Source organism: Gossypium hirsutum, chromosome A13 (assembly GCF_007990345.1).
Source record: "Gossypium hirsutum isolate 1008001.06 chromosome A13, Gossypium_hirsutum_v2.1, whole genome shotgun sequence".
Classification (NCBI taxonomy): Eukaryota; Viridiplantae; Streptophyta; class Magnoliopsida; order Malvales; family Malvaceae; genus Gossypium; species Gossypium hirsutum.
In genome coordinates, this window is record NC_053436.1 from 69,668,730 (window position 1) to 69,740,818 (window position 72,089).

Below are 72,089 nucleotides of genomic sequence, written 5' to 3' on the forward strand. Positions count from 1 at the left end.
ATGATTCTATTGCATTTTTTTATCTAACTATTAGCTCTTTATAAAAACTCTCTTAATCAATTTATTGTTGGAAACATTGGTTACAAAATATAGTTTTACGCGTCACAAAATTTCAAAAAAATTTCATAAAATCAAACCCTTATGTTATTTATGGTAATTAATTTTATCAAATTTAATACATGTGTTTTAGTTTAGCAGGATTTGTCAATTCCTAATTTTCAACTAAACAATCTTCTCAATGATCCTTCAACCTTTGATTGCTAAGAAAGTGGACTCTAATCTTAAACTGATCACAAAATGAAAACTTTAATTTTCCAGTAGCGAAAATTAATTTTCTTTTACAGGAAAAATTAAAATTAAGATCAAATACTCGAGTTCTCACAAAAATAGAATTTATTTTGAGTAAATAAATCTTACCAAATTTCAATAAGGTAACTATACACAATATGTGTGTCTTTGACTTTACCCAGAGTCCCTATATATAAATATATATATATATATATAAGAAAAACTGCAATAATTCTACTAGAATAAGAAGAGATCAAAATATTTTAACTTAAAGTAAGGACTTTAAGTGCTGGGCAACAAATAGTGCAACTCACCTTTTAAAGGCATGGGCTAATAAGGCGTTTTATGTATTTGGTACAATTATATGTATTGTCTAGTTTTAAATTATTTTAAAGCAAGCTCGTATAATTATTTAACCTAATAATCAATTTTCTATTCCAAAAAGTATTTTAATTTAATTAAAATATAATTAATCCAATTAAATTATTTTTTCAACTCAATTCTAATTCTGTCGAATTCAAAATAATTTCATCATGTTAGAATCTATGAGTAAATATATTTAATCATCTTGCTAAGTAAAATTATGATGACTAATTAATTTAATTTTCATTTCAAACTCAATTATTTAATTATGATCAATTAAATTAACTTCTAAGTCATTTCTTATTCCATTCGAGAAAATGCATTTACTGTGGATGGTAATAAATGCAGTTGGTTTCTTTTTCATTGTTTTCATTCATTTAACATATTAGTTCTAATTGCAATCCATATAGATATAAGGTTGTGTAAAGGGAATAATTAGACATATATAATTAGGCCCTAAATAATTTGTAATTAAATTCTAACTCTTCGTCTATTAATTATAACTTTATTAAGTCATGGAACAAATATACTAAAGTACCAAGATTGAACTCCCCATTATATATCATTTTGAAAGCAACTTAAATTTATGCTTTGTCCAATGTCATTAAGATGTTACCCTCTTAGGTTATCCTTAATCTCTTTGGGTTATATTCGTTCACCCAATATGGTCATACTTTATCTCATGGTTACCATTACATCTTTCACAATGAAAAAAAAATTATTACTAAAAAATAGTAATAACAATCATTCGTCCCTGACAAACAACTCATGACCACATTCCTTTTTCATAATTCAAGCAATGCCAACAAGAGGATATCATTTACTCTTTAATAGATCTATAAATTGCACAATTGTCAGTGAAGTCATGCCATACATGATTCATATGCTCAACATGTGACACCCTACACTTGACCCAATCATCAAATCCAAATGTGTGACGTCACATTACGTTGTTGGAGCAACTCAGACTATTTCATATCATTACATCATACAAACTAACATTCTATCATAATGATTTCCTTACAATCACAATTATATGCATAAACATGAAGAATTAATGTTAAATGATCTCATATAAAATGTTTCAAAGTTAAACGAGGTTGAATACGAAGTTAGGATTCGAATCCAAACTCGATAGGCCAAATTTAAATATGTCTTGAAACATAAAACTTCATATCTTGAGACTCAAGGCATAGTTCCCCTATTTTAGACCCTCAGCTCGATGTTTGGATGCCTTGAGACAAAAGGGTTCTTGTCTTGAGACCTAAAACAGGGTAAAATTATTTTTGGTTTAATGTTTAGAAGTCCTGAGACAAAGTATCTATGATCTTGAGACCATTGCTTAAAAATACTTGGAAAGATCAATTTGATCTTAGTGTCTCAAGACCAAATGGTAAAATACCAAAACTATGCAATATATCAAGCATAGAAATGTTGCCTATAATCCACCTAATTCATACAAATGTAATTCCATACCAATACATACCAATTTGACCTATGAAAACATAATCAAGCATATCAAATTCATACCATTCCATGCATCACATTTTAAAGTAAGCAAATAGATGGTTAAGCAAACTAAATACCTACCTTTAATATAACAACCCATTTTTCAATGAAATCGAAACACTGGTTTCGGTACCACAAATCTGACCCAAAAATAAGGTTTATTTTTATTTCATTATATGGCCCGTAATATAATAGAGATGTCGTGTGAAAATTGTAATATCCCGAATTAGGGCCTAATCGGAATAGTGGTTTCGTGACCATAAATCTGAGATAGAAATAATTATTTTATAATTATTTTTAGGTTTATGATATGATTGCATGATTGTGTGAAAATTTCGTGATGAAATTCTATGCCTAAAGTGCTTAAATTGAAAGTAGGGACTAAATCGAATAAGTTGCAAAACTTGCATTCTAGAAGTTTTTAGTATGAAATTGTTTTGGAATATTAATGAGGAGGTCTTAAATAGCAATTTTACCAATTTTAAGTTCATGGACAAAATTAGGACATGGAAGGAATTTTTGGAAAGTTTAGTAGTAAGGGTATTTTGGTCATTTAGTTATTAAAATGAATTAAAAACAAAATTAAAAGCCAATTTTTGTCCATCTTCTTCATTAGGCCGAAATTTCAAGGGTTCTCCATAGCTAGGGTTTGTTTCAAGCTTCCAAGCTCCATAGTAAGTGATTCCAAGCCCCGTTTTTAATGATTTTTATGATTTTGAGATCCCGGTAACTCGATAAAGCTTATGTTAGCAATAATTTAACCTAGGGTTTATATTTGGAAAAATACCCATAGGTGAAATTTGTGTATTTTGATGTTTTATGATAGAATATGAAGTTTTAAATTATGTTAGACAACTTGCACTACTCGATTTTAAGCAAAAACGAGTAAAAGGGCTTAATCGGTAAAAATACCTAATAGTCACAAGTACATGTTAGAGTGAGAATTTAGTGTTGCCATAGAAGAGAAAAGTGATCAGCATGTTGTAAAACATAAGAATAAGGAATAAATTTTAATCCCGAGCCTAGGGGCAAAAATGTAAATATGCAAAAGTTTAGGGGTAAAATTGTAATTTTGCCAAAATTTGAGTTAAGGATTAATTTGATAATGTGAGTATTAAATAAGCTAAGTGTGTTATTTTAGATCAAGAAAGACGTGGAATCGACCTCAATCGAGGAAAAGAAAAGATTGTGGACTAAATTGCAAAATCTTTGTATTTTGGTACCAAGGTAAGTTCATGTGTAAATAATGTATCATAATGGTTATTTTTAAGTTATTGATGTTAATTATATGTTATGCTGAATTTTATTATGAAATGTATGCTTTGTGGTTAATTTCAAATAATATGTAAATTATGTGAACTACTTGTTAAATATAATTGTTACCGAGTATTGATTTCGGCATTCTACGGAAGACGGCAAGGATAAGTGTTCGAGGAAAAATCCCGTTTGAACCTTAGGAATAGATTAGGATACAAGTGACATGTCACTAGGATGATTGAGCATCCGAACTCGTTGAGTTGAGTCCGAGTTCACTTATGGATGCGAATGTCCGAACTCGTTGAGTTGAGTCCGAGTTCGTGAGATGTAACTAGGCATCCGAACTCGTTGAGTTGAGTCCGAGTTCACTTATGGATGTGAACGCCTGAGCTCGTTGAGTTGAGTCCGAGTTCGCTTATGGGCGGGTTACATGATTGCTTGATTGCATATATGGCACTTATGTGCAAGTTATCCATGTATCCGAATTATATTTCGATGTGTTCAACGGGTAAAGTTCTACCCAATGGAGGAATATTCGAGATGTAAAGAGAAGTATTGGTGAGTGATGTGAAATGGTTATTTTGGACAGGTATGTATTTAACCCTCGGGTTGAGTATTGATACAACCACGATAAGGTAATAAGATGATGAAAAATGATTAAAAATGTGATATGTGTTTTAGTGATACATGCTAATGTTGATTGGTATGACTGTTTGTTATGTTACTTATTATTTGCATATGAACTTACTAAGCATTTATGCTTACTCCCTCCTTCTTACTCATTGTAGTTTTGGACAAGCCAGCTCAAGAGTCGGGATAGGTCGAAGGCTCAGTCACACTATCCGGACGACTTTTGGTAATGGCTTGTAAATTTAAGTATGGCATGTATAGCAATATACTTTTTTTGTGTAAATGATCTTATGGTATGGTGATGGAATGGTTGAGGAAATGCTTGATAATGATAAATTATGAAAATATTTAGTTTAGATTATATTTGATGTTAAGGAAAATTATTAAGATACTTAGTGCATAAAAACTCATAAAAGGGATGAAATTTGCCATAAACAGAATACTGCAGCAACACTGATGCGAGTTTAAAAATTTACTAAAAATCATAGAAATTGAACTTGGTGATGGAATACATATCAAATTGAAGCTTATTATGTCTAGTTTCACATGAAACAAATGAAACAGGTAAAGGAATTATATGTTACAAGATATTTGAATTTTAGTGAAACAGGGTCATAGCAGTTTCTGAATCCCCTGTTCCAACTTTAGAAATTCACCATAAATTGTAAAGATATAATTAGGTAGTTTATTTTATATTCTCAGAATCCTTATTGAGTCTAGTTTAATTAGAAACAAACCTCATAGTCATATGGATTTTTTTACAGAGAGAAATGTGGTTCGTAGTAAACAGAGGTCAGACCAGTCAAGTCCTGAAACAGGGGTAACTTTAACTAATAAATTGTACTAATTGGCCCAACCAAAAATTCTAGAAAAAATTATTAGATAGGTATATGAGTCTAGATTTAGGGAAAATTTACGGATCTTGATTTCGAGTTTCGTAACTTGAGATATGATTTTTCTTGTGACTGTGATGCAAGTAGCTTAAAAGCTGTGAATGTAGAAATAAATAATCCAAAGTTCTAAATATGTTAAATTAAGCTTAGTAACACCTCATACTCGATTCCGGTGACGGTCTCGGGCGTGGGGGCATTACATTTAGTGGTATTAGAGCAGGTTTAGTCGGTTCTCGGACTACGTGTTGTATGTACAGATTTTGCTATACATGCCATATGTATGAATTGTGATAGTGTGACGACTTCTGACCTTTTTAAATGATTTTTATATAGTAAATGGATCCCGATCCAGCTGTGGCAGATGAAGTAGAGAGTAATGCGCCAGCTCCAGCTGAAGGGGCAGCGCCGACTGAAAACCCACCTCCTACTGTTGGTCAGGGAGGAGGAGAAAGGGATCGGGAAGCCTTTCTCCAAATGATGAGTGCATGGTACTCTGAGTTCGTTCGTACGAACCCAAATGTACGACCTCCCCCACCTCCCCCAATTCCTCAACCTGTACCCCCAATGCCTCAAGGTATGGATATGATAAAATTTCACAGAACCCCCGTTGACAGAATTCGTAAAAAAGGGGCTGAAGAATTTAGAGTAAATATTGATGATGATGCAGAGAAAGCAGAGTTCTGGCTTGAAAATTCTATCCGGGTATTTGATGAATTATCTTGTACACCTGAAGAATGTTTGAAATGTGCTACATCTTTGTTGAGAGATTCAGCCTATAATTGGTGGAAGACTTTGATTTCGGTGGTACCGAAAGAGAGGGTAACCTGGGAATTCTTTCAAGAAGAGTTTCGGAAGAAATATATTAGTGAAAGGTTTATTGATCAGAAATGTAAAGAGTTTCTTGAGCTGAAGCAAGGTAATATGACAGTCTCAGAATATGAAAGAGAGTTTGTTCGATTGAGTAAGTATGCCAGGGAATATGTTCCTACAGAAGCCAAGATGTGCCGACGATTTGAAGACGGGCTCAACGAAGACATTAAAGTATTTGTCGGGATCCTTGAACTAAAAGAAATGGTAGTATTGGTTGATCGAGCTTGCAAGGCTGAAGAACTACTTAAAGAAAAGAAAAAGGTAGAGGCTGAGACTAGAAATTGGAAGAAAAGACCGATGAGTAGTTCATTTTCACAGCAACCTAGAAAGTCAAGGAATATGAATCCTCGTTCCCAAGCTTCAGCTGGACAATCATATGGGAATTATAAGAATCAAAATGTGGGTCCTAAATCTCAGAATACTTCTGCAGCCAGTGTAGGGAACTCGAGATTTATTAAACCCGAGTGCCAGCGATGTGGTAGAAATCATTTTGGTCCGTGCAGAGCAAATGAATGTTTTCGATGTGGTTCTCCGGATCATTTTATTAGAGACTGCCCAGAGAGAGCTGAGAAAGAAAAATTTCAGAATGTAAAAGCTAGTGGTGCAGACTCGAGGGAAAGGTATCCGAGAAAAGTTGGAAGTGAAACAAGCAGTAAGAATGTAGCCAGGGATGCACCGGTTAGACCTGAAGGAAGGGCTCCGGCTAGAACTTATGCTATTAAAGCGCGTGAAGATGCTTCCTCACCTGATGTGATTACCGGTACATTTTCTCTCTATAATGTTAATGTTATTGCTTTGATTGATCCCGGTTCTACTCATTCATATGTGTGCATGAAATTGGTGTCTAGTATGAATATACCTGTTGAGAACACAGAATTTATGATTAGAGTGTCGAATCCGTTAGGCAAATGTGTGACTATTGATAAAGTATGTAAGAAATGTCCTTTAATGATTCGGGATCATTACTTTCCGGCTGACTTGATGTTGTTGCCGTTTGATGAGTTTGATGTTATTTTGGGTATGGATTGGTTGACATTGCATGATGCTAAAATAAATTGCAAAGAAAAGGTTATAGAATTAAAGTGTGAAAATGGTGAAACTCTGCGGGTTGAATCAGATAAATCAGAGGCATTGCCTAGTGTGATTTCTTCAATGTCGGCTCAAAGATATCTGAGAAAGGGTTATGAAGCTTATTTGGCGTATGTAATTAATACAAAAGAAGTTGAAAAGAAAGTTGAATCAGTGCCGGTTGTGTGTGAATTTGCGGACGTATTTCCAGAAGAATTGTCGGGTTTGCCTCCAGTCAGGGAAGTAGAATTTGGTATTGATTTGATACCGGGAACAGCTCTGATTTCGATTGCTCCGTATAGAATGGCACCAGTAGAGTTGAAGGAATTAAAGTCGCAGTTGCAAGAGTTGACTGATAAAGGTTTTGTGAGACCGAGTTTTTCACCTTGGGGTGCTCTCGTGTTATTTGTGAAAAAGAAGGATGGTTCTATGAGGTTGTGTGTTGATTATCGGCAGTTAAACAAGGTGACAATCAAAAACAAGTATCCGTTGCCAAGAATTGATGATTTGTTTGATCAGCTAAAAGGAGCGACATGGTTTTCAAAGATTGACTTGAGATCTGGGTATTACCAACTGCGGGTAAAGGAGTCGGATGTGCCTAAAACTGCTTTTAGAACAAGGTACGGTCATTATGAATTTTTAGTTATGCCATTCGGGTTGACAAATGCTCCTGCTGTGTTTATGGATTTAATGAATCGCATATTTCGGCCATACTTGGACAGATTTGTTGTGGTGTTTATAGATGATATTTTAATTTATTCAAAAGATGAGACAGAGCATGCTGAGCATTTGAGGATAGTTTTGCAAACTTTGAGAGATAAGCAGCTGTATGCTAAGTTTAGTAAAAGTGAATTTTGGCTCCGGGAAGTTGGATTTTTGGGTCATATTGTTTCAGGTGATGGTATACGGGTTGATCCTAGTAAAATTTCAGCCATTGTTGATTGGAAACCACCGAAAAACGTAACTGAAGTTAGAAGTTTCTTGGGGCTAGCTGGGTATTATCGGCGGTTTGTAAATGGATTTTCTATAATTGCTGCTCCTATGACTAGACTACTCCGAAAGGTCTTTATATGGTAATTAGACCATTAAAGTGGTGACTCATCCATGGAAAAATTAAAAAAGGTCAAGGACTAAATTGGAATTTGAAATAATTAAATTAATTAAAATATGATAAAAGAAAATATCAACTTATTTACATCATCTTCAACCTAAAAACACATGGAAACCATAGGTTAGATAAAAGAAACTTTCAAGGCCTAATTGGGTAAGTTTTCTTGTCTCGTTTTTAGTATTTTTGGTATTTTTGAAACTAGGATAGCTTAATCTCTCTATTTGAGGGAATTAATTTGAAAAGTTATCAAGGTATGAAAAATGGTTCATGGATGTATATGCTGGAAATTAGAAATTTATGTTAGAAAATGAAAGATTATTGATAGCTAAACAACTTTTACAAAGTGATTTTTGATGAAAACATGATTTATGGACTAAAATGAAAAGTTGAAAATTTTGATGAAAAATTCTGAAATTTTATGAATACATGTGCTGGAAAATTTGTAATAGGGCTTTGGTTAGGCTTGGAATAATGAGTAATTTGCACAAGTTTCATTTTCTGGGCTTAAGGACAAAATCAGAATTTATGGAAAAGTTAGGGACAAAATGGTAATTTTACCTAGGACGTAAATTGAGTCCATTTAAATATGAAATGTGTGAAATTGATGGTTAAATTCATTTATATAGATCTGGACAATACTAATTCGAGGTTAGATTGAAGAAAAGAAAAGGTTTAGTAGACTTTTTTACGCGAACAAGTGTCGAGGTAAGTTCGTGTAACTTAATCGAGGATGTAATTATGTTAATTGAATGTTATGTTTGCATGTAATGTGATTTACATTGATGTGATTTACTTGTGTACTATGATGGAAAATTTGATACATGCTTGAAATAGTGATAAAGGGGTTAAGTCCCGATTGAATGTTTAATTCCGATGATTATATGTGCTTTCCTAAAACTAATAAAGTCTTGCATTTGTTGCGAATGAGATTTAGCTCGAACAAATAATCCCATTGACCTTGATATATAAAGGATTTAGCCTGAACGGGTAATCCCGATATAATACCTCTTGAGCATACGATATGATTAGGGTTTAGTATGGACTGGTTATCCTAATCGAGCTCCTCTAAGCTTACGTTATATAAAGGATTTAGCCTGGATTGGTAATCATATTATACGATATGTGGCTCGAGAGAGTGTTTCTTGGTTAAGTGCCCTAACGGGTACCCTTGAATAAGAAATTGATGGATTATTGAATCGTACACTTCGAGTGTACTACCTAAGCATCCATCGAAATTCAATGATTCAATGGACATATAACTCTTATGGCATGAAAATCTTGAGATGATATGATAATAACTTGAAAGAATATTTCTTGATGAGCTCATCTATATTACTTGATTGATATGAAGATTTTGGTGACTAACATGTTTGATTGAATGTGTGTGATTAGGTAATTTAGCCAAATGGATGGAAACATAACATTGTATGCCTAGATTTAATAAGCAAGATTGGTAAGTTTAGTTTTTGTTATACGAACTTACTAAGCATGAAATGCTTACTCCGTTTTATTTTCCCTTATTTTATAGTGCTCGAAAGCTCGCGAGGTTTGGAGATCACTGGAGCATCGTCACACTATCAACTAGTCATTTTGGGTATAATTAGTAAAAATCATTTTGGTATAATGGCATGTATAGGACAATTTGGCCAATAGTGGCTTGAAATGTTATTTTGTAACCTAGCTATTGGAATGGCTAGTAATGGTTCATTTTGGTATGACTAAGTAGATTATTATGATATAAATATATATACACATGTGTTATGTTAAGAATATGTGATCAATGTTATGAATGCTTAAGTTAAACTAAGGTTAGGTTGTGATCATGTATGCTTGTAGTGATATGCCTTGCGAATGATAGAAATTGCCCAATTTGAATGCTTGAATCGTTTGGTATTGGATGTGTGTTTTAAGTGCAGGTCTTAGGTGAAATTTTGGGTGAGAAATGAAGCTAGAAATGGCTTCATTTTGTCCATACTGGCAAACACACGGGCGTGTGTCTAGACCGTGTGTGACACACGACCTGGTAACATGGGTATGTGGTTAGGCCGTGTGTCCCCTGTGTAACAGCCCGGTTTAGACCTTAGCTGGAATAGTGGTTTTAGGACCATGAATCAGAGGTCAAAAAATCATTTTAATATTATTTTTGGTATCTACAGTATGCGACAATGTATGTGTAAAATTTTCGTGTAATAATTTTATCGTCTAGATGTTTAATTTGAGAAGAGGACTAAATCGCATAAAATGCAAAAGTTGTATTCTATATGTTTAAGGTGTCAAATTGCTTTTCTTTTTTTAATATGGTGGCCTTAAATGGTAAATAAACCATTTTAAATGATAGTGGACATTGTTGGACATCCATTATATGTTGAAAATGTTATTTCATTAAGGGTAAAATAGTCAATGGCTTATTAATGTTAATTAAAGTAAAAAAAAGCATGAAATTAGCCATTTTTTTCATCATATTGCCAAAATTATCAAAGAAAAATAAAGATAAGAGTCCTAGTGTTTCGGCACTGGCAAGCATCAAATAGGTATGTGTTTTTGATCAGTTTTTGATGATCTCTACGTTTTTTTGTGATCGTTGTTAAGTGTTCTAGCAAGCCCATGCCTAAATTCATGAAATTGTTGATAATTCGATGAGATTCCATTGATAAATTCATGAGTTTTGTGATGTTAAATAATGAAATATGAAAGCTTGGTGATAGATAAACATGTTTTGTATTGTGATTTTTGATGAATTTGCTTATTATGAATTTGCTTATTATGGACTAAATTGTGAAAATGGGAAATCGAGGAACTAAAATATGAAATAAATGAAAGTTTTGGGTACTAGGAGTCCCTAAGAAATTTGGATAGGCTTGGGTGTAATTAAATTTTGTGTAAATTGTGTTTTCGCGAAATAGGGACTAAAGTGTTAAAATGTAAAAATGTGAGGGCTAATTTGTAAAATACCCTAAATATGTGTATATGGATTCAATTGAATGATTTGTTGGATAAAAGGGTTAATTTTGAATACTTATCGATCAAGAGAAGAGGAATTCAGATTTAGATCGAGGGAAATCGAAGGTTATCGAGTAAACAATCTGAATTGTCAATTCTGAGCACAAGGTAAGTTCGTACGTGATAAATGGTGTTACAATTATGTTCTAATGCTTTAATAATGCATAAATAGTATATATTTGAATATGGTTTGAGTACGATGATAAATCGACTATGTTTGGCACTAACTGTGCGTTTCAAAATAGCTTCGGTTATAAATAGCACTAAGTGTACGAATTGGAATAGCTTCGGCCATATGAGGCACTAAGTGTGTGATACTGAGATAGCTTCAGTTATTTGAGATGGCACTAAGTTTTTGGGATCGTTACAACTTCAGCTAACCATTAAAGCACTAAGTGTACGAATTCTTAAAGCATGGAAAGACTTCCGAATGAATTAATGTATTTGAACAAGAGGTGAGAATGAAATGAATAAATACAGGAAAGTTCATGTATGTACAATACCTATGTGGTAGATGATACTATGTGTATGAAGCTTGATGAATTTGTAAGAACATATTAAATGTGATGGAATAGAATTGATAGATGATTTGTGAACTACTAAGTGTTTATTATTTGATGTTTCGTATTATACAAACTGTTGATTATATTCGGTGCAAACTTACTAAGATTCGAAGCTTACTGTGTGAAATGTTCTCTTTTTTTATAGTGTAATAAAGCTAGCTCGAACCTAGGGATCGTCAGCGACTCATTCACACTATCGGGCATCTATTTTGGTACCATTTTGAGAGTTGTATATATGGTATATGGCATGTATAAGCTAGAGCAATTTTGGTAGGTTTTTTTATGTAAATATTTAGCCATGTGATATGGCTTGATTATGGTTGAACTTATGGTTTGATTTTGGTATATGATATGTAATGCAATATGGTCAATATGATATGATCATGAATGGCCAAGTGAATTGGTCAATTTGGTAAGTTTTGGTATTGCTTAATTAAGAAATTGGTAAGATTATGAATCATATATTTTGGTATGATTTTGGCATGATTTGGTATGTATTACAAGCATGAAATTTGTTGATAATGATATGTTATGAATTGTAACGCCTCAATTTTCGGGAATTCTGTGGATGTTGGCAAAATTTCATGCTTTAATTTTGTCATTTGTGAGTGAAATTAAGAAATAGGACCTATGTGAAAATGTTTGAAAATGCTATAGGCTAAATTGAAGTGGCCAAATAAATAGGAGTGCAAAATAGGAGGATTTGCATACAAACCTCCCATTTTACATGAAGTGGCCAGCCATCATGTTGTTGTAGACAAAATATGCACTTGATATCCATAATTTATGGTACAAATTGATACAAATTGATAATGGGTTAGGTAAATGTTTCATGATAATGGGTTAGGTAAATGTTTCATGATAATGGATTAGGTAAATGTTCCATGATAATGGGTTAGGTAAATGTTTCATGATTGGAATTTCATGTCTTTTGTATTAAAGAATTAAATGGATGAAATATGAAATTTTATTAAAAGAAAAAGGGGTGAAAAGAACAAAGTTTTGTCCATCTTTGTTCATCATAGCCTAAAGTTAGAGAAGAGAAATGAGAGGAGAAAGCTCTTGAATGTTCGGTCACTTGGGGAAGAAAATTGAAGGTAAGTTCATGGTAGTTTGCTTCTATCTTGATGTTCATGAGTTCTTCTTGATTCTACCTTAACTCTTGAAGCATATTTTGGTTTTTGGTTGTGTTGTGAGCATTTGGTCATGAATTAAAATGAAGGAAATGGTTGTTGTTTCATGTTCTTTTGATGAAAAATGGAAGATATGTGAAGTTGAGCCAAACAAATGAGCATGCATGTGCTTAGATGCTAAGGGGAAAAATCGGCTAATATGTTGTGCTTTAAAATGATGAAATGGAGATTATACTTAAGTAAAATCATAGATATGTGATGATTGATTGGTGATATACATGTTTAAAAAAAAAACATGCATGCAAGTTATGTGTGAAAGAGTGATTTGGTAATAAATCTGCTTGGGACAGCAGCAGTAACGTGACTTTGGAAAATCACCATAAATTGTGGGAGATGAGTTAGAAGCTGTATAAATTATGTAATTAAATCTTAATGAGTCTAGTTTCAAATGGAATAAACGAGAACATATTTTGAATTCTGTACAATGAGAAATTTGATTCGTAATGAAGAGTGGTCAGATTAGTCAAGAAGTGAAACATGATAAACTTTGAGAAAAATCTGGTATTGATTGGCCAAACCAAAAATTATAAAAATTTTATGGATATAATATATATGAGTCTATTTTCAGGGAAAATTAACGGAACTTGATTTGGAGTTTCGTAGCTCCAGTTATAAATGATTAAGTGACTGTTGCTCAGGAAGACAGCTTGCAGTGAAATTATGATTATGTGGTAAACATTGACAAAAATTTGTTAATGAGTTGCTTATTGATTTCTTATAAGCTTACTATGATCTGTAGGTGTGGTTGGCCGAATATTGTAAGGGGTTAATACGTAGTTTGTATTTGAATAGTTAGATTAACGTGTTAGTAATCCAATTGTAGGCGGTTCATGTGTGGATCTCGTCAGCATATCGTCGCAAACAGGTGTGTAACTAACACCCTCTTTCTTAGTCTGGATCGGCAAAAGTCGAAAAGCTGAAATGTCGAAAACCGGTATTTTGTAGATTTGCGAGTGTGCGAATGCTCGTGAGGTAAATCGATTAATGTTTTTGGTAAACTGCAAAATTTGGACTGCAAAGTGCATGATTTCTGTGCCCTCGATATTTTTGGGCTTAATGGGCCAAAATTGGAATGATGGGCCAACGGGCCCAATTCGGTAAGAACACTCGGTACGTGATTCTGTTAATACGTGAAAAGTAGGAATATGCATGAAAAACCCCTAAAATAGATAAATTACTGAAATACCTTTAAAAGTGGAAAATTTATAGTTTTACCCCTAGTAGATAAATTACCGAAATACCCCTAGGGTTAAATTGACCTAAATGCATGTTTGATTGTTGTTATTTACTGCATGCCATGTTGTTATTATCTGATGCATGGGATTGGGATATTGACGGAGGAAGTACTGAAAGTGGCTTGTCCACGTACTGGAGGCTTTGCCTCAATTTACTGTTAACTGAGCAGCAAGGCTGCAACTGTGGAGTGTTGGGCTGGGTGGGTTGAGCTATTCCCCACATGGAGTGTATGGCTGGGACGGGTGGAGTGTAGTGGTTGGTGGGTTGAGTAGTCTCCCCAAATGGGCTTGCATATGTTATTGATGTTGCATGTATTTTGAAATGGGCCTATGGGCCATATTGTTATCTGAATAAGGGGCTAAGGCCCAGTTTATTGTAATCTGAAAAGGGCTCTGGTCCAGTACGACTGTTACCTGAATAGGCTTAGGCCCAATAGGCTTGAGCTGACTTGGGCTTTGAATGGGTTTTCCTTACACACTGAGTTTCCCCAAACTCACCCCTTTTATTTTCATCCACGCAGGAAATCCCCAACCATAGTGGGCTTGGAGCTGTGAGGGAATTCGGAATGGCCACCCATTCTAAAAGTTTGGTTTTCTTCTGGTGAACTGGACATCCTTTTATTTACGTTTGAAGTTTTAGGTTTTTTTAAATGTAATAAGCCGCTTAATTATTTTTGATGGTGTTAATATGTGTTACTAAGATAAGTATTACTTATTTTAACTGTTGAAGTTGGAAAGCTTTAGGGCGCGTTTTCAAAAAACAACAATTGATTTCAAAATACCACGATGACAAGCAAAGCTTCCGCAATGAAAGTATTTTCCAAAATTAATCACTTTTCCTAAAAAAGACTTAATCAAATCGGTTTCCTAGAAATATACATGACGTTAAGGTGTGGCAATGGCGGTGTGCATGTCTAGGATTGGATCTGAAGGGAGCTTGGTACTTAAGCAATCCGATGGACTCACCTCCTCTTTTTCGGTTTCCTACCTAGTGCACAGCTTCCATCCACTTTAACCTATAATCATCTTTTAAAACACTAAGTAAGTTTTTCTGGATCAACAATATAAAATGTTTTGAATGCTTCGATGTGGCATGTCGGATCCGACCATAACGTCTGGGCCGGGTTTGGGGTGCTACATGAATGGTGTATGTTTTGGTTGTGAATTGGTTGAAAATTTGGTACAAAATATTTTGGTTTGATGCTTGTAAGGATGGTTCAAAATGGGTGGCAAATTTGGCTTTGCAAATAGCCTATTTTTGTCCACACGAGCAGAGATACAGGCGTATGTCTCGGCCGTGTGTGACACACGATTATGTTATACGGCCGTGTGTCCCCTAGAGTACCCTACGATTTAAAGTCAGTATACCTTACAGTTTTGACACGGCCTAGACACACGGGCGTGTCTATCAGTCATGTGTAGCACACGGGCTGGCACTTGGGCGTGTAGTCGGCCGTGTGACCCAAGTCAGTAACCTCCTTAATTTTCACACGGTCTGTCACACGGGCGTGTCTTGTGGCCGTGTGGACAAATTTTTACGTACTGTTTTGCCACGGCCAAGACACACGGGCGTGTCTAATGCCGTGTGAGGCACACGGCCTGTTTACACGAGCATGTGACCTTTATAACTTTGAAAAATGTTTAAATTTCGAAAAATTTTGTATGAGCTCGGTTTAGTCCCGACCCATTTCTAAAGCATGTTTAAGGTCTCGTTGACCTACGTAAGGGATTCTATATTGATGAATGACTTTGTTGCTTGGATGATTATGAAATGAATATGAATTGTTCCGACATGTCCGGTAACCCTAGTTCAACGACGGATACGGGTTAGGGGTGTTACACCCTGCACCTTAATTTTGAGAAACAAAATGCTCAGAATTGAGCACAATGGTAGAGACACGGGCGTGTGTCTTGGCCGTGTGAAACCTGCACCCAATTTCGAATTGAATTAATTGACCACACGACCTAGCACACGGGCGTGTGGCATGGTCGTGTGTACAAGTCAGAGAGTTACACAAGGTCGAACATAGCCTCTAGCACGGGCGTTTCTCAGGGTCACACGGGCGTGTGGGCCCTGCACTTTGGAAAATTTTTCAAAAGTCACGAAAAATTCTTAAAGTTCCCGATTAAGTCCCAACTCGATTCTAATGCTCGTATTGGGCCTCAAGGGCTGAATCAAGGATGTTATGAATGATCTCGGTAAATGAATAGTAAATTACATGAATTATTTGTAAATATTTTTGAATGTTCTAGTAATGCTACGAAACCCTGTTCTAGCGACGGATACGGGTTAAGGGTGTTACATTTAACAACTTAAGCCAAGCATCATAACCATCAAACTACTAATGCATGCATCATTATAACATTTACACATCAAAATATCTTGAAGACTTCAAAATACTTCCTATTAACTTAGGTACATGTCATATATAACTTATTAAGATTGTAACAGCTCGATTTAGACCCTAATCGGAACAGTAGTTTCGGGACCACGAATCCGAGTCAGAAAAATATTTAAAAATTATTTTCTGTGTTTATTTTGTGTGAATTTATATCTGTGAAATTTTCGTGATTTAATTTTGTCGTTTAGGTGTCTGATTAAATAAAAGGACTTAATCACGTAAATTGAAATTTTGATAGTTTAAAGTATAAGGGCCAAATAGTTAGTGGCTTTCTAAGTTGGCGCATTTATGTTGTAAATATCGCATAAATATATTAGTGGGACGGTTTAAGACTTATATTATATGGTTTTTATATTAAACCATTAAGGATATATAAGTAATTTAAATATTAAAACATATATATGATATAAGAACATAAAATAAATTATGTTTTTTTAGCATTCTCTCTTGACCGAAACTAGACAAAAGAAACAAAGAAAGAACAAGGGTTAGGTTCAGCCATCTCCTAAGCTAAAATCACGGTTCGTTCTTTGTCGGTTTTTGATCATTTCTACATTTTTGAGATCGTTGCTTCGAGTACTACAAAACCCATGCTTAAATTTTTTATTTTGATGAATATTTTGAGTTATGCCATTGTTGATAGCTTATGATTTTTGTTGTTTGTTGATGAATAATGAAAGATATGTTTTAGATTAACATATTTTGTATTGGAGTTTTTGATGATTTTGAGTAATTAGGACTTAATTGCAAAAATAATAATTTAAGGGAATAAAATGTAAAATTTATGAAAATATGGACTTGTATGGTGATGGGTAAGATTCGGCCAAACATGAGTATTTGAAAATTTTGTGTATTTTGTGTTTTGTGCAATAGGGACTAAATTGTAAAAATTGTAATTGTCAGAGGTAAAATAGTAATTTGCCCATTTATGTGTTTTTGGACTAAATTGAATGAAAATATGTTTGAATGAGCTTAATTTGAATATTTTTAGGTCAAGAACCAAAGAAATCGGATTTGGACCGGGGAAAAACTAAAGTTGTCGACTAGTAGCCCCATCCCGTTTTACGACGTCCGAGGTAAGTTTATAAGAAAATAGACATGTTTAATTGTGGTTAAATGTAAATATTATATGCTGTTATAAAATGTGTATATATATAAGCCTTGGCTGAATATTTTAAGCTTGGCTATCACATCTCCGAATTAGTTTCAACCGAGTTGCGACGTCCGAAAGTCCCGTATCAACCTTAAGATAGTTAGGATATGTATGTCATGACATAGGATTCCGATACGTATGTGCAAGTAAGACCATGGCATCGATATATGATTTCGATATGTCTTTACGAGTAAGACCCTGTTTGGGACAGAGGCATCGATTTATGGCTACATGTAAAACCACGTATGGGACGTTGGCATTGCATGATTTATGTGTTTATCCGAGTGACCTATCCAATTCTGAATGGTTCATTGGGCAAAGGTAAATCGTGATCAGATGTGTTATATGAGCAAAAAGGGACAGGTATGATTTAGTTTGTTAGTTATCGATGATAAGGTAAGTATGTGACTTGTTTGATAATATGTGTTATGTATGATATAAAGAATAAAATTCTATGGTTTAAATATGTGTATTCGGCTTTGAACGAACGGTGTGAATATTATGGAAATGATTCTTGGATTTGCATTTATATGTACCCATGAATATTCGGCCATGAAAGTAGTTTTTGTACATGATGTTATAACTGGATTCTTGAGCTTATATATGTGTGTATTTGTAAATTTTATTACATGATGACAATTTAACTTAGAAAGCCGATTGTTACTTGGTTAATAAGATCATGGGAGCATTCGACTAAGGTAGTATTGTGCATGAGATTGTGGTATTCTATCTCAATTGTAGGTTTAAGGTTATGCATTGATCATGATAAATAATCCGGCAAGTTTAAATCAATTTGAATATGATATTAAGTTGTTTATTTGCTTATGACTTACTAAGCTGTGGTAGCTTACTCTGTGTATTATGCTATTCTATTTTATAGATTTTGAAGTCAAGCTACAAGCCCGGGACTGTCAGCCAAACTCATCACACTATCTACAGCTTCGTTATTTTAAATAGTCGAACTCGAACTATGGCATGTATAGGCTGGATTTCATTTTGAAGTATTAGATTTTTGAGTTGTGTATAATCTAGCCATGTGAAAATGGCTTATGTGTTATGTTTGAGTTTGGTTTAACTAGACTATGGTTTGAGCTCGTTTCAATTATTTTGTTATGTGTCATGGTTTGAAAGTGATTATGATATGCGGTTTGAGTATTGATCTTGTTTATAAATCTTGGATGTGGTATGAATGTGGTAGCTTGAATGTGTATTATATTAAGATAAAATATGCATGTGGATGTTGATTACTATACTTAGTTTTGACCTAATATGTTTTGTTAATAATGATTCATAAGGTTGGTTAGATAATTCGGTAATGGAAACCTTGAGTAGGTGTATGGATTAAATATGCAATTCGGTTTGCATGACATTAAATAAGGTAAAAATTCTGTGATTGTTTTTGTCATTTACTTGGTATGAGTTTAATTAATAACGTGTGACCTTGGAATCTAGGGTAAATGTGCACTAGCACTTAAACCTTAAGGCACATTCGGTTATGTTATATTGAATTAAATTGTATGTGTAGTTGATTGCTAAATTATAAGGTAAGTTCTCAATTAGTTATATCATGAGTTTATACAGAGTTTGTTAATTTTGTCCGAAAGAAGTTCAGTTTTAAAATGTCGTAATGCACTTAACCTTTTTATAACATGTTACATCTCTTATATATTTTAGTTAATTGTATAACCTCAAATATGATTTGCTAATAAGCTCCATTCGAAAATGCTAGGAGTCTTTATTTATGCATGTATATATATATGTTCGAGTGGGTTCATTAAAATTTTATCAATGTACAAAACATGAATACATATAGATTAACAGTATGGTGTTGCATGTAGGAATAAAGAGGTTGGTGATGAAATTTATTTTTCGTTAATGTATAATCTATGCAAGTGCACGACTTATTCAAGAAAAGGTCTGTTATTCAACATTAAAGATATTGTTGAGTTATATGCTTGGTAAACATATAAGTTGTGCTGATGTACTTTGAGATACATTTTATTTATACTATGTGATGAACGATAAATTTTTTAGGTTCTGATATATGAAATGATTTTACCCGTTGATGTGATATTGATGTCGAATTGTATTATATAATGCATAATTGTATGAATTGTAATATAATCGGTAATGCCTCCCGACCCTAATCCGATGATGGATACGGGTTAGGGGTGTTACAAAGATAATCATATTACAAAGATTGTTGAGATGAGAGAGATGACTCCTTATATTCTATTGAACTCACGACCACTTTGAAACCCTAAAGTCAAGCCTGGGCACAAAAACAAATAAATCTGTACACTGAGTATTGTATATTCAGTGGTGCTAATATAATTTGAAAGTAATGCATATATAGGTCAAGTATATAAATTAGCTATACAAAGCATTTATAAACATCCCCATATCATTTTTAATTGTCTTATGGTTTGTTCCATTCAAACTTGACACGATTCATCTTTCAAATTATGCCTTCAAGACTTACAATTTGGTAGTTAGTCTCTATACATGAGATCAGACCGTATTATTAATGCTATCTTAATAAATTTTACGAACATATAGGATTCCCATATCACTATCAATGTCTCAATTTCACAAATCAAATAATTCAATTCATTTTCATATCATCTTTGGCCCCAAGGACTCATATTACAATTTTACATAATTTCTCATTGTTATCATTCAATATCACAATATTTGTATACAATTACCCAATACAACATGAATAACTCAATGTCCAATATCAATTTCATAACCAATCACATATTATACAATTTATAAGCTCTATTAACCGGATGTGGATTCAAGAAGAATACATGGATTTAGACCTCGGATAATCCATGTATAGCACCAAAGTGCTAATCATGCTAATATACACTGATCCCCCTAACATTTCATAATAACAATTGCATTGTATTGCCAGTATCAATCACACCAAAGTGCCAATCACAATCGCACGTAAGTGCTAATAACAACTGCACCAATGTGCCAATAAGCTCCCACAAAAAATGTACACATATCCTATGCTATGTCAATATACTTAACTCTATCTAAGACCATTTAATAGGGCATTTGCCAATTTAAAGTGTACAAGTTACATGTCAACCAGCAATCATATAACAATTTCATAACACTTGCATTACATTATCATGCTTTCAATATCGCACAGCTAGTGTATGACATATCCATATAACATGTTTTCATTTAACTAGCTCTCATATCATTTACATTTAATCACACTTAGCATATAATCACATACAATCCATCACTTTTCAGTAATACAATATAACATAACATCCTTACTATTCATGAGACAAGGTAACTTTTTATTACCTGAATTGAATTAATATTTAATAGGTAATGTATTGAAATCAAGATCATGAAAGGACAAACTAAAATGAGTTACTTGACTATAGCCTTCGCCCTCTTTTTATCCCTCAACGTCCTGACGTCGTCTTTAGCTACATATGATAATTTTGATTATGAAAAACTTATTAGTTTCACACAAAACGCATAGGAGCACATCAATAATTCATTAAATGGAATTTATTCATTTTAGTCCATCTAAGCCCTAATGTCTGAAATAATATCTTTTGATATTCATTATAAAATCAAATTCCAACTTTGAATTCATTCACTAGGGACCTCGTACTTTCAAATCTAGCACAATTTTCCAATAGCTTTTAATTTATTCAATTTGGTCTCTAATGTCATAAAATTAACTATATGACTAAATTCAAATTCTAACTTAATCCAACACTTTCCACTAACATAGTCCTTATATAATCTAAACATTTTATCCATAATCTCATCACTAACAAGCTTTATTCTCAATAAATCACATTAATGGAAACTTGATAATAATAAAAACTCAATAATAAGAAAATCTAATACATGAGATAGCTTAGTCAAACTCAAGTGATCATAACACCCCAAACCCAGCCTGGAAGTTTGGCTCGAATCTGGCATGTCACATTGAAGTGTTTTTCGAAAACCATGTTTCCATTAAAAACCCTTCTTAATAATTAAAAACTTATACCCTTTTTAAACCTTGTTAGAAACCTCAGCTGAATAACATTCTTAACAACTTTGTAAAAATCTTGGCAATTGCGGAGGCTTGATTTAAAAACAATTGCGGATACGTGATGTTTTGAACAATAGTAGTTGCTTTAGAAAACCGTGTTCTAATACTAGCAATTATAAGAACAATAAGTAAAATTTCAAATTTGAAATCCAAAAAATTACAACAGCTTTACTACAACCCACATAAAACATTTAAAAGTAATAATCAAAACTATAAAATAAACAGTGTGTGTGGCTTCCTCCGAGCCCCTCGCAGCTCCGATCCGTCTAAGGCTGGAAATTACCTGAAAGGTTAATAAACGGGGTGAGTTTACAAAAACTCAGTGTGAAATCCCCTACTATAAAAAGGAACAGTCAGTCATATAAAAGAATTAAAAGTCTGGCCCCAGCCTTACTTACAGTTTCAGTATCAATTGGGCCTTAGCCCACTATAACAGATAGTACCAGATGGGCTTTAACCCATTACAGAATAAGAAACATTATCAGAACTAGAATCAGAATCAGAATCAGAATCAAAATCAGGTGACAGAATCAGAATCAGAATCAGTATCAGGTAACAGAATCAAAATCATAATGTGAATGCAATCCCAACCCAATCCAACCGTATACACCCCCGTACCAACCTTACACCATGTGGGGAGACTACTCGACCCACCCAACCGCTACACACCACAGAAATTGCAGCGAGGCTGCCAGATATTGTGACGAAGTCACCAGATACAGATATTGTGACTAGGCCACCAGAACAGATATATGTGGCGAAGCCACCAGATTGCAGCGAGGCTGCCAGAACGCTTCCTCCATCAATATAACCCACATCCCATGCAACAGATATACATGTCATCGCATACAACATACAGAATCAGAATAACATGTCCATATTTGAATCAATCACAGTCAAGTCATTCATATCACCAACATATATTCACAATCAAATTCGTCAACCACACAGTCCAAGTCAGTCACTTGCCCACAAGGGCAAAACAGTCATTTAACACCCTAGGGGTAAAATGGTAATTTTACCCTATAAGGGTATCTCGATAATTCTACCCTACAGGGGTATTTTAGTAATTCTACCCTATAAGGGTATTTCGGTATTTCTACCCTACAGGGGTATTTCGATATTTCTACCCTACAAAGGTATTTCGATATTTCTACCCTACAAAGGTATTTCGGTATTTCTACCCTACAATGGTATTTTGGTAATTTTGTAAATCGAGGGTAAAACGATAATTCTGTAAATCAGGGGTATTTTGGTAATTTTACATGTCGAGGGTATTTCAATAATTTTACAGGTCGAGGGTATTTCAGTAATTTCACAAACCAGGGGTATTTTGGTAATTTTACAAACCAAGGGTATTTTAGTAATTTTACAAATTAGGGGTATTTTGATAATTTTATAAACAAAGGGTGTTTTAGTAATTTTACAAACCAAGGGTATTTTGGTAATTTTGTAAACCAAGGGTATTTTGATAATTTTACAAACTAGGGGTATTTTGGTAATTTGGTAAACTAAAATATTCTATACAGAGATAACAATACGAATGGGCCTAAAGCCCTTTCTCGGCCCAAATGGACCCACACGCTCGTGTGGCCCTTTTAGCCCAAATCCAGCCACAAATATGAGATTCACCTAGCCTAGTCCAATATTTACTACACAATCAAATAACTTATCCAATTGGACCCGTAGGTCCATTGGGCCCACATGGCCCTTTTTGGCCCATCGCGGCCCGAAGTAGCCATCCTACAGCTAGAGTAGTGATAAATACACACCTGATTGGCGACTGGAGTTAATCCATGCTCCGAGCACTCTTAGCCAACGCCCAACCCAAACGAGCACGCCATAAAGCAAAAGGGATCAGCCAAGAAAGGTACCTCTACTCTACTCATAGTTCTCTCTATTTAAAGCCAGCTTCGCATCCCCTCTTATGTTAGCTTCCCAATGTGGAATCCCTCCAACATCAGAGTTTAAATTCAACACCAACTCTTGCCGCCCGCTGTTAGCAAAATAAATGCTCTTTGCTTGCCATGGGATTCGAACCCATGCCTCCCCTTAAATGCTCCGCACGCTACTTGCCACTAAGCCACAAGGCTTTTTGTGTCACAATTTCTCCAGCAATATTTTTAAGGCCTACCTACTACACCCAAGGTTTGATTCACCTTAAACCAAAATTTTTGTTAGAGTCCAGGTTTGAACCCAGGACTTTTCCAACACTTCTCAGCACACTTAACCACTAAAACAAGCCTTCAACTACGAAATTTTCACGCACAACAAAACATTATAAGCTGCCTTCAACCGCTCCCATGCTCAAGGCCCAAAACTTCTAGGCCCAAATTCAAGGTGTTACATATTTCAAGAAAATGTCTTATCTACCTTAAGAATTCAACGTTTGAAAATGAAGAATTTCTTCTTCCTCCTTGTTTAGTTCAACTAAGGAGAAATATGAGAATTTTTTCTTCTTCTCTCTCCAACCAGTTACATACATACGTACGTACTTACGTACGCATGTATATGTGTATTAGTCATTAATAAGCTAATTAACCTTAATTAACTTAAAATGAATTACCATGATTTTATATTTATTACCTAAGTCGCAATGTATGGATAAGATCTTCTCATCCACTAACCAAGTGGTAATAATGGTAAAATAAACCATTAGGTCCTTGGTTTAATTGCTAAGTAATCCCACCTGCATTTTCTAAATTAAAACTCAATAGTAAATACACTTTCATAATTTAGTTCTTGTGCTATAATTAACAATTTTCTCGATTTAATTACTCGATAATCCAATAATATATTCTTGTACCACTACAGCAAAACTGACTTTTAGCGGCGTTTTTTTAGGCCTTTAGCGCTGCAAAAACGCCGTTATAGGAAACGCCGCTAAAGTTTGCGGCGTTTTTTTACATTTATCTAAAAAAACGCCGCTCTCACAAACGCCGCTAAAAGTCATGATCTTTAGCGGCGCTTTTCCCACAAACGTCGCTAAAGGTCATAAAATTTAAAAAAAATAATAAAATATTATAAAAGTCATGAAAAATATAAAAAATTAAAATTCATTATCAAAATATTGAGAAGAAGAATAATATCTATGATATAAATATATATCCCACCAAACAGAAAGTTTATCAATAACAATCAAACAAAATACCGCACTTATCATACTACACCAGAAATCTAACAAAATACAAATAGAACAAAATAATGATAGAATACACACTTTAAGATCAGCAGTTAGCTCAAACAAGTCGTCACTATGCATGAATTCAGCTAATCCTGGACCATGCATCCAACAAAAACTCAAACCTAAGAAAAAAGAAACAAAAGTTAATGAACGACATATGAAGGCAAGAACCAACCAAAATAACAGAATCAGGTCCCAATTATTATGAAAGTAGATAACTTATCTTAAGATAAGGTTCTTCTAAATTCAGAACCCTAAATCAGATAATAAAATATGCAATTAACAAGTCAACATTAACGCCACATACAACATCAAATTGCACAACTTAATATACTCAATACATTAGCATAAATAACATCACATTGAATAATGAATTTAACACATTCGAATAGATCAATTTTAAGCTCACTAATAGTTAATTTAGCATGTGAACAACATATAAATGTTTTTCATTTACAACATGGTTTAATCAACTTCAAGCAGGAAATTAAATGCTGCAAATTTCCAGCATTCAAAATCATATATGGACAACATTAATATGACATTTTCGAGCACCTTAAAGACACATTTGGAGAATTTGAAGAACCATTTGAACAACCACATTCGAAGATCTTAAAGACAACTAAATTTTGTCTTGTTTTGGATAACCTTACAGGTCAGCAAGGCATGTATTAAACCACGCCTAACATGTTTATTTCATCATGCTTTGAACAAAAATAAACAACCATTAAGCATTATAAAACAGAAACATAATATTCCATAGTTAACTCATATCAAGAAAAACTAGAGGTTTCACAATACAATGGAATGCTTCTGTTATTTAACAAGGAACAATAGTATTAATTTGCAAAAAGTATAACAGAAACATGCTGCACTGCTATTGTTTAACGTTATATAAAAATTATTCTTTAGTTCTAATATCTAAAATTACAAGCAGAAAAGGCAATATCAGGGTCTGATGAACAATTAGATTTGACTAAAAATACCAGTAAATCCAATAAGCCCTAATTATAAATCTAAGGAAGAACCAGATTTACATAACTAAGAAAAGCATACAAGCATGGTCTCCTAATGCAAACCAAGAAGAAGAATGGGTAGATTAGCAGTTTTTACCTTCGGATGGTCTCTGGATCTCCATATGTTTCAATGGCAAAAACACAATATAGCACCCCGATATCCACAGAATATGTCACTCCCTAAGCTGCTTTTTCATAGACCTCCACAACTTTGTCCATGGAGCCTATGCGTGCTTCATGATCCGCATACTTTCTCCAACACTGCAGCAAAATTGACTTTTAGCGGCGTTTTTTAAGGTCTTAGCGCCACTAAAACTATTTGCGGCGTTTTTACAAGCTCCGCAAAAAACGCCGCTAAATTTTGTGACGTTTATTTAAAAAAACGCCGCTAAAGGTCATAAAATTTAAAAAATATATATTATAAAGGTCATGAAAAATATAAAAAGTTTAAAAGTCATTATCAAAATATTGAGAAGAATAATATCCATAATATAAATATAAAAATTTCCTATTAAAATTCATTATCAAATTAAATTTTCTATTAAAATTTTAACTTTAAAACTAAATACAAAAATTAATGAATTTAAATTTAAATTTTAAAATAATAAATTAATAACACAATTAAAATCCAAAAGTTAAAACTCAAGTTATAAATATTAAAATAAAAATAAAAATTTAGAATCAAAACTAAAATAAATAATAAAAATTAGATTAAATATAAAGATATCAATAAAATAAGATATTATAATGAAGTTACTTAAATGAAATAAGGACTTAAATCATAACCATGTAAAATATAAGATTTAAATATCCATTCCCATGTGAAATATCAACATTGATTATTTAAATTGATTAAGCTGCTAATGAATATTCTATTTTCTAAGTCAAAATTACAATTCATTTTTTTCTTCTTTCAACTCAAATAAAAATAAAAGGTTGAAAACAAAACAATTAAATAAAAAATAGAATAATTAGTTGACACGAGATTATTATTAAATATATGCAAATATGCAAGTAGACTATTACAAAACTAGGTGTAGTTTTTGATCAACTAATTAGTTGATCCTACTGCAAGTTCTATCTATAATCTGCTTAACTAACATACAAACATAAGGCACTCTAATACTTTTTTGCACATAAAATATCTGAAACTCACACCTGAATTCAGATTCAGAGCACATACGGTGTCAACTGCATGTTGATCAATATCATTCTTATTCGCTGCTGCAATGCCTCCCTCATGCATTTGTAGAGGTAGGAGCCAGCCATTATGTGCCTTCTGCAAACTGTTCTTGGACCGCAATCTAGTGTAGTTGATTTTTCTTGTTCCATTTGCCACCAGTCAAAACATAAAAGAGCTATATTATGGTAACTCCATTAGCTTACACAGTAAATTATAGCTCGCATGTTTCAAAGGTATGATTCAATCAGTGGCAATTCTGGTAAAATAATAGTCGTTGAAAAGGAAAATTGATGATAAATTAGATAGGAGCAGAGAATATATACTATATTTTATCTGAACAAATGTTCCTTTCTTCAAATACATTGGAATGAATAATGATTAATTTGCATCATCAACGCTAGTGAAAATCCATAAAGAAAAAAAATGATAGTTAGAATGTAGCATAAAATTAGCTTAATTCTGCTGGGCAAAATTAAACAACTGCATCCCAAACACCATCACTAGAGATAATCATCCTACCACCAACAGTAGACAACTACAGAAAATAGGCTAGTTGGTAAAAGAAAACAATTAATAACAAAGAAGAAAATGTCTTCTAATTTTAGATAAAACACTAACTCGTTCAAGCAGACCCTTTTAAAGAAAACTGATTAAGAAAGAAAAAAGAAAAAGCTCATACCAAATTCAAAGTAACAAAAATGGAAGAAAATTCATAATTAATCTCTTTCGCAAACAAATATCAGATTGGTTAAATTCCACTATTAGTAATAAGCAAGCGACCAAACGGTGGAACAGTGATCACTGACACGGTATACGGGTCAGATCCGGCAAAAACTAGCAGAGGCGGTGGGCGAGAACTGAGATGAGAAGAGAATGAAGAAACCTGATTTGTAAATACGAGAGAGAGAAGAGGGGATGGTAAGCTTCGTTACCTTGACTCGGCAATTTGGGGTGCAATACCTATGTCAACACGATCCGACACGGAATACAGGTCAGATCCGAAAAAAATCAGCGGAGACGGCGGTGGGCGAGAACTGAGATGAGAAGAAAAAAAATGATTTGCAGAGACGAGGGAGAGAAGAGGGGCGAATTTGGGGGAAAATTTTCGGAGTAAAAGGGAAAAGGGAACTTTTATTTGGGGATTTAGGGCGCAACAGAGATGAGAAGAAGAGGGGGTAATGAGCGAGTAACAAAAAATTATTGGTCTTTTTGCGGCGTTTTCACTAAAAACGCCACTATATCTAAACTTTTTATGTTGTTTTTTGACAAAAACGCCACTATTGTTTAATTTTATTTTTTTTTCATTTCTAACATTTTTTTTTTAGTTTTTTCTTTCAAAATTTTTGTGCTGAGTTTATTATTTTTCAGATTTTTTTTTAAATTTTAAATATTGAACTTTTTAACTGAAATATGAACTAAAATATTAAATATTAAATTTTTAAGTTTTTAATTTTTAAATTTTTAAATTTTTAATTTTTTAATTTTTTTGAAGATTTTTATAATTTTTAAATTAACATATAAAATAAAGTTTAAAAACGGCAACATTTTGCAATCATTTTGCCATTTCACTTTTTTTTCCTTTTTTTGTGTTTTGTTTTTTGCTCTTACATTAAATCATTATATATATACTTAATATCCATATGAAATTTATTTTTATATTTTAGAGTTTATGATTTATGGGTTATAATTTAGGGTTTGTGATTTATGATCTACAGTTTATGGGGTTTAAAAATTAGTTTTAGGGCTTGGGGTTTAAGGATTGGGATTTGGGGTTTAAAGATTAAAGTTTTAAGGGTTTATGATTTGAGATTTAGGGTTTAAGGTGTTGGGATTAAGGTGTTGGGATTAAGGTTTATCGTTTATAGTTTTAAGGGTTTATGATTTGAGATTTAAGGTCTAGTGTTTAAAGAGTTATCAATTAGTGTTTATAGTTTTAAGGGTTTATGATTAGAGATTTAAGGTCTAGGGGTTAAAGGGTTATTGATTTAAGAGGTTAGGGGTTAGTGTTTAAAAAAAGCTATAACACTGATTTTAACAACTTCGTAACTTAATTAAATGAAAACTTCTAATTAAATAGTTTAGTTATTAAAGTGTAACTTTTCATGATTAAGTAACTAAAATGAAATTAACTTTCCCATAGCTAAGTGAATAGTGTAGTTAATTTATATTGTTTATAAAGTCAGTTTTAGATATGATCAAAATAAAATCGAATTCAAAATAAAAATAAGACCTTATTTAATTTGTTATTATTTGGTCCTATCCAAAATAGATAATTACCTATCCATATCAATCTGTTACTTTTTTTATTTATTTTTTAATAAATAATTTGTTATAATTTTAAAATATTAAAATTAATATTATCTCTTTTATAATTATATAAGGGATTATTTAATATATAAATTAAAAAACACTAATTAATCTAAACCCTAAACCCATTAACTATAGTCTCCAAACCTTAAATCATAAAACATAGACCATCAACCTTAAACCCCAACCCTTAAACCCATAATCCATAAACCTTAATCTATAGTGGCATTTTTAAAAAAGCGCCGCTAAAACTCAAGCTATTGTGGCGTTTTCCACAAAGCGCCGCTAATGCCTTTGAAGTAAAAGGTTCTGCTTAATCTTTTAGCGGCGCTTTTTGCTCAATCTTTAGCGGCACTTTCTTAAAGACGTCGCTAATGCTCAGATCTTTAGCGGCGCTTTCTTAAAAACGCCGCTAATACTCAATATATTCAATTTTTAGTGGCGTTTTCTATTCAAACACCGCTAAAAACCTGTTTTGTAGTGCAATAACCATAACACAAAGGAAACTCAGCCAAGAAAGCATCATAAACCTTCCGCATTTTTAGTATATTGTTCTGCATATGGACAGATGAAAACTCAATTGGCAGACAAGAGAGCAAACTTAGATAGAACATTAATGAGGATAAGTTCATAACCTAGGAATTCAAATCAACAAAAAAAAAACCCTAGAAAATACAAAATTAATTGAAAGATGGGTGGTGATCTTGCCTCACCCCACTAAAGAAAAGTTCAACAATATTACATGCGACTTTTGTTAATTTTCACAAAATTATTAAGGTGAACCACTAGTCCCTCCCCAAATTATATTCATTTTAAGCATATGGGCCTCTTTTCAACTACATAGTCTCCACTAAACTATACAAAAATAAAGAAGGGAAAAAAAATTAGATATTAGCTAGGCAACATATCACTGATTTAAACAGCACATGCGATATGGCATCACGGTTGCTATTCTGCAATTTTTGCTCTCTCTGCCACCAATAACATAATTAACCACGATAAGAATCCATTATGTCCGTGGCTTAAAACACATGCATAGATGCAATTTAAACCCATGAAACAGATAACTAGCTCACAAAATTTCCAACATGTAAAAGATAACAAGTCTATGCAATTGTTCCCATGCAATAGATTTTCATGCTCACATACCTCTGCAACCTTCTCTGTTTCCTCTATCAATGCAGTCCAAGCATTAAAATCCAATGAATTGGCTCTCAAAATACTCCATAAACGTTCTTCTTCAGCAGACATGGTTGGTGCTATATGTCAAAAATAAAAATAAAGAAACAATTAAGTTTCAAATTTTCTAAAACTTAAACACTATAATAATAATAAAAGGGGAAGGTAAAATGTTGAATAAGATGCTTTTAATAAAAACTAAGTGTAGACTGCAGATGTCCCCAGAACAATCAATAAGATGCTTTTAATAAAAACTAAGTGTAGACTGCAGATGTCCCCAGAACAATCACCCACATCACGTTGATCAGGAACAAAGCTTAATGGCAGAGTGTCAAGAGAAAAAGGCTGCTTCTGTGCTAACGGAGTTTCAAGTCATTATGGCATACAATAGGCTTGTTAACTTGAGATACAAATAGCAGAAAAATGAATCAAAATATTAAAATCATTACAAAGCCCACTTATTAGTAAATGCCCGAGAAAAACATACCAGAACCATCCACAAACTCTGGTGCAGTAGAATCTCCACCTAAATTATCAAAAGCATTTCCATTCTCAACTGTGGTTGCATTTCCTGCTGCATTAACAACATTTCCATTTAGAGGATAATTACAAGCAGCAGCTTTTGATGCATCTGCTGCAGTATTTCCAACTGCAACAGCAGTCTCATCTGTTGATCCACCAGCTGGCTTACCGTCATACATTGCACTGCTTTGACCTTCTTGACCAGCAGAATTTGGGTGACCACCAGGAGCAGTAGGATATCCAGTAGCCTGGGAGGAGTAAGCGCCAGAACCAGCAGAATTATAAGCTGCTGAAGTATAATCCATCATTGCTGATGAGTCGGCAACTACTGCTTCACTATCTCCCATTCGAGGTCAGGAATTTAAACCTGGAGTATGCACACTCAAACTAACAACCAAGAGAAGTATTTCAAGTCATTGTTTTACAGGGAAACAATACCAACCAAAAATAAACAAAAACTTTTCTCTATAAAAGAATTAACTAAACGCCTGTTTTTCACTTCTAGCTTGCTAAGTTTTTACTTACTCGGACATACAAACAAATATACAGGGAAAAAACGTAATTTTTTTTAAAGAATGGTGGTGAATATCTGAATGGCCAAATTAAATAATTTATAAGTAAAACTAATAAGCAGGAAAAATAAAGTTGTTTATCGCAGAGAAAACTTCAATACAAAGTAAAAGAATGCAATCTAAAAACTGCTAAACAATGGACCTTAGAGTGTTATAATGGGATGTTAAAGTACAAGAAATAGCACAGCATCGCCTGCATCAAGAATAATTTAAAGTACGTAAGCTACCTCTTGTCTTCTGTAGCAATACTTAGCAACTCCTTCATGTTTGTAGAAACTAGCTTTTGTACTCCTTCGGAATGTAAGACATCTTTTTTGAGGAGTTGGATTTTTTTTACAATTTCATGAAATTATTTATTATTAATTATATTAATAATAATTAGAATAATAATAACTCCCTAACAAAAACCTCTCTGCTTTTCTTCCTTGCGGTGCTGCTGTGCCTGTTTCGTCGACCAGAGGGCAATCAAATCAACCTGCTAAACAAACATCAAAAGGCAAAAAAAAAATCTAAAAACCAAAGAAAAAATATGTTACTTTTTGTCTGGCAAGTCTTTGCGAGATGATTTGAATACTTTCTTCACCGTCGAGAACTATCCACTCCCTTTCTTTCCCATCGCCGGTCAAAAAATAAAAGTTTCTAAAACAGATACAAAAAATGGCAGATCGTAAAACACCGGATTTTTTAAACTAATGAAACATATTACACTCGTTAAAATGTTAGAAAGAACGATACATAGAGACAAAGCAACAAACACTTATATGCCATTTTACAAATTCATGTTAAATGAAAACATAGAATTCATGGCAGCTACTCTCAAGGCGCCACTTTGAAGAAGATTCAGCAAGTTCATCAAACAACAAGGCTGTCCTCCATCCCCAACCCTTGGGAGCTTTTGGTAGAAGAGTGCCCTTCTGTTTGAAGCTTCCGAACACCATTACTTCTCGCTTTGATGGACAAATTAGTTGGAAAAATGAAGGTATGAAAACAGAAGGCCATCATAGCCTATGAATAAGGGAACAGATTGCAAATGCTTCGATTTGAACTTAGACTTACTAGATTTTGGCGAAAATCAAAGGGATGGAGATTTAGAGAAGGAGATTTAGAGATGGAGATTTAGAGAAGCAGGAAATGCAGTGAGAGAGATGCTTAGGATTACGGAACAGTATGGCAAATTTGGGGGGAAAATTAGATGTGTTTTGGGGATACTGATTTTAGGGGGAAATTTTAAGGGTTCCAATGGGTAAAATTTGGGGATAAAATTAACAAGGGATTTCGGGGTTATGGTTTAGGAGAAACAAAATAAGTTTTTAGTAGAACAAAACGGCAGAGTTTTGTTTCAAGTAAAATAATTTTTTTGTGGTATTTTTATGAAAAATTATTGCTTATTTTTTGCGCATTTTTTATAAAAAAGCCACAAAAAATTATTTTATTTATTTTGTTTAAAATTCCTTATTTTGTCTAGTGAATGTTATTAGTCAAGTGATTTAATAAAATATTTATTATTACTATTTTTTATAAATTGGATTTTTATAAAAAAAACCAAGTACTCTCAAGAGAAATAAATGATTAAATGGCTGTAATTAATCATTAAGTTAGAATTATCTAATGTAAGCAATCAATCTCTCACATATCAAATTTTTATTAGAGATTGAGATGTTAATCATGATTTTATATTATTCTTTTTCGATCTAATCTCTATCTCATTAGAGATATTTCTTCCTAACTAAAATATAATTAACTATTTTGCCAAATGTTCGACGTGGAACGATTTTAATTTCGGTATTTCATTTTTATTTGTTATAATTTTGTCCTATCCAAAATAGATAGTTACCTATTTATATCAATATGTTACTTTTTTATCAATTTTTTTTAAATCTAATATTTAAATATTTAAATATTTAAATATATCAAATGGTCTAGATTAAATATTTTTAAATATAAAAATATTAATTGACTATATAAAATTTCATCATTTAACAAATCTCAAGTAAACTTTAAACCCTAAACTATATGACATAAATTCCTAAACCTTAAACTTTATCATAACTATAGAAGCTAAGATCGAAACCTTAAAGTTAAACTTACATCGCAATACAGTTTATATTAAAAACTTCAAGATTAATCACTTATATCAGTATAAAATTTATTATTTTTTAATAAATAGAAGATGAATGATTTGGGAGATTTAGGCCTAAACCCCTAACCTTTTGAACCATAAACCCCAACCCTTGAACCATAAACCCCAACCCTTGAACCATAAACCATAATCTATAAACCTTAAAATAGTAACTCCTAAACCTTAAACCTTAAGCCATATACCCTAAATTATAAACCTTAAATTATAATGATAATTAATTCAATATTTTAAAATTAATATTATTTCTTTTACGATTATATAAGAAATTATTTAATATATAAATTAAAAAACAATCAGTCATATACCCAAAAAATAAATATTCAATTAAACATAAATTATATTTTAATTAATATAAATAAAATAGTTAATAAATAGACAGATAAAATATTTTTTGCAGTGTTTTCTAAAAATCGCAGCTAATGCTCGATCTATAGCGGCGTTTTTCAAAAAGCACCGCTAATGGTCGACCCATAGCGATGCTTTTTAAAAAGCGCCGCTAATTCTTTAGCTATAGCAGCGTTTTTTAAAAAGCATCACTAGTGATCGACCTATAGCGGCATTTTTTAAAAAGCGCCGCTAATGCTCGATCTATAGCAACTTTTTTTATCCAAACGCCGCTAAAAGCGCCGCTAAAAACATGTTTTGCTATAGTGTACTAAATATATCAACTCCTTAATTAATAATTTCACTAACTAAATTTATAGAATTTGGTTTCGAAACCGTATTTTTTGACATTGGCTAAAATCAAGTCATTACACAACATACCAACTTTCGGCTCTAACATTGACTAAGCTCAAGCTTTCAATATATCAAAGTATGAGTTACATATACACAATCATTCACTTCTCAGGATTGAGGTAAGCCACACTATGAATGTCAAAAGTAAATTTATCCATAAACGAATTTAAGATTAATTCAACTTGCCTCATGTCCGATGTAGTGTCAATCCGGACAACCATACATATGTCTTTATCTTTCTGAGAGTCATCCACTCCGATACCCAAGACAAGGTATCTCCCAAGCTGGACTAGATAGATAACATAATAGTCCCTTGAACCAATTGTTCAATTTTGATTCTTCATATTACGGACTATTTAGATCACTTACAATTACAAATTGTCTTTCCGCATAATAATCTGACTTTATGATGCAACTTAGTATTAGTTAAATCTTAAGTAATGAATGACTCAATACTTACTATGTTTATCTTACTTTTTGTGCAAAAACCAAAAAGAATCTTAAGTAATGAATGATTCAATATTACTTTGTTCATCTTACTTTTTGTGCAAAAACCAAAAAGAATAATTATACAAAAGATAATAATTGAACTATTGAATTTTATTAATCAAATTGATCGAAAAATTATATTAATTTAATTTTTTTTCTTTATTCTTTTTCCTCCTCTCTCCCTCTCCCCTAACTTTTGCTATACCCAATGAGCAACGATACATCTCAGTGATCCAACCTTTCTTTTGATGATTTTGCTTGTCAATTAAACATTCCTTTCTTTCATTTCTTTTGGGGGTGGGGGGAGGGAAAGTACAATAAAAAAAGGAGCTGATGATCTATGACTTAGTTTACTTATGCAAGGTAAGTTGCAAGGTAACGATGTTGCCTTGATATAAGAAAGGAAAGACCTGGTTAACTATGCATTGATTAATACTATTGCGAATCGAGTTTACAGAAAAAATATGATAAGGTATGTTTATATCTCTAGAACGAATCTCTACATTCATGGTAATTTACTACTGAAAAGACACTGTTTTCGATTTTAGGGTTTGGAAATGGATATACATTTTGGATTTTTGATAGTATAGCCCAACTACCATTCAAGAAACAAAAAGGCTTTAGTCGATTTTTGAAACAAAAATAGAAAGCGTTTCCAATTGGTTTCAAAAAATGATTTTTGATTTTTAAAGATTTTGGTTCAGGGGGATTCAAAAAGACAACTATCGATTTTGGATTCGAAAGGATTTGATTTTCAAATTATAAAAGGGATTCTAATTTTCTAGGGTTTTCACATTTTCGAAAAATATTGAACAGTTTTGGGTTTTTCTTTCTTTCTTTTCAAACTATCGGTTTTGGATTTGTAAGGGTTATTTTTTACTTTATTTTATTTCTGTCAATTTTACAATATTACTTAATTTTATTTTTTCTCATTTGGTGGAATTTTTTTCAAACGGCGTTAGGCATTTGGACTAAAAATTTAAGTACCTATTTGAGACAAAAACAAAGTTTAGGTGCCACTATATGAAAAACGGGTATAACTTGGGAGCTAAAATGTAAATAAAGCCTTAATTATCTAGCTAGAAAAAACGCTGAATGTGAGTATCAATTTAGGGAAGAAAGGGTGAAGAACAGGGAAAACAGTTCAAACTTCAGACTGCAAGAATCAATTGAAAAGGCCAAAAAGTACAAAAATTTCATCATCCCCATCACGTCTGGATTAGGTATCTTTCTTTTCTCTCACCCTCCATTATATTACACCAGCTTCCTCGCTAGTAAGTTGTAAGTGCCCACCGTTTTTTATGCCTTTAGCATGCTCGATAAAATGTCTTTTTACCAAATTCAACGCTAAAAGAACAATCTTAAACAACTCCAAAACTTTCCCGCTTTTGGTAAAAGGAAGAAAATCCGTTGAGTAAGTCTTTTTTTTTTCCAATTTGGGTTTCTGTAATTCAAAACAAAAAAACTCTGGATATTCTTTTGGAAGAATATTTATAGTTTCAAAACTTTAAAATACTGATCTTTAACCTTTTGGGTATTTATATTTTTGCATTTTTGAAGGGTAATTACTGAAGTGAAGGGCAAGAGATGGCAGAACTGAGCCTTGGTATACTTATAGATATTGTTGATGAGGAATGGATGAGAGATACACTGCCTGATGACGGTATTGATTATTTCGAAACCCTCTTGAAAATTTATGTGTAAATGTTTTACGTTGGTTATGATAATATGGTTCATATGTTGGTTTGGTATTCGTTATGTTAAGGAAACTGGTTTTAAATATAATACTTTTTTGCCCGAGTAGATTATTGCATAATATCGAGTTTATTATTGGTTACAAAAGCATTTAAATTTCCATATAGATCATGTGTACTTTTGTTATTTATTATGTTAAGATTAGTTTGCTAATTCTCATTTAGATGTTTCATTTGAGGAGATTATACATTAGATGGTAGTTTAACATTGATTATGGAAGTTCCATGCTTCCCCTCGTGTTCAAAGGTTGCTGCTTGTTGCGCCACAACCATGTCATTCGGACTTGATGTGAGTGTCGGACACGGGTATCTGTTCAACACCATATGTTCACTATTTTTCTAAATTTCCATGTATTTGGTGGATAGATTCCCAGACCCATGTCTAGATATGTCTCGGATACAAGTATTTCAAGAAAGATGAAGAGTTAAGAAAATAGCACCACAATGATTCATATTGTAAAGGTGAATCTCAATTGGATGTATCATTGAGCAACTTCCCTTTTCTCTCTTATATTTCCCATGAAAAACATGAAGACCTGTTATCTGCTGGTTGTGTTTAGGGGCACGGAAAGATATTCCTATTTGATTGTCATCCCATTTCTTTTTTCTGCTTCATGGATGATTTGTTTATCTTGTTACTGATTAATGCAGATCTTCCACTGCCACCTGTAATGGTTGCTCGAACTGATGATACCGAAGACTCAAGTATGCTTATGAATATTGGATTTTCCATTGCCTTTTCTATCAATAGCATTAGGAAAATGCATATATCTTTTTGTTGCGTAAATGCTCATGTTTCTTTCCTTTTTATGGCTGAGAACATACAAGGAATCTTTTTGTCAATATAAGTTGAACTTGTAGAAAAATATAGCAAGTTTCTTTTGTGATTTCTTGTAGTGTCATCGAACAGATTTAATTTATCTAGTCTGCCTTTTTCTTTTTGAATTTGCTAAATTTTCAGATCATGAGACTCAACAAGCGGATGACAATACCTGGCGTGATCTTGAATTAAGTACTCAATGAGGGTATTGGATGCTGGCAATGCTTGGTACCTTTGTATGAAAATGGTACTCCCATAACTTAATTTATGTCTCTTTCTTAATATGTTGTAGACCTAAGTTATCATTGGATCATTTAAGAAGGTTTGTTCACTCATTTGAATTGATGCTGTTCATCCTTGGTTAATGTTTACTACGTTTATGAAGAGAAGATTTATTGGTTTCATCTTACATCTATGTTACTCGACTCCATTTTTTGTATTCATGTTTGAAATCTGTGTACGACAAATACTCGGACATGAGTAGAGTGGTATGATATTCCAAGAACCCTCTAAATACATTGATATCTTGGAAAAAAATTGAAATATACCTGCATGGGAGATATTCTCATGTATGACACTTGCACCCGAGTTCACATAATATAGTTTTGCATGCATAAAAAGAGAGTAAGACAAGCAACACAACTATAATATCTTGCCTTTTTATTGGTCATCTCAGGTTGCCATGTCTATTGTTGATTGTGTAGCCACAAGCCATTGATGTTAAGGGTAATTTGAATTTTACATATCTGAGCTAATTGCATTTGAGTATTCAAGTTCTTATGCATTGTGGTCCAAGCTGCTTTTGCTACATTGTAGATTCACCTCTTTTATTTGGCAATACTTTGCATGATGGTTAAAGCTTCGTATTCTGAAGCATTCGTGTTGAACATATTTTAAGATGAGTATAAGAATATGATCTCTAATGATTTTAAATATACGAAAAAGTAAACCAGGCATACCCAAGTCGGATAAAAACTCATATCTGACATCAATGTAGAATGTTGATTACCTTTGAAAATGACATTTCCCCAGAGTGGATGTTTTATGTTTCTAGAAAAAGGTCAGTTGAAGTGAGTGCATGCTGTGGTGCAAATCAATAATAACTGAGACTAGGCAATTCGGCATTAAAGGCTTTTAGAGCTTTCCTTTTAACTGTATTGGGCTATTGAGTTGAAAATTTGGTTTTTGTCAGGAAATGAAGGTGGGTCTAGTGAATTAATCAAAGATAATAAGAGTAATATTCTATGTTTCAAACTTTGGTTCGTGTTTGGTTAGTATTAGAGCTTGGCTTAAAAGCAACTTAAGTTGTATGATTGTTGGGTTGAGCATGAGTAGCTCAAATTTTCGAGCAATTCAAACTCAAGTAATTTGATACTTGATTTTAGTTAATATATGAGTTTGATTTATATATGTACACATTTTATTATTTTAATTAGTACTATAAAATAGGGGTAAACAAAATCCTATTCGATTTGAAAAATTCGATAGAAAATTTAAATTTTGAATTAAATAGTTCGAGTTATTTGAGTTAATTGAGTTATTCGGATCAACTCGAATAAATAATTACATTTTTCGGTTTAACTCGAATATGAATTGCGTAATTTGAGTTATTCGAAAATTTGAATAAGAAAAGGTAAAATTATGTCGTTTTGATAAATGTTTATCTTTTCTAACGATAAAAATTAAAACTATTAAGTTTAAAGGTAAAATTATATTGTTTTGATAATTGTTTATTTGTTAAGTTAAAAGTCAAAATTATTATATTATTTATGTAGTTAAATAATTTTGTATTTTGTCTACTAGTTAAATAATTGATCCATGTAATTGTAACATTGAGTATAAATAATACGATTCATTAATTCGACTTAACTCGACTGAATTCGATTTGAAAAATTTTTAAATTGAGTTTGGTTGCTAAAATAGTAATCGTCAACTTAACTAATTTAAAATTTTTTTATTCGATTTGACTCGATTTAATCGAATATTTACCTTTTTTGCTAAAAAAAAGGAAAAAAGCATTTCTCTCTCAAATTGAAATTGAACTTCAAAAATAAAACTCTATTGAGAATGTGAGTTGAATTAGATTAGGCACGTAGTTAAGTATGATTGAGAGGCGTGATGATTGGCTTATTTCAGTGATTGAGAGGCATGATGATTGGCTTATTTCAGTGGCAGCTGCAGCATCAATCATTCTCTTTTGGTTGAGTGGATTTCAGACATTTTCGTACATGTCTGCTCTCACCACTACGTTGTATTTTTCTTCTTTTTCCACTGAGTGTTGGAAACTAATCTTGGATTTGGCCTTTCATTATCACAACAAAAAGCAATCTTTAAGGAGGGGTATACATGACATCTTTTGCTTAAAAAATTATTTCTTTAAGTGGTTCAAGTCAAATGATGGAGTCAAGTAGCTTATGTGCCTAATAAGCTTTTAAATGTTTAGTTAGTTTTGAAAATTTTCAACTTGAATTCATGTGATCAAGTTACAAGTCAAGGGTGGGAATCAATTGGATATTAAAATTTTCAAATAAAGCTGGTCTGGTCAGAGAACATTTAACAAGTATGGAATTGAATTTTAGCGTCCTTCGTATATTAAAAATGTAAACCAGTTCATGAACTCCAACACTTAATGCGTAGCAAATTCAATGAATAGCTCCAACACCTTTTTCCAGGACCACTAGTTAGCTTTCGCAGTTGGGGATGATGCCCACCTCCACTCTTTTTTTAAATGAATTAGTTATCGTTTCCCTATCAAAAAGATCTGTCGCTTGTTGTTGTATGTTGGAATATGTAGTATGAAACCAGAGACGAACAACATTATTTTAGTGAATGCTGGTCACCGACAATCAATTTCTGAGAAGGGAAGGACTTTGTGTTTTGATTCAATTTTTCAACCTACCACCAATATCTTCTTTTTTCATCTTTCTTCAGATAACAATAAAAACATGATTATATATGTAGATATAAAGTTAGTAATCTTTGCCCGTAAATGTTTATTTACTTGGGTTAGATGGTGGAATTACAAGTCAGTGCAGGATTATTGTTTGTCAATATCTTTACGCATAGCCGCCATTTAACTTCATAAAGAATGCAGTAAAAGTAATCCACTTTCCACAACAGTGTTTTAATAATAAGGGTGCCGACACTCTAAAAAGGTTGCGGTGACACTGACACTGACACTGACACTGACACTCTAACCTCAAAGTTTCAAGTGTCTACTTCTGAGGTTTTGTTTAAGATTTCAGAGTAACTGTGAGATATTATAAATATCCATTAGCATGTTATTATGGATTATTATCTTTTAAGAATAATAATATCTAAAAATATTATATATCTTTTAGCTATATGTTTAAGAATATATGTAGAAATATATTGCTATATAAATATTATATATATTTTTGAAGTTTATCAATAAGATTGAAAATACTCTATTCTTGTCAAATGCACACTAAATGGAATTTAAAAGAATTTATAAAATGCCAAAAATTTACAACTTCCATTGATGCTAAAATTTTCAATGTTGTTACCTTTTATCTATAAAGCCTGATTTTGGACCAAAACTTGCCATTTGTTCAGTAAAAAATCTCAAAAGGCAAAAAAAAAAAATCCCTCCTCAGGGTCTTTATAGTACAGTTGGGAAAAGCTTACCTATCTTAGTAGCGAGGGCAGTTGCCTTCCTTTTAGCCCTTGCAGTCCCTGTATCTACAAGCTTAGCTAAAGTCTGGTGTTCGATTCCTTCAGTCCAGATCACCTTCAACAAACCCACATCGTTCAAGCATACATTGTACAGGATAGCCACGCAGTTCTCCTTAGTACGTTCTGACTCAGTCTCTCTTATGATCCCAAGCAAGCAGTGTACTGTATCTAGTTCACTCAGTTCATTGACCGCTTTGGGATGTGTAGATAGTTGCGCTACAAGGTTGATAAGCTCATCCACAAGTTTGCCTTCCCTGATCTTCTCTAGTAACACCTTCACTGCACCTAATTCAATAAATTTTTCTTTGTTATTATACTCCACACATTGGTTCAATATTGCTGAGGCTGCCTCCTTCATTGCTATGGGATGCCCTTCCCGTAGGAGTTGGAGTAACGGCATAGGAGCCCCGGCATTTCCGATCAATAGCCTCCTATCATTGTCAGACGATAACATGGAGAGAGCAACTGCAGCGTTTTTTCTTGTTTCAATGGTTCCAAACTCCAAGGATTTGATAAGAAGAGGAATGGCATCAGGGTGATCAGCCACCAGCTTCATATTGTCACTATCAACCAACAGGTTCATAAATGTTGTGATCAAATCCTCCTGGAGTTCGGGATCCGAATCTACACTGCCTTCCAATATTGGACCGATCAATCTAGAAATGGGATCAGTAAACTCGAAAAAGACTGCCCTATACGATGGTGCGGCAGTTGTTAGTCTCCGAAGCTCTTTTGCAGCTTCCTTGCGATCAGTAAGGGAAGAAAACATCTTGGTGACCAATGAGTTAAAGTACACGCGGTCGAACTCAGTACTCATTTCTCCATTGCTATCCTGATGGGATCTCGGTACAGCAACGCCGTGTCCTTTGCACCAGCTTGAAATCAATTTTCGAACCAAGCAGTTAGGGGTGAGGATAGTGTGGGAGAGCACTTCCTTGGACTGAGGACATGTTAAGTTTCCTTCATTCAACCACTTCTGGATTGATGGCCTATCATAAGTCTGAAAATCCACAACATACCATCACAACACATCCAAAAGAAGGTAAAGATAAGAAATCATAAAGATCTTGCAAATATTTTAAGCTCAAATTAATGTTTCCTAAGAACTGGAAATTTATGCTAAAAAGATTGGAAGTCATGAACTGTTAACAAGATCTACTGAAGTATGTTCAAAGATATATTTAGACATTGGTCTAAGGATACCGCCATTCAAATGCACACGAAATAGAGCTTAAAAGAGAAAACCAAACATCCTCGTATTAAAAACGTGCTAATATTCGACACTCACACTTGAATCCCAAATAATCTAACTTTTTCCTAATCTCATTAAAAGCATGAATATTTTCCATAAACCAGATTCATTTCCAACCGAAACAAACCAAACCAAGTTAATAAATATGGGGTAAGAATACCTGTCAACATGAATATATTCTGTTATTCTTTAACCTTTTTCACATATTTAAAGGATAATACTTCATGGGCATGATCAAATATATATAAAAAGAAAACAAGGATTCATGTAACACAAGCACCTATAATCCACATGAATGATACAACTTATATATATTCCAAAAACAATTCCTCGATAAAGCAATGGTTTTTTTTAACATAAGTAACTTTTGAATCTTCCGTAGACAAACAAGACTATTAACATACGGCTCGATAAAATGATAAAAAAAGGAATAACAAGAAAGAAAATGTTAAGAAAAGCAAATATACAAAAGACTAACCAGGCCTGAACTCAAGACCACAGGGTCGCCCATGATTTCACCCGAAATAGGACACCTGAATTTCTTAGTCAAAACTGTATCACTCAAATCAGACAAGATGCTTATGGCTTTAAGTGTTATCTCAATTCCATAGTTATCTTCATCAACAATTTTCTTTACAACGCTTTGCAGTTCTTTCTTTAACTCTTCCTCTCGTCCTCCTGCTGCTGCTGAAGACACCTCTTTTTCAGCCATTTCAAGGAACAATATATTCTGGATTATTTCCGGGCAAGAAAATGGGGGAAAAAAAAGATTGAAAACCGAGGTGATTCAATGGTTTTTCTGGGTTTGCTCTGTTTTTTACTCTGTTTTCACAATTGAAAAGTAACTGGTTCTTGCTTTCATAGGAAGGAAAATGGAACCGAATTTTTTATACCCAATAAAGAAAAAAAAAGTGGGATTCTGTTTGGGAAGAGAAAAGAGAAAAGAAATAGATGGAAAGTTGGACTGAAATTTCTTATTGTTCTTCTCTCTTTGTTAGTTAATCTTTTGAAAAAATGTCATAGTGTAATACATTTATACTTCAATAGTTGAACTACATCAGTATTTAGCCAATGCTGCCAACCAAAGGGGGGATGATCCTCTTCCCAGGTAAGGTACAGACTTTAGGTCACAACACCAATGATCTGTTGCGACGTAATCATCTGTTATTTGCCAAAAAGAAAATCATTCTTTTTGTTTCAAATAATGTTGTTTGTTTGCTTCTGTTAAAAAATTAATAATAAATAAATAAAAGAAATGTACTAATGACTTTTGAATTCCAAATAATGGTTTAATTAATGCAATAATTATTAATTTGCCAATCGTGTGACAAATGACTTGGGAATTTACCTTGGGGTTCCCATAATTCACAAGCGAGTAACATCCGAGACTTATGCTGCACTTAATAGAAAGAGTTATGAGAAAGTTGGATGATTGAAAGGGGAAGGTTCTTACATATGCGGGTCTACGTACGCTGATTCAGTCGACAACTAGTGCCATACCTTTATACACTATGCAAACTGCCTTATTATCGATGGCCACCTGTAACCAACTTGATAGAATTCAAAGAAATTTTCTTTGGGGTGGCTCTTCAAGGTAGTCCCATAATCACTTAGTAAATTGGGAGACAATTTGTTGAAGGAAACGTTTTTGTGGTCTAGGGTTGAGGAAATCTAGGGAGAACAATTCAGCTCTACTTGCTAAACATGGTTGGAAATTGCATACAAAGGCCGATGCACTTTGGTGTGAAGTGTTCTACAAAAAAATACCTGCATTCTACTCAGATTATTGACAGCACGGAGACTGCACATGCGTACTAACTACCCAAGAATGCATCAAAAAAGGGGTTAAATGGCGATTTGGTGGGTTGTAGAGAAATAGTTAATTCACTCGTCCTTATCTGCTATTGATTCTAGTCAAGTTGATTGGAAGGTTGGGTATTACTTATATAATTCAAAGACGTAGAGGCTCCATGAGGTTCAAAACATGCTGCCTATTAATATAGTAGAGGAAATAAAAGCGGATCCTATTTCTTCTTTACGAACTGAGAGAGATTAATGTTGTTGGGGTTTGGCAAAGGATGGTCTCGATCTCCTCTGCTTATAATATGCTATGTAATAGACAGGAGGAGGGTGATTCTAGAGAGAATTTGATGTGGGTTAGGAAGCTTAAATGTCCGGAACGAGTGAGGTTCTTTATATAACTTATCATCCTTAACAAAGCTAACACTAATCAAGTAAGATATAGAAAGAATGGTGTGGTGATCCAATCGAATCTATAGACCATATTCTTAGAGATTGTTTAGTTGCCAGAGAAGTCTAGAATGCGGTTCAAGCTCTCTCACAAGAACCGAGTTTCTTCAATATGGATTTCCAGCAGTGGGTAAAAAACAACAGTAGGTCTGAACAGCTAATAAGTTTGCTGCTTCTTTGGGGGATCTTTTTTATGGGGACTATGGAAGGAAGAAACATAGGAATTTTTCAAGGACAGTCAATCTGTTGTGCTAGTGGTGGGCTATGCTAGAAGGCTTGCCTTGGACGTTTATAATGTTTGGAAGAAATCTGTTACATGCTTCATTACTATTGTGCGAAGGGCTAGCAGGAGAAAACCACCTTCAACTGCATACATTCTTGACATTGATGGCAGCGTTTGAATATCGACACGAAATGCCACAGCGAGTGGCTCGATTCAGGATGAACATGGTGGTTGGCTGGCTGGTTTTTGTGTAAGATTTGGAGTGCTAACAGTTTACATGCCGAGCTTTGGGCTGATACCATTTACAGGAAGGATGAGAGTTAAGATTACAAAATGAGACTGGTAGTAAAAGAAAGATTTACAAAGAAGAGAGGATTTAAAATAACTTAAAAAAGGAGAACTTGAATCAAACTTGAATACCCCTTTTTGGGTTTCTTTCGCCCTTTCATGAGAGAAACTCAAAACTCTGTTTAATTGAATTTGAATCTCGCATAATTTTTTGATAATGATGATGTCTCATCTTTATTTGATGACATTTTTATTTAGTTGTGATTGTTTTCCTTTTGTCTTTTTCTTGGTTAGATTTTTCCACGTAGCTTCCTCTGCTTATGCTATCCTTTTTGGATATTGTCCAGATTCATTTCTTTAATTTCATTTAATTTTAATGAAATCATTGACAATCTTGGTGGGTTCCAAGTTTCCCATATATTTGTGATGTCTCAATTATATCAGAAGGAAAATTATCACTCTCCATTTCAGCTATCTTTTTTAATAGTTGAACGGGTTTTTCATTTATATCATCCTGGTGATATCTAGTATCATATGTCAATATTTTTCGACCATCAATCCAAAAGTTATAAGTTTTTTTGTTGAAGTAGATTTTGGGCTTTGGCGATTAGATCTATTCCTGCTTGGATTTGATTAGTGGTGAGCATTCAATCAAATTGAATCGAATCGAATGAAAAAATTTCGAGTTAATCGAGTTGACGGATCACATTTTTCATCATAACTAAATTTGAATTTTTCTTGAATTGAGTCGAGTGAGATGAAATTCAAATCGAATCGAATATATTTGTTCGAGTTAAATTTAAAAAAAAAAGATTTTGGATTTTTGTAACCACTGTCACCTACCATAATTAAATTTACCCACCATAATCAAATTTGTTATTAACTTTCATCTCCTCATAATTTATTTATTAATCTTTTATATACATGTTAGATTTTTTTCTTGCTTAGTTGCTTCAATTATCTTCTAATTTTTGTCACTATGTATTTTGAAATTAAAAAATATATTAAATATAAAAAAATAATTTTTAATAAAAGTTATCTTAAAGATAAAATGTGAAATTGATACTAACATAAAATTTTAACACGAATATTTTATGGCATCATCAATAATCCAATTTTAACATAAACTTACAAAGATTGAATATGATTGAACAATTCAATAATATAAATAGTAGATATAAATAAAATTATTACTATTTAGGTTTAGAGATTTTTTTGGATGATTTTTTATTTGGGGGTAAGGAGTGAAAAGTAAGAGATAAAAACTTTTGAGAGTTGATGGACTTAAATTTTGGGGGGGAAATATTTTAAAAAAAATTGGGGGGGATGGGTTTGGGCTAGATGGGGGTAGGATAGGAGGGGAGTAAAAGTTTTGGGGGAAAAGTGAAAGGAAGTAAAAGTATTGGGGGAAGTAAAAAGGTTTGGGGTTTGAGATAAAAATGTAAAATATTATAGTTTTATATTTAGTTTATTCGAATTATTCAAGTTATCTGAACTCGAAAATTAAACTCGATTTGAACTCAAAATTCGAAAAGAATTCAAGTTGACTTGAATAACTCGACTCATTTAACTTCAAATTTGAATTTTTTTTTTAATTTTTTCGAGTCGAATCGAGTTTTGCTCACCCCTGGATTTGATAATAACTAAGATTATTATAACATTTGTCAACATATTTTGTTAAGTGTTCTTTCTCTTCTGTAGCTGCATATAGGTTTCTTCCTCCGAGTATTTTTGAGATAGTCCAAATTTGATATAGCTGATAAAATTTTTCTCTTTCTCTTTCAGCTATACTAATAAGACTACTTATTTCAAAATAATAATAAAAGAAATCATCTTCATATACCATTTGTAATAACATAGATTTAATAAATGCTGGAAATTCTTTTAATAAATGAAAAGAAAAATTTTGAACTATTATTTCTTTAACAAAACCCCCATTCAATAAAGCTTATATCGAATAGTTCATGGTTAAGACTAAATTTTATAGTAGGAAAATTTTCATCTAAATAGTTTGTAAAAATCATAGGCTTGTAAAAAAATATTTAGAAAAAGCTTTTTGAAACTAAGCTTGCTGGTTGCAAATAGTTCTATCAATTTTATAAAATATTTCAATAGGTAGGATAATTCTAGCCTTATTAAATTAACATAATCGGAATATTTTATTTATAACTAGATTATTTGTTCCCTTGTTAATAAAATTGAGATATATCAAGAAGATTATCTATCTCCTTAATATCTAAGAAACTAATTTCTAGTTATTCCCGATCACGGTATAAAATATATTTTAACAATAAATCATGAATTTCTTATTCTTCAATTGTTTTTTCAATTAAAAATTGTGAAAGCTTAGTAAGAGCTCTTCTAAAGTTTGTTCTTTGCTCAGTAATATGGGTTTTCCATATTTCATTAATAAAATTATATAATTCTAATGGTAAGCATGGATTATAAAAATCTTTTATTTCCTTAATTTGTTGTGGTTTTAACAAATTTTTTGTCACACAAAATTTTTTTATTCAAATAATTTCAACATAGCTAACTTGATACATTGAATTTGGATCTTGTGACCAAGGTAGTTGACTTACCGATTGTGGTGAAAATGATAATTGAGTTGAAATTCCAACTAGTTGTCTTACAATTGGATATGAAACATAGTATCCTTGATTATGATAAAATGGTACTTGAGAAGGTATTGTCACAAATCTTTTATTAGGATTTTTTATTTGAAGGTGTTCCTTTTTTTGGGCTTTTTATTGACTTCACCAACTTTTTCTAGAGGTTGTTTACTTGTAATGACCACGTTTTGACTTGGAGCTAGGTATAGTGATGGGTCATGTCAAGAAACAGTGGAAAATTTTTTAAATTTACTAATTAGGGATTTTTAGTATTGAATTAGGAAGTATTTGACTCAATAGGAGATTAGAAAAGATTTCAGAGATAGAAAAGATTTAAATAGAAGCTTAGACTAAATTGAAAAAGTACAAAAAAATTTTGTGGTAAAATTAGGAATTTAGAAAGTTAGGAGATACATAGTGGTAGTAGAAAGGAAGGAAGGATTAAGAAGAAATTTAACCAATGTGAAGTATGAGTCGTCCTAGGAATTATAAAAGATGAGTTGGGATAAAATGATAAATAGCCAAGTAGATATTTTAAGGTGTAATGATGATGGGTAAAAGTGTAAAAATAGATGGTGTAACACTCCTTACTCGTATCCGTCGCTGGAATAGGGTTACGGAGCATTACCAGATATTTCATCTCAAAACAGTCAAAAACTTTAAATCATATATTTCACAACATCAATCATAACAAACTCCATTGATAACATACATATTGTCCCTTCTACGAGCCCTCGAGGCCCTAAAAACACATTAGAAACAAATTGGGACTAAATCAGGAACATATAGAATTTTTCGAGAAAATATGAAAATTTTCAAACTGCAAGAGTTACACGGCTGTGTGGCCAGGCCATGTGACTCACACGGCTGTGACACACGCTCGTGTCTTAGGCTATGTGGACATTCAAAGTAGGGACACATGGCTGTGTTCCAGCTCGTGTCCATGCCCGTGTAACTCTCTGACTTAGGTCACACGACCAAGCCACATGCTTGTGTGCCTGGCCATGTACCCCTCGAAATGGCCTCATACGCCCATGTGTCAGGCCGTGTGCTAGGCCGTGTAACAACCTGACTTGCAACCCTTAGTAAGCTACAGGAGACACACGGCCATGTCGCATGGCTGTGTGTCACACACGGCTGGTACACACGTCCGGGTCGCATAGCCATGTGGACCAAAAATAGGTCATTTCCAAGCCATTTCTCATCCACAGTCTAGCCACTTACACAACTTGAATGTACCTATATTCATGCATTGAAAACACACTTAACATATGCATATTTGCTAAAACATCATAGTAACTAACCATTAAACCAATATGCCAAAATGGCATCTCAATCTCAACAATCAATCTTGATTAAACGTCTACTAAATTCCTCCATAATTCAATCAACCAATTGCACAACTTAAATACTACCTTTACCATAATGTTCACATACCAATCCCATGCACAACAAATACCATTATAACCATTTCCACATATATCATCTATATTAAAAAAATTACCAAATGCCAAATACATTCAAGGCTACCAAAACTAGCCATTAACAACTTGATATACCATCTCATTAAATACCAACCAACATTTTAAATACACATTCTAGCATAACAAGAATAACTTATGACATACATATCTTAACTACCATTCCAGCTTCCATCATCTAATCACACAACACCAAAATAACAACCATTATAAGGCCAAATATACATGATATCATATCAACCATTTCGTCACCCAGAATAGCATATATGCAAGCCAAGCATAATGGCTAATTTCATCAAAAAAAGACACCTATACATGTCATTATAACCATGACTCAAACTCATCAAAATCTATCAATATAGCTGATGGATAGTATCAAAACTCTTTTTTGGATGTTGACTTTTGCTTGAAAACGAAAAAAATAAGAGTCGCCACCAATCCTTTTTATGAGGTGTGATCGGATCACCTCGTAATTTGATCATTTTAATAAAATGTTTAATTTACTAAAACAATGATTTTTGGTCTACAAAATCCAAAACATGGGTTCGGGATTCGGTTACGCATAAGGAAGGATTAGCACCCTCGTGACGCCCAAAATTGGTACCTAGTTGATTACTTGATGTCTTAGTGTCGAAAATTGAGAATTTGAAGAGATTTTAAAATACGATCTTTTATTAAAACAACACTTAACTAAATTAATTTTTATGAAAAAAGGGCTTATTTCAACTTAATCGAGAAGAAATGATTACGTCCCGTAAGTTAGGACATAATGCCTTGGATCCCGAAAACGAGAACAAACGCTAAAAATTTTATTTATTTTAAAATATATTCGATTATCTCGTTTTTAGAAATAAACCATATTCCGTAAATTAGAACATGATTTTTCTAAATTTCAAATAATGAACATTCACCTCGGTTTAAAAATTTTCCTTTTTTATGCATCGCGCGAGAAAACGAATGTAACACTTAAGGTGATATGCATTTAATTTATCCGGGCGTGATATAAAAATGAATAAATTTTTAAACCTAATGTATGATATGATGATAACGAAAGAATTTAAAATGACTATATATGTAGAATGATAAATAATAAGTAAATGAAAGAATATTGTAATAATAATAATCATCATTATAATAATAACATTAATATTAATAACCATATCATGGTAATAATAAATAATTGATGTAACTTAAGGTAAAAAAAATGGAATATGCATAACTAAAAGATAAATAAATATGACATGAAAATATAAAAAATAATAAGAAATAATAAAATAATGAGAAAGAAAAATAACGATAATAAATAAAAAATTACGCAAGTAAAAGAATATAAACAATCTAATTTTTAAATATGTATAAAAGAAGTAATACATAAATATAAATAGATAATAATAAAATTAATTAAATAAACAAATAAATAAATGCTTGATGAAAAGAAGATAAAAATAAAATAAAATAAAAACCAATTTTAAATAAAAATGAAGGCATAATAAATAAGCAAATAAGTAAATAAATACAATAATACATAAAAAAAATAATATATATAAAAACATCTACACAGGGTCGAAATTAAATAAATAAGGATTAAATCGAAATTGAAATGAAATTAAGAGCCTAAATTTCAATAAAATAAATGCATGAATATAAGAAAGACTAAATCAAAGTTTAATTGGAATTTTGGGGGCAAATCGAGATAAAATAAATGATAAAGGGGCTAAAATGTAATAAAATAAATGAGTAAATAAATAGAGGACTAAATCAAAATTTAAATGAAATTTAAGGGACAAATTGTAAATAAAAAACTATTAAAACAAAAAAAAGACCAAAATGAAATGCGCGAAAAGAAATAGGGACTAAATAGGAAAATATACCAAACCCTATTAAACTCACTGTTTCTTTGGCAAATCGGGGGACTAAATTGGAAATAAATAAAATTAAATGGCGCAATCTAAAAGAAAAAAAAATAAAGGAATTAGGACCATACTAAATAACAATTAAAAAGCAAAAGGACTGGAGCGTCAATTAGACCCTCCCTTAAAAAACACGCGGATCCTAGGAGGATCCGGGTCGGGTCGGACCTAAACCATTAAAACGGTCCAAGGTCCAAATTGAAACAAAAATAAAACTAAGTGGTAAAATTAAAAAATAAAGAAAATAGGATAGGACTAAATTGAAACACGCCGCAAAAGCAGAAAGACCGTTCGCGCAAATATCCCATCAAGCAAAAACACACGGATCCTAGGGGCAAATCGGGTCGAGGCGCGGGTTGGCCAAAAACGGTGTCGTTTTGGTGCTTGAGGAAACTGGCCAAAACGGCGTCATTTTGGCACCCTATAAAAAGCCCATAATCCTTCAAAACATATTCATTTCAATCGCACTAAAAAAAAACCTCCTCTCTAAAAAATCCCCAGGCCGGCCATCGAGCGCCGCCGAGGTTCTGCTGCTGCCACCAGCCATCGGCAACGGCGACTGCCGTCCACGGTGGTTGGAATTCACCGAAAAATGGCCGTTTCGACCATTTTTCATCCTTCGGCCTGAGTTTGAGATGAAAACGTCCAAAAAGCCAAAAAATCAAAGAAAACCCCTTAATTTTGCTTTCTCCGATCACAACAAAGGTAAAATTTTTCTTATTTCGAAAATATACCTTAGAGAACTAAAAAAAAATTACTTTCAAACTGTTGTTTTGATTTCTTTGTGTGTTTCTTTCTATTATTGTATTCAAAATCACTGTCCAAAAAAATTACATTGAGTTTTCTGTGGCTTTATAGCCGATTTCGATACAATATTTCATATTTTTGGTACTGTCTACTGTCTTTTCTACTGCTGATTTTACAGGTGGCGGTTGGCCGGTGGAGGAGTGGCGGTGGCAGAGGCTAGGGACTAGGGGCATCACTAGGGTTTTGGGTCTTTTGGGCCCTTTAGTTTTTTATTTTATTTTTGGGCCCTGTAATTTGGACTTTTATTTGTTTTATTATTTTATTATTTTTGGTTTTTGGTTGTTTGATTTGGGTTTAGGCAAATTTGGCCTACTACAGCTGCCCCTTTTATGCTCAATGTTGTGTAACGGGAATGGAACAAAGACTTTAAAAATGGCCAATTTTGTCTTGTCTTGCCGAGTCTTGACTTCTTTTGGTGTTTCTCTTCTTTAAGTAGCCCCATTCCAATCCACTGCATCTTCAGGGGTATAGGAATTGTTGCTTCAATCCACTCCATTGCCACTTCAAGGAGATAAGATTCGTAGCTTCAATCTGCTCCGCTACAACTTCAGGGAGATAAGATTTGTGATTTTTAACCTGTTTCACTACAACTTCAGGGAGATAAAGTTTGTAGCTAAATTTTGTAGCTTTAATCTACTCTACTGCAACTTCAGAGAGATAAGATTTGCTATCTTCAATCTACTCCATTGCAACTTTAGGGAGATAAAATTTGTTATTTTTAACCTGTTCCACTACAACTTCAAGGAGATAAGGTTTGTAGCTTTAATATGCTCTACTGCTGCTTCAGAGAGACAAGATTTGCTATTTTCAATCTACTCCACTGCAAATTCAGGGAGATAATATTTGTTATTTTTAACCTGCTCCACTGCAACTTCAGGAAGATAAGGTTTGTGGCTTTAATCTACTCCACTGCAACTTCAGGGAGATAAGATTTGTAGCCTGTAGCTTTAGTCTATTCCACTGCAACTTCAGGGAGATAAAACTTGCTATGGTAGATTTGATCTGACCTACTGCAACTTCAGAGGTATAGGACTTATCATTTCAATCTGCTCCACTGCAACTTCAGGGAGATAAGATTCGCCATTATAACTTCAATCCGTCCCATTGCAGCTTCAGAGGTATGGGATTTGTAATTCAATCTACTCTACTGCAACTTCACGGAGATAAGATTTGTTATTTTTTTAACCTGCTCCACTGCAATTTCAGGGAGATAAGGTTTGTGACTTCAATCTGCTCCACTGCAACTTTAGGAGATAAGATTCGCCATAATGATTTCAATCCATCCCACTACAACTTTAGAGGTATAGGATTTATCGTTTCTCTGATCTGTTACACCATTTTCTGAGGAACATGACCTGTAGAATCCATTTGATGGGCCTATTTATGCCAATTGATTAGGGTGTCATGATCAGAATGAGTCAAATGCTCCTAACTAGATGTGTATGAATAATATTTGCATGAATGCAGAATGTCATTTTTCGAGAATGATCCCTTTTTAATGCTTAGGTTGTCATTTTGTTCATCAACATTCTATCACTGATGTGTTACCATGCCTTCTTGTTCAGCTGGTATCTTTAACAGAAAATCCGAAAAAATAGTCACAATTTAGACTATTCTTTCTCAAATATTTCCAACCCTTAAGTTTGGTTAGTTATAACTAGTGGTCATGTTTCAGGTACTTGTACTATTTAGAAGCCTTTTAGAGTAATATGCAAAAAAATCCTTTTGTTTGAATATTACTAATCCATTAATCATTATTTCAATGAAAAATACTTGAAAAATATTGTGGTGGTCAAGGTTGAAATTTATTGGGAGCAAAGCTCGAAATGAATAGATTAATCAAAATAGCAAATTTTCTAAAACACAAAATGAATAAGATGAAAACAGGTGCCCCAGATATCGTAGCATGAGCTTCTCCGCACAAACTCCTTGAGGACCCTTTGAACTTGATATGTGTTTATAAGACCTAGAATACTTTATTGCTGCCCTAAGATGTAGCATCCCCTCTTCTTGTTAGTTCAGAGAAAACAAGACTACTACATGCCCCATCTTCAACCAAAATTTGAATTGCCCTTTTCTGGGTTTTCAATTCACAACCCATCTGGTCTCAAGGTGGCCTTTTACGAGTTTTTGCCTTAGTTTCTCCCTTTTTTTTAAGTGAAGTATTTCTTGACTGAATTTGAACTCACATGATTAGACAAGTTCTTGTCATCCATCTCAGTCAATATCAACGCTCCTCCAGAAAAGGTCTTCTTTACCACATAAGGTCCTTCCCAGTTTGGCATCCATTTTCCTCTGAAGTTCTTTTGTATGGGAAGGATCTTCTTCAATACAAGGTCCCCCTTATGGAATTCTCTAGGGAAAACCTTTTTGTCATAAGTTTTCATCATTCGTTTTTGGTATATTTGACTATGACTGATAGCTTTCAACCTCTTTTTATTATTATCAAATTTAGTTGATCATATCGGGATTAGATCTATTCTGCTTCATCCAGTTTCAATTCTGACAAAAATTAGAGGGAAGGAATCTTGACTTCAATGGCAAAACCGCATCCATTCCATAAACCAGTGAGAAAGGTGTTACCCCAGTAGAGGTCCTGATCGATGTTGGATAAGCATAGAAGGTAAATGGTAATTTCTCATGCCAATCATTATAAGTCTCAGTCATTTTCTCTAAATCCTCTTGATGTTCTTATTGGCTGCCTCAACTGCACCATTCATTTTTGGGCGATATGGTGATGAGTTGTAGTGTTTGATCTTGAATTAACTATAGACCTCCGCTATCGTGCTATTGTTCAAATTCAATACAATGTCAGATATGATCCTTTCTGGCATTCCATACCGACATATGATCTCTTTCTTCAAGAATTTACTGACTGCCGAGTTCATGACATCTTAATAGCACCTGATCCTTTTTTCTTTTATATAGGATCTCCCCATCTAAGACATAGTCACTGGCCAGTCTTCTTAAAGTCCTTTTATCATTTTTAGTTGCTTGGTTAGGATATTCACAATTCTTAACATATCGCAGTATATTGTGATACCGAGGGTGATCATCTTTTTCTTCTTCTTCATCGATGTTGTAGCAATCAGCCGGAGCCTCATAAATACTCATTTGGATAGGTTTTACATCTTTCTATTTGTTCCCTTTGACCATGGAAGTTAGAGTAGCTAGGGCATCGGCCATCTGATTTTCATCTCGCGGAAGGTAGCAGAAAGTAATGTCATCAAACTCTTCAATTAACTCCAGGACCAGCATTTTATACTCGATTAACTTAGGATCTCTCGTCTCTCATTCACCTTTGAGTTGATAAATCACTAGTGCAGAATCTCCATATACCTCCAACAGCTTGATCTTGCGTTCTATGCCTACACAGATACCCATGATACATACTTCATATTCTGCCACATTGTTCGTGCAATCAAAATCCAATTTACTAGCAAAGAGATAATGATCTTCGTTTGGGGATACCAGGACTGCCCTGATTCTGAATGTTTGTCTTGAGCATCTTCTTCGGTGGTTGCAACATACATCAAATCTTTATTAGGGAAATCAACATTTAAAGGATTGTAATCTTCTAGAGCTCTACTGGTTAGAAAATTTTCTATTGCACTCCCTTTTACTGCTCTCTGGTTCACATAGAGTATATCAAATTTGGAAAGCAGAATTTGCCACCAGGCCATTCTTCCATTTAAATCAGTCGACTCTATCATGTACTTTAGATGGTCCATTTTTGAGATGAGCTAAGTTGTGTGGTACAACATGTATTATCTCAGTCTTCAGGTTGTCCAGATTAAGGTACAACACAACTTCTCAATTGTCGAGTATCTCGTCTCACACTCAGTGAATTTCTTATTAAGGTTGTATATCGCTCTTTCTTTCCTTCCTAAATCATCGTGTTGGCTAAGCACACATCCCATAGAATTCTAAAATACTGCCAAATACAGTATCAATGGCTTATCTGGATTAGGTGGCATCAGCACTGGGGCATTGGACAAGTATTGTTTAACCTTGTCAAAAGTTTTCTGGCATTCGTCATCCCATACAACTAGATTGTGTTTCTTAAGAAGCAGGAATATGAAGTCGCATTTCTCGGTCAGTTGTGAAATGAATCGAGCAATGTAAAGTTAGTATTCCTAGGAAACCTCGGACTTCTTTCTTAGTGTGTATTGAAGACAGCTTCTGTATAGCTTTGACTTTATCTGGGTCAATTTCGATCTCCCTTTCATTGACTATAAAGCCTAGCAATTTTCCCGACCTTGCCCCAAAGGTAAATTTTGTTGGATTAAGCTTTAACTGAAATTTTCTCATCCTCAGGACTTGTACGTGCTCCTTTTTGTTCAGGATTTTACAATCATAACGTTGACGTAAACCTCGATTTCCTTGTGCATCATATCATGAAACAAGGTTACTATGGCTCTTTAATATATCGCTCCGGCATTTTTTAGTCTAAATGGCATCACTTTATAGCAAAATGTTCCCTACATGGTTACGAATGTGGTCTTTTTCAGATCTTCAGGATGCATCTTTATCTGGTTGTAATCGGAGAAGCCATCCATAAAGGAGAACAGTGAATAACTTGCCGTGTTGCCCACTAAGGTGTCGATGTCAGGCAACGGGAAACTGTCTTTTAGGCTAGCCTTGTTTAAATCCTTGTATTCTACACACATTCATACTTTCCCATCTTTCTTAGGGACGGAGACTATATTGGCTACCCACTGTAACACCCATAACCCATATCCGTCCTCGAACTAGGGTTAAAGGTGTTACCAGACAAAACGAAATATTTTATAAATAATTCAAATACATCATTCACAATCATAATCAAACATTACCATAGAGTCCCTTATATAGGTCATCGAAACCTTAAGCATGTCTTAGAAAGGGGTCCGAACTAAACCGGGCTCATACAAAATTTTTCAAAACTTAAACTTTTTCAAAGATGTACAGGTCACACGCCCGTGTGAACAGGCCATGTGCCTCACACAGCTTTAGACACGCCCGTGTGTCTAGGCCATTTCAAAATAGGGCATACATTCTGACTTGTCCACACGGCCATAAGACACACCCGTATTTCAGACCGTGTAAAAATTAGGGAGGCTACTGACTTGGGTCACACGACTTACCACACGCCCGTGTGTCTAGCTCGTGGTTGAAACTGCCTTGGCCACACGGCCTAGCACACGCTTTTGTATGTGTGACCGTGTGGTCTGTCCAGGCTCATTTCGAAATGGACCTCGAGCAACACGGTTGAGACACACGCCCATATCCCTGCCCATATGGGCAAAAATAGGCCATTTACAAGGCCAATTTGCTACCCATTAAAGGTGCTACCTACAATCATCAAATAGGCACCAATTGCACATCAAATTCAACCATTTCATAATCAAAACATTCAACATTCATGTTATATCATTATTAACCAATCTCATGTTCATAACACATACCAATTCATGTCATTCCATAAGCCAAAAACTTACCACAACGTATGGTTTATAACCTTGATACATTCCAATCATTCTCATACCAAATTCTTACCCAATTCTAAAATATGTACATACCAAAACTTACCAAATTGACCATTTCTTTTGGCCAACCAAATGCACATCATAATGGCACCCTTGCATCACATATCATATATCATAATCAAACCATAAGTTCAAACACAAACAAACCGTATCACATGGCATGGTATATACATTACAAAACATATCCTAATACTTCTAGCCTATACATGCCATACTTTTACATTCACAATATCAAAAGGTACCAAAATAAAGTTTGATAGTGTGGTGACGATCCTCGATGATCCCTGAGCTCTCGGTAGCTTTGATATTTATAAAACAGTTGAAAAACACACAGAGTAAGCTTTCAAACGCTTAGTAAGCCATATACAAATAAACTTATCATTCAAAACATGAAAGCGTCATCAAATTACATATACTCTATGGCTAAATACTATCTCAAACCACATAGTTCATATACATTTCACATATTCTAATTCATTTATACATGTAGCATATTTTCTCATACTTATAACACATATAATCACTTGTACATATACTTACCTTTTATTCTCAAACATAGTATACATTTCGAACGTACCTGAATTGGATACAAATCTCATATAATCATTCATTTCTCGGAATGCCCATTCAACCATTCGGAATCATAAGGATACGCGAATAGCTCGAAAAGCTCATACAATGCCAACGTCCCAGACGTGGTCTTACATGTAATTAAATATCGATGCCACTATCCTAGAGAAGGTCTTACACGAAATCAAATAAGATGCCAACGTCCCAAATGTAGTCTTACACGTAAATCATAAGTCGATACCAACGTCCCAGACATGCTCTTACACGATAACACATATCGGATCCTATGTCATGACATATGTATCCTAACTATTCCTAAGGTTCGCACGGGGCTTTTCAGATGTCGAAACTTTATCGATACTTTCTCGTATGCCTCATATTTATCAACTCATATAATCATTCATCATAGTTCAATAGCATATAATCGATAGTAATTCAATTCAAAACACATTTATTTGTATATAGACTTGCCTCGTACAGATTCGAACGAACGGAGTCGATTACTCAACGACTTTCGATTTCCCCCGAACTAGTTCCGTTTTCTTTTATTGTTGATCTATATAAATTCAAATTTAACTCTTTTATTCACCAAATCATTCAATCAATCCACAAACACACATTTAGGGCAATTTACAAATTAACCCTCAGATTTTCACATTTTAACACTTTAGTCTTTAATTCACAAAATTACAAAATACACATAATTTCCATATACCCATGTTAGGCCGAATTCTCATAGTATTCATATAAGCCTATATGTTTCATTTATTTCACATTTTAGTCCCTCAAAATATCATTTTTATAATTTAGTCCAAATTACTCAAATTCATCAAAAATTCAAAGACAAAACTTAGTAATCTAACACATATATCTTTAATTTACTATCATCAAACTTCATGAAGCTCACATTATCAATAATGGCATAACTCAAAATCATCAACAAAATCAGAAATTAGGACATGGGCTTGATAGTATACTGAGTAACGATCACAAAAACGTAGAAATTATCAAAAACCGAACAAAACACATACCTTAATCCTCAAATTTCCTAGCCGAACCCTAAATCAATCTTTTTCTTTCTTATTTCTTTGATTTTCGGCAAGAAGATGAACATAATGCCTAATTTCAAACTTTTTTTATTTAATATAACATTAATAAACATTTTACCATTTTATCCTTGCATTAAAACATTAATAAGCCATTATATTAAGGCCATTAATGTCCACTCATATGTTCAATGGTCAAACAACAACATAAGGATTTCTCAATTATAAAGACATAGCAAATACGCACTTTAGAAAATAGTACGAAATTTGCACACATACTAATTCACATATATTAAGCACAGAAAATAATATAAAAATATTTTTTGACTCAGATTTGTGGTCCCAAAACTACTATTCCGACTAGGGTCTAAACCGGACTGTTACAATTCTCCCCCTTAGGGATTTTCGTCCCCGAAAATCTTACCGTTGAACATATTCAGATATTGCTGTCTCATAGCATCTTTGGGATCCCACATAGCCTCTTCAACACCGTGTCGATGCCACATCACTTTAACTAACGAAATTTTCTTGTTTTGCAGTTCTTTAACCTCGCGAGCTAAAATACTGATCGGTGTTTCTTCGTAGGTCATATCGGGCTGAATCTCAATCTTAGAAGGAGAAATCACAAGTGATGAATCTGATCTATACCATCAAAGCATTGATACATGGAATACATTATGAATCTTTTCTAGCTCAGGTGGTAATAATAATCTATAAGCAACCGGTCCGATACGCTCGATAATCTCATACAGCCTGATGAACCTCAGACTTAATTTACCTTTTCCGCCAATTCAGAGTACTTTCTTCCACGGAGATACTAAAACACTTTGTCGCCAATCTCAAATTCAATATATTTTCATTTCAAATCTGTGTAACATTTCTGACGATCAGAAGCTGCTTTCAAACTATCTCGAATCACTTTTACTTTCTGCTCAGTCTCTTTTATCAAATCGACTCGTGTATCTTATTCTTACTAAGCTCAGTCCAATACAAAGGTGTACGACATTTATGACCATATAAGGCTTCGTACGGTGCCATTTTAATGCTCATTGAAAACTGTTATTGTAAGCGAATTCAATCAAAGGCAAATACTATTCCCATGTACCTTCAAATTCAAAATGCAACATCTCAACATATCTTTAAGAATCTGAATAATCCACTCAGATTGACCATCCATTTGCGGGTGAAAAGTAGTACTGAAGTGCAATTTTGTACCTAAAGCCTCTTGTAGTTTCTTCCAAAACCGTGAAGTAAATCTCAAACCTCTATTTGACACAATAGACAAAGGCTGTAACACCCCCTACCTGTATCCGTCGCCGGAACAGAGTACGAGGCATTACCGAGGAGTACAAAGCACTTACAGATAATTTAATTATATTTTCATAACAACTTGTCTCGATTTCATACTATTTCATATTTAAGCTTTACTCACCAAAGTATTTGAAATATCATCTTTATGCAAATAGCACACATGAGGTACATAATTTCATAGTTAAGAATGAACACATTTATCAAACATATTCCACATTCATATATCAATGTCTTACATTTCCATATATCAATAATCGTATTTTTCTTGTTTTTCAGATAATTATGTGTAACCATTGATAAGCATGTAATTCACTGTTTCTTCTTGTCAATCATAATTTCAAATGACAAATTCATGTGAATCAGCTCAACCTCATTAGGTGTTTAAATTCTGTCACTTTGATTCACATACTCATAATTTACTAACATATCCTGTCAAACACAATCTCTGAATGATAAAATCACATAATTGAGCTCAATAATAATAATGATAACATTACTTACATTTCTTTTTCCACATGTTACATTTACGACTTACCAACTTGCCATCCAAGGAATAGCTTACGGATTTGAGTACATCGTGATCTGAAGCCCGAAATCTGTGCTAACTGAAGCACATAAGTGCTAAACGGAAGCCCGAAGGCTAACTGAAGCTCATCAGAGCTGAACTGAAACCCCAAAAGGGTTAACTAAAACTCATATGAGTTAACGGAAGCTCGTAAGAGCTAAACGGAAAGCAAACACGAGAATTCGCAACAAATGCTGAATCTCGGTTTACTTGGGTAATTTACCGTCAATTCATCTTTTTCACTGAAAGATTGTGCTCATTTCCTGCGTTCCGTTCCTCCGAAATTCTCAGTTTAATTTCATAACTTTTGTACATAATTTACTTATTTTCAACAATTAACATACATCAATATTAATCACCATTCATAAAATAATATTGAAATTTAATAATATTAACAAATGGTCACTAAATTTAGTTATATAAACTTACAAGTTCGATTTTTGTATTATAGCGATAATCATAATTTCATAATAAATATTCCAAATAAAACATTATATCGTTTCTAATTCAATACTTATCGATTATAATCGGGCATGTGATCAATTTATACACGAGTCATTCATATATTTTTGTATATTTTCCTCCTCCTCCTCCTCTCCATCCACATCCTTAGTATAAACAACACACTTGTAGTTAACATTATCTATAATTTTCACTATCTACTTATGTGAATATTCAAGTTGTCCATCTGTGTCATAGTCACTAAATTATTTTTATCTTGAGCTACAGAACTCCAAATTAAGATCCATAAATTTTCCCAGAAACTAGATTCACATATCTTCTTACCATAAAATTTTCATAATTTTTTGCTGGGCCAATTAATACATTTTATTCATTAAAGTCTCCCCTATTCTGCTGTCTGACAGTTCCGACCCTTCTTCACTAAAAATTAATTATCTCCTCGTACAGGATTCGAATGATGTTCCTGTTTGTTTCTCTTGAAAATAGACTTATTCAGGATTCTAAACATATAAATTTAAGCCCTAATTATTTTTATCCAATTTTTTATGAGTTTTACAAAGTCAGAATAGGGGAACCCAAAATCATTCTGACCTTGTCTCACAAAATTTATCATATCTCATGATTTACAATTCCATTGCTTACATTATTTCTTCTATAAGAAACTAGACTCAATAATATTTAATTTCATATTTTATTCATCCTCTAATTCCATTTATAAAATTTTTGGTGATTTTTCAAAGTTAGACTACTGCTGCTGTCCAAAACAGTTTTAGTGCAAAATGTTGATTTCCATTTTGCCCCAAATTCGCAATTCATACAATTCAGTCCTTGCTCAATTAACCCCTCAATTAAGATAATTTTCTCAATTAATACTTTTCCTAAACATTATAAGTTATTTCATAACTATTGAATTTCAGAATTTCCACATAAAACTCTAACTTCGAACTCTTTTACAATTAGGTCCCAGACATTCACTTTCTATTCAATTCTTACAATAAAATCAACATATAAACAATTTAAAGCTCTAATTCCATGCCAAATCATCATATACTTCAAGAACATATGTATAGAAAATTTCAATTTCTTTCATAGAATCAAAAACTAATGAATTCAACAATAGGACCTAGTTGTAAAAGTCACAAAAACACAAAAATTTCAAGAAATAATCAAGAATTGAACTTAATTGAAGTAAAATAAGAAAAAACAGCTTAATAGAACTCTTCCATGGCGTTTTTCTGATGAGAATGCAGAAAAATAAAGAGAAATCTAGATAATTCCACTTTAGTCCTAGCTTTATTAAGTAAATTTTGCAATTTTTCAATTTTTCCCTTAATTCTCCTTATTTTCTTGCTGATTTCATGCCCTTGTCGTCCAGCCAAAATATACTTTGGGTCTATTTTCCTTTTAAACCCTCTTTCTTTTATCAATTAAGCTATTTAATCATTTCCTACAATTTTGCATTTGATACAATTTAGTCCTTTTTGTTCAATTAACTATCAGAACTTTAAAATTTCTTGACGAAACTTTAATACTAACATATTAACACTCCATAAATATTTATAAAAATATTTATGGCTCGATTTAAAATTATCAAGGTCTCGATGCCTCGTTTTTTATTCTAATTATTTTAATATTTATTTTTAGTACACTATTCACTATTTCAAAATTTTTCCTAACTTCACATTTAATTTATACTCATTAAATTAATAATATTTCCTACTCATTTGTCAGATTTAGTGATCTCGAATCATTGTTCGGACACCACTAAAAATTAGGCTGTTACAAAGGCACTCCGTGCAATCTCACAATATCAGAAATGTATAACTCAACTAACTTATCAAGTAAGTAATCAGATCGTACCAGAATAAAGTGAGCTGATTTCTTCAATTGATCAACCAGAACCCAGATAGCATCTTTCTTCCGTAGAGATAAGGGCAAACTCAAAACAAAATCCATTGTCACTCTATCCCATTTCCATTCTGGAATCATAATCGGTTGTAACAAACCAGATGGCACCTGATGTTCAACTTTAACTTGCCGACAAATTAAACATTTTGAAACAAAGTCAGAGATATCTTTTCATTCCAGACCACCAATAATGTTGTTTCAAATCATTATACATTTTCGTACTACCCGGATGAACAGATAAAAGACTATTGTGAGCTTCGTTCAAAATCATCTGAATCAACTCTGGATTTCTTGGAACACAAATCCTATCTCGAAATATCAGATAATCATCTTTATCAAGTCTAAATTCTGAATAAAAATATAAATCACTTTGAGCTCGTTTTTCTATTATCTCATTATTAACTTTCTAAGCATCAATAATCTGTTGTAAAAAACAACGGTCTCGCTTTCAATTCGGCTAAAATCGAACCATCATCAGACAAAACTAAATGAGTATTCATGGAACATAATGCAAACAATGACTTTCGACTTAGAGCATCGGCAACAACATTAGCCTTTTCGAATGATAATCAATAACAAGCTCATATCAATCTTCTCTGTCACAGATTCAGATATTTCTTAGTCATCAGATATTTCAAACTGTTATGATCAGAATATACGTGACATTTCTCACCAAATAGATAGTGACGCCAAATATTTAAAGCAAATACGATCGCAGCTAACTTAAAGTCGTTTGTCAGATAGTTCTTTTCATCTGGCTTTAACTGTCTCGAAGCATAGGCTATGACTTTGCCTTCCTGCATCAAAACACAGCCCAGACCATTCAATGAAGCATCACTATAGATTACAAATTCTTTACCCGATTCTGGTTGTACTAACACCGAAGCTTCAGTCAATAGGGCTTTCAACTTATCAAAGCTTTTCTGACATTTTTCAGTCCAATCAAATTTCACATCTTTCTAAAGCAGTTTTGACAAAGAAGTCGCGATCATCGAAAAGCCTTTTACAAATCTCCTATAATAACCAGCAAGTCCCAGAAAATTGCAAACTTCAGAAACATTTCTCGGAGGCTTCCAATCTAGAATAGCAGAAATCTTGCTTGGATCAACTCAGATACCTGATGCTGACACAATATGGCCTAGAAAACTGACTTCTCGTAACCAAAATTCACATTTGCTAAACTTCGCATGCATTTGCTTATCTCGCAAAGTCTGTAGCACTATTCTTAGATGCTTGGCATGCTCGGATTCATCACGTGAATAAATCAATATGTCATCAATGAATACGACAACAAATCGATTTAAATACGGTCTAAAAATCCCGTTCATCAAATCCATAAAGACAGTAGGTGCATTCGTTAATCCGAAAGGCATAACTAAGAACTCATAGTGGCCATACATTGTTCTGAATGCAGTTTTCAGAGCAACTGATAATAGCCCGATCTTAGATCTATCTTTGAAAACACGGTAGCTCCTTTGAATTGATCAAACAAATCATCAATTCGAGGCAGAGGGTATTTATTCTTGATAGTCACTTTGTTCAATTGATGATAATCAATGCACATTCTCATCATACCGTCTTTCTTTTTCATAAATAGAACTGGAGCACCTCAAGGTGAGAAACTCGATCGTGCAAATCCTCTATCAGTTAACTCTTGCAATTGAGACTTTAATTCTTTTAGTTCAATCGGAGCCATTTTATACAGAGCTATCGAAATCGGAGTAGTTTCGGGTATTAATTCAATACCAAAACCAACTTTTCGTATTGGAGGTAATCCTGGAAGTTCTTCAGGAAACACAACAGAGAATTCACAAACAACAAACACTGATTCAACTTTCTTTTCTGATACTTTCGAATCAGTCGCATAAGCAAAATAAGCTTCATAACCTTTTCTCACAATACTTAGAGCTTTCATTGACGAAATCACAGTCGGTAACCCATTCAAATCGCTAGATTCAATTCAGACTATTTCATCATTCTTGTATTTCAAATCAATAGTTTTCCATTTACAATTCACAACAGCATTTGTAAAGTTAACCAATCCAACCAAGAATTATATCAAATTCATCTAAGGGTAATAACATCAGATCAGCCAGAAAACAAATGTCTCGAAATATTAACGGACAATTCTTACAGACTTTATCAACCAAATCACATCTGCCTAGGGGTTCGATACTCTAACCACAAATTCAATAGACTCTACAATCAAAGTCTTACTGGATACTAATTTCATGCATATATACAAATGTGTTGATCCAAGATCTATCAAAGCAATCACAGAAGTATCATAAAGTGTGACCAGTTATAACATCGGGAGACGAAGCTTCCTCACGTGCTCGAATGGCGTAGGCTCTGGCAGGTGCTCTAGCCTCAGATCGAACATCAGTATCTTTAGTTCCCTTCTAGCTACCACTAACATTACCTATATTTCTGGGAGGTCTACCACAAGATGCATTGCCACTTGGCCGTGAATTTTGTACAATTTCTTACTCGACAGACTCAGGGAAATCATGAATGAAATGGTCTAATGATCCAAATTTGAAACAAGCCCGATCATACAGTCTACAATTACCGGGATGTCTTTTACCACAGTATTTGCACTCAGGGCGATTAGATCTGACATTTCCAACACTAGAATAGAAGTAGATGGGACTCTAAAGCCCGAATGCGATCTAACACGACCTTTACTTGGATGTCCTACATTAGCCTTTGAACGACTATAATCATCTCTGAACTTCTTTGATGCAAACTGAAATGATTTACTTGCAGATTTCTTTCTCACATCTCTAGCTTCTGAATTAGCTTTTCTTTTCTCTTTCCCAAGTTCTTCGGCTTTAAATGAAGCTCTTTTATTTCTAAAATCCCGACTAATAATTTGATGTCTTCATTCAAGCCATCCTCGAATCTCTTGCACATAATTGCTTCAGTCGAAACACATTCCCATGAATACTGGCTAAGTCTCACAAATTCTTGCGTATTCTACAACAGACGTATGACTTTGTTTCAGTTCAATAAACTCTTTACGTTTCTAATGTATGAATCTCTGACTGACGTATTTCTTCTAGAATTCAGCTTGGAAGAAATCCCAGATGACTCGTTCCCTTGGAACCACGAATATTAAAGTCTTCCATCAATGATAGGCCGTATCTCTCAGAAGCAAAATAGCACACTTTAGGCATTCATTAGGATTCAATGATAATTCATCAAATACTCTTATCGTATTCTCTAACCAGAACTCGGCTCTTTCAGCATCATCATTTGTAGTAGCATGAAATTCTTCAGCCCTATATTTTCTAATCTTATCGACTAGTGGCTTACTTAACTGAATCGGATTCGCTTGTGACATAGTAGGGACTTGAGGAAGATTAGCCAGCGTTGGGGGTTGTTGAACAACCAGATTAGTTCTAATGTACTGACTGAACCAATCATTCATCATTTGATAGAAGGCTTGTTGAGCCTCTCTATCATGGCTACTCGTAGCCGGTCTAGAATCGGATGGCATTGTCCCTTGCGCAGAAGCAGGTGCATTACTCTCGACATTATTAGTTACGGGTCGTTCGGGATCCATTTGCTATATAAAAACACATTGTCATTGTCAGGATTCATCACACTATCACAATTCATAAATATGGTATGTATAGCCAGACTCACATACACTACGTTAGTTCTAGAATCGACTAAATCGTAGCTTTGATACCAACCAAATGTAACACTCATAACCCGTATCCGTCGCCAGACTAAGGTTAAAGGCGTTACTGGATAAAACGAAACATTTTAAAAATAATTCATATACATCATTCACAATCATAATCAAACATTATTATAGAGTCCTTTATATATGTCATCGAAACCTTAAGCATACATTAGAAAGGGGTCGAGACTAAACCGAGCTCATACAAATTTTTTTAAAACTTAAACATTTTTCAAAGATGTACAGGTCACACGCCCATGTGAACAGGCCGTGTGCCTCACACGGCTTTAGACACGCTTGTGTGTCTAGACTGTGTCAAAACAGAGCATACATTTTGACTTGTCCACATGGCCAAAAGACACGCCCGTGTGTCAGACTGTGTGAAAATTAGGAAGGCTACTGACTTGGGTCACACGGCTAATTACATGCCCATGTGTCTAGCCCGCAGTTGAAACTGACTTGGCCACAAGGCCTAGCACATGCCCATGTGTGTGTGATTGTGTGGTCTGCCCAGGCTCATTTCAAAATGGCCCTCGAGTAACATGGCTGAGACACACGCCCGTATCCTTACCCGTGTGGGCAAAAATAGGCCATTTACATGGCCAATTTGCCACCCATTAAGGGTTCTCCTTACAATCATCAAATAGGCACCAATTGCATATCAATTTTCAATCATTTCATAATCAAAACATTCAACATTCATGTCATATCATTATCAACCAATCTCATGTTCACAACACATACCAATTCATGTCATTCCATAAGCTAAAAACTTAACAAAACATATGGTTTATAACCTTGATACATTCTATTCATTCTCATACCAAATTCTTACCCAATTCTAAAATATGCACATACCAAAACTTACCAAATTTATCATTTCTTTTGGCCAACCAAATGCACATCATAATGGCACCCTTGCATCACATATCATATGTCATAATCAAACCATAAGTTCAAACACAAACTAACCATATCACATGGCATGGTATAGACATTACAAAACATATCCTAATACTTCTGCCTATACATGCCATACTTTTACATTCACAATATCAAAAGGTACCAAAATCATCAACAAAATCAGAAATTAGGACATGGGCTTGATAGTATAATGATCAACGATCACAAAAACATAGAAATTATCAAAAACCGAACAAAACACATACATTAATCCTTAAATTTCCTAACCGAACCCTAACTCAATCTTTTTCTTTCTTATTTCTTTGATTTTAAGCAAGAAGATGAACATAATGCCTAATTTCAAACATTTGTTTTATTTAATATAACATTAGTAAATATTTTACCATTTTATCCTTACATTAAAAAATTAATAAGCCATTATATTAAGGCCATTAATGTCCACTCATATGTTCAATGGTCAAATAACAACATAAGGGCTTCTCAAGTATAAAGACATAGCAAATAGGCAGTTTAGCAAATAGTACACAAATGATAAAATTAAGCACACAAATGATAAAATTTTCGTACGAAATTTTCACACATACTAATTCACATGTATTAAACATGAAAAATAATATAAAAATATTTTTTTGACTCAGATTTGTGGTCCCGAAACTACTATTTTGACTAGGGTTTAAAACAGACTGTTGCACCCACTCTGATATTTAACCACTTGTAGGAAACCAGCGTCAAATTGCTTCTTGACCTCTTCTTTTATTTTTAACAGGACGTCGGGCCTCATCCTTCGAAGTTTTTGTTGAACTGGGTTTCACTATTCTTTTATGGGGAGTCTATGTACCACGATATCAGTACTTAGACTAGACATGTCTTGATATGACCATGCGAAGACATCTTTGAATTCTTGGAGTAACTTAATGAGGTCTCGCTTTGTCTTTGCGGTAATGCTTCGACCTTCACTACTTTCTTTTCTTGTCCGCCTCTCAAGTTCCCAATTTCTACTGACTCTTTATGAGGTAGGATCTGTTTCTCCTCTTTTTCTACCATCCTTAACAAATCAGGAAATAAGTTACAATCTCTGTCATTTTTAAAGTACTGAGGTTCCTCTAGACACATATCTTGCACAAAAGGAGATTCTGGGTCGGTAGCAGCGTCACTCATGTCATTGATATCTAGAGACCTATTGTAGGCACGAAGGAAGACCCAAAGAACAAATGAATCTAATAATAATTATTTATGTAGTATGAGTATGAATGAAATGAATGAATAAAATAATATTTGCTCAGAATGAGAAACAAAGATGCATTTTATTGAAATAAAAATGTTGGACATAAGTCTATTTCACAAAAGGATTCTTATTGCTCCTAGGTTTAGAGCAAAAGCATGTTTTGAACATTACTCTGAATTAGCTCTAAAAACTACAGGAATCTCTTCCGTAGTCCAATTATTCAGAAAACTTCCCAGTACATAAGGGCGAATTCCCGATAAATTTTCTCCCCCAAGTTCTTCTTCGGATATGGCATTAATGTTCATATTTCCCGGCATTTCTTTTACAGTTTCTTTTCTTGACATCTTTTGTTTAGGATAAATAGTTCCTCCTAATACAAAATTTCTGGATATATGGGGAAAGGTCATTGGTTCCCATTTGACCTCTCCCCCGCTTAATCGTGCTCTTCTCATTTCTTGCTTATTTTCTAGCTTCTTCTTCCTTTGCCTCGCATCTGGCTTATATCCTAAGCCAAAGCGGTCTTATTTGTCTATCAGAATTGATACCTTCACTCTCCCTTGGAGGTATTTCCCGAGTACCCTTCCAGGCAGGGCTCCTTTCTCAACCATTAGTTGCAGACCCATCCTCGTAGTTTTGGATATTTTGGGTATTGAGATTTTGTTCCCTTCGACAATGAAGGTTGCATTCACAAATTCCAGCATTTGAAAGGAACATTCTATCGCTTCATTGTCTGCCCCTATGTACGGCACATCACTGGTTACAGATGCAATAATGTCTTCTTCCGCATTTATCGTTACCAGTCGACCTTCTGTTACCAACTTTAGTTTTTGGTACAGTGATGACGGCACTACCCCTGCTGAGTGAATCCAAGGCCTCCCTAATAAGTAATTATAAGAAGGTTTGATGTCCATCGTTAAGAAGTCTACTTCATACGTGTTTGGACCAATCAAAAGGGGTATTTCAATCATTCCCATTACCTTCCCTTCGGTACCATCGAATTCTCTTGCTATGTTTTGGCACGTCTTTATTATAAGAGCTATTTACCGACAACCTATTTAGTGTGGATAAGGGCAAGACATTCAGTGCAGATCCATTATCAATTAACACCCTTGGCAATGTATACCCCTTGCAGTGGGTGGTGATGGGCAAAGCCTTTGTCTATCCCATGCCCCCTGGCGGTATTTCATCATCATTGAAAAAAATAATATTATCGACGCTTATGTTATTGACCAGATGGTCTAGCTTGTTTACAGAGATATCATTAGCGACATAAGTTTTATTTAACACTTTCATCAACGCGCTACGATGTGTCTCTGAGCTTAAGAGTAAAGCTAGCACTGATATGCGAGTTGGTTATTTCTGCAACTGTTCTACAACACTATACTTGCTATGCTTTAATAACTTTAAGAATTCTTTAGCCTCCTTTTCAGTTACCGGCTCATTAACAGGCAATTCAAGTCTAGCCATCTTTTCCTTCTTTGTTTGACCACTAAGGCTTTTGATTTAATGGGCTCAGCCATTATATTTGATTGATCATAACCCTTTCCACTACGCGTGTAGAAACCCACATCCTGACCCTCTTCAGAAATGTTGACGGGGTTTTCCTTTTCTGGGATCATCACATTGCGGTCATAGTTTCATGGAACCCTTTTGCTATCCTTGTAGGGAAAAGCTATGGGTTTCTGAATTATGACCCTTGGTGGTATTTTTTATCCCACTTTATTACCTCTTGGTCGTGAAATAATCACTACCAGGTGATTGACTTTGTGGACCTTCTCCCTTGATCCTTCCTCAGAAGTATAAACCTCTCCTCCTTCCAAACACTTAACATTTTCATAAAATTCAATTTCTTTATTATCCATCAGATTTTGCATTAAGGCCCTGAACTCAATGCACTCTTGGATCTCATGACCTTTCTTAATGTGGAACTCACAGTAGTTCCTCACTCCTCTAGGTCTCTCCTCTTGATCTTGCATGATTAATCCTTCATCTATCATTTTTTTTCCAAACCAATTTCAGTGGGGTTTTTATTTCTGCCACGTTAATTTTGGTTCTTTTTCCTCCACTATCAATTATCGCGTTCTCCCTTGGATTTGAATGACTGGGTAACAGATTTCCTACTACTTTAGGTCCTAATGGATCGTCGAACTTCACGATGCCCATCTTGATGAACCTTTCAACTAACTTTTTAAATGCAGTGCAGTTTTCAATTAGATGTCCCGTTATTCCTGTTTGGTACTCACATTGAGCATTAACATCATACCATTTCAGGAACAGAGGTTGTATAGGTTTCAAGTAGAATGGGGATACCACCTGTGCATCAAAAAAACTCTGATACAGCTTCCTATATGTCATCGGGATGGGCGTGAACTGGAGTCTTTCTATGTTTGGCCTTGGCTTGGGTTCTTGCCTTGGAGGGCCTTGATGGTTGATAGTTACAGCTCTTGGCTGGCCTATAATGACCGGTTTGGAATATCCTTTACTATATGTGCTCGCGTTATTCACCTCATGTTTTTTTCTCTTTGGGGCGGATCTTTTGGCATTTTCTTTCGCATCTATTTTACCACGTCTCACCGTGTTTTCAATCATCTCGCTAGACATTACTATATCTGAGAAACTCGCTTCCCAACATATGGTCAATGAATGAGGCTTTTAGAGTATTGATGAAAAGCATTGTTGTTTCTTTCTCCAGAAGAGGTGGCTGGACTTGCGTTGTCACCTCTCTCCATCTTTGGGCATACTGCTTGAAGCTTTCATTTTGCTTCTTTTTAATATTCTGTAACGTAATTTTTTCAGGTGTTATATCTGTTACATGGTTGT

The 72,089-nt window shown here is 33.7% G+C and overlaps 3 protein-coding genes across 41 annotated transcripts; 1 reads left to right on the top strand and 2 right to left on the bottom strand.

Moving 5' to 3' along the window:
* Window positions 1–21,651: 21,651 nt before the first annotated feature.
* Window positions 21,652–32,869, bottom strand: LOC107893821 (pre-mRNA-processing factor 39). 36 transcript variants are annotated; one of them, XR_005907599.1, is made up of 8 exons: window positions 32,116–32,862; window positions 31,807–32,021; window positions 31,177–31,394; window positions 30,973–31,059; window positions 30,456–30,565; window positions 26,975–27,174; window positions 25,914–26,204; window positions 24,657–24,922 (listed from the first exon to the last, which is right to left on the bottom strand). XR_005907599.1 is itself a non-coding variant. In XM_041085081.1 (7 exons), exons 4-7 carry the CDS (start codon window positions 31,352–31,354, stop codon window positions 29,759–29,761), a joined length of 474 nt encoding a protein of 157 aa, XP_040941015.1. In that variant the 5' UTR covers window positions 31,355–31,394; window positions 31,807–32,021; window positions 32,116–32,218; window positions 32,315–32,868; the 3' UTR covers window positions 29,434–29,758. The 36 variants fall into 36 exon arrangements, 19 of the variants coding, with proteins under 19 accessions (XP_040941014.1, XP_040941015.1, XP_040941008.1 ...); XR_005907597.1 differs by having other exon boundaries at window positions 31,177–32,021; window positions 32,116–32,218; window positions 32,315–32,861; XR_005907598.1 differs by lacking the exon at window positions 24,657–24,922 and adding an exon at window positions 21,652–21,899 and having other exon boundaries at window positions 31,177–32,021; window positions 32,116–32,861.
* Window positions 32,870–35,062: 2,193 nt separating this feature from the next.
* On the top strand, window positions 35,063–38,607 carry LOC107893823 (anaphase-promoting complex subunit 13). 4 transcript variants are annotated; one of them, XM_041085088.1, is made up of 6 exons: window positions 35,063–35,309; window positions 36,060–36,169; window positions 36,258–36,360; window positions 36,507–36,609; window positions 37,352–37,405; window positions 37,662–37,929. In XM_041085088.1, the coding sequence occupies exons 4-6, from the start codon at window positions 36,534–36,536 to the stop codon at window positions 37,721–37,723; spliced, it is 192 nt and encodes a 63-aa protein (XP_040941022.1). In that variant the 5' UTR covers window positions 35,063–35,309; window positions 36,060–36,169; window positions 36,258–36,360; window positions 36,507–36,533; the 3' UTR covers window positions 37,724–37,929. The 4 variants fall into 4 exon arrangements, with proteins under 4 accessions (XP_040941022.1, XP_016674410.1, XP_016674409.1 ...); XM_016818921.2 differs by having other exon boundaries at window positions 35,246–35,418; XM_016818920.2 differs by lacking the exon at window positions 36,258–36,360 and adding an exon at window positions 38,197–38,607 and having other exon boundaries at window positions 35,256–35,418; window positions 37,662–37,767.
* Window positions 38,608–40,975: 2,368 nt separating this feature from the next.
* LOC107893824 (U-box domain-containing protein 9) lies at window positions 40,976–43,617 on the bottom strand. Its single transcript, XM_016818922.2, has 2 exons — window positions 42,947–43,617; window positions 40,976–42,216 (listed from the first exon to the last, which is right to left on the bottom strand). The coding sequence occupies exons 1-2, from the start codon at window positions 43,178–43,180 to the stop codon at window positions 41,143–41,145; spliced, it is 1,308 nt and encodes a 435-aa protein (XP_016674411.1). The 5' UTR covers window positions 43,181–43,617; the 3' UTR covers window positions 40,976–41,142.
* Between the last annotated feature and the right edge of the window lie 28,472 nt (window positions 43,618–72,089).

Coding starts and splice junctions, on each gene's coding strand:
- LOC107893821 (XM_041085076.1), bottom strand. CDS start 31,354: ATGGGAGATAGTGAAGCAGTAGTTGCCGACTCATCAGCAATGATGGAT. Junction 30,566..30,972: donor AGAGTTTGTGGATGGTTCTG/GTATGTTTTTCT, acceptor TTTGACATATAG/CACCAACCATGTCTGCTGAA. Junction 29,861..30,455: donor AAACAGAGAAGGTTGCAGAG/GTATGTGAGCAT, acceptor GTCCATATGCAG/AACAATATACTAAAAATGCG.
- LOC107893823 (XM_041085088.1), top strand. CDS start 36,534: ATGGCAGAACTGAGCCTTGGTATACTTATAGATATTGTTGATGAGGAA. Junction 36,610..37,351: donor AGATACACTGCCTGATGACG/GTATTGATTATT, acceptor TGATTAATGCAG/ATCTTCCACTGCCACCTGTA. Junction 37,406..37,661: donor TGATGATACCGAAGACTCAA/GTATGCTTATGA, acceptor CTAAATTTTCAG/ATCATGAGACTCAACAAGCG.
- LOC107893824 (XM_016818922.2), bottom strand. CDS start 43,180: ATGGCTGAAAAAGAGGTGTCTTCAGCAGCAGCAGGAGGACGAGAGGAA. Junction 42,217..42,946: donor TGGTCTTGAGTTCAGGCCTG/GTTAGTCTTTTG, acceptor GTGGATTTTCAG/ACTTATGATAGGCCATCAAT.